This window comes from Cibotium barometz, chromosome 4 (genome assembly GCF_041138505.1).
Source record: "Cibotium barometz isolate CiBa-2024 chromosome 4, ASM4113850v1, whole genome shotgun sequence".
In the NCBI taxonomy this organism is placed as follows: domain Eukaryota; kingdom Viridiplantae; phylum Streptophyta; class Polypodiopsida; order Cyatheales; family Cibotiaceae; genus Cibotium; species Cibotium barometz.
In genome coordinates, this window is record NC_141049.1 from 37,060,613 (window position 1) to 37,132,701 (window position 72,089).

Sequence of the window (72,089 nt, forward strand, 5' to 3'; positions counted from 1 at the left end):
ACTATGTCTGAAGGAAGAGCTGATCTATGGATCTGTGGAGCATCTTGTCGAGACTTGCAACTTGGAAATGTTACCATAGACAGAAGTGTGACGGATGAGGCGTATATCCCTATACCTTTTCGTGAGAACTTGATAGATCCCTTAGAATGGAACTATGTTTTAGCTACCATAGACACTTGTGCATTGCCAAGGCAAACACAGTTCTGTGATCCAGATGGGTATGACATTATTCCCGTAAGAATGCTAAGACCGATCTATGTAGAGGAACCTCAAGAAGCCCCTATGTATGAAGCAACAAACAAATCATTATTGCTAGGAGATATGGTAACTGTAGAGGAAGTATCCCCTCTTGAGTACAACTCAGCTGCTTGACGAAGGAGATGAGGATAGATGCTTAGAATCCTCTGATGGGAAGGATTCTAATGACGATGCCATAGTCCCTGAATCAGAGTTAGAGAAAATAAGATTGTTGTTAAAGGTCAGAGAGGTCTTGCTGAGTATTCCTAGTGACAAATCGAAACATAAGTTTTGCAAGAGTCACCGGAAGTTTCGCAAATAGAAAGTCAAGGAAAAGAGACAACAACAACAAAAAGAAAGAGAAGATGTGGATAAAGAAGACTTTATTCCATCTCCAACCTTTATAGGTAAGAACGAGTACTTGTACTACTTGGGAGCTGATGATTGCATCAAAGACGAGATGAAATGGAGATACGGCTTTCAATTAGTGCAAAAGCTAAACGAGAAGGAGAGTTACAACCCAAAGAAGAAGAGGAAAAGGAAACCGAAGCTAAAATCTAAGGCTTCAGTGCATTCAGTCAAGACTGAACAAAGCACCATGACAAGAGTGGAGCGTAAAGCTCTACTGCAAGAAAGGAAGAGAATGCTAAAAGTAGCATGGTCTTCCATGAGTGATGACTCAAAGGAAGAGAATGCTAAAAGCAGCATGGTCTTCCATGAGTGATGACTCAAAGGAAGAAGAGGATACCACAAATATCCCCTCAAACTTCAAGAAATTCACCATACAAGATCGGAAAATAGTTTTGCAACAACCTATTCGACAAAAACACCTGAGGAACCAAGACTTTCCTATGATGGCCCTGAGGACGCCAAGAAAATAGACTTGGCAGAACCAAGCGAAAAGCCACGTAACGTGTGGATTGCCACAGACTTAACCCAAGCGGAGGAAGAATTGCTAATCTCTACTCTGAGAGAGTATCGAGATATATTTGCTTGGAGTTACAAAGACCTTAAGGGGGTAGATCCAAAGATCTGCCAGCATACAATTCCCATGCGAGAGGATGCCAAGCCGTCCAAGCAGCGTCCTTACACGTATAACAATAATTTTACCAAAAAGATCAAAGAAGAGATTGATAAGCTGTTAGCGGCTAAATTTATTTATGAGATTGATAAGCTGTTAGCGGCTGAATTTATATTTATGAGATTGAACATACAGAATGGGTTTCACCGATTGTGGTAGTACCTAAGAAGAATGGAAAACTACGAGTATGTGTCAATCTAAAGAAAGTAAATGCTGCTACTGTTCGCCACTATCCGCTTCCGCTCACTGATCATGTATTAGAGAGGGTAGCTGGTAAGAAGGCATACAGTTTTCTTGATGGATTTTCGGGCTACAACCAGGTATCTATTGATCCCAAGGATCAACACAAAACCGCATTTGCTACAGAATGGGGAGTGTTTGCATATAGAGTCATGCCTTTTGGTTTGACTAACGCTCCAGCCACCTTTCAGAGGTTGATGAGCCATGCGTTCAAAGAATACCTGCGATTATTTCTTGAAATATTCATGGATGATGTGTGTGCATTCCATAAACAGAGAAGAACACATAGAGCATCTCAAAAAATCTTTGAGAAATGCAGAGTGTATCGCATATGCCTTAACCCTGATAAATGCAAGTTTATGGTTAGACAAGGGAAGATTCTAGGCCACATTGTGTCTAAGAATGGTATATCCATTGATGCGGAAAAGATAGCTGTTATTGTTGAGCTACCTAGACCTTACAATGCAAAAGGGGTACAAGTTTTCATGGGTCATTAACGGCTACTATCGTAGATTTATCTACATGTACGCTGAAATAGCACGGCCATTGTACGCACTCCTTGTTGTATTTGAATGGACAGAGGATTGTGAAGAAGCCTTTGAAAAGCTGAAGAAAGCATTAGTGACGGCACCTATTCTCAGGTCGCCGGATTGGGATAATTTATTCCATGTACATATAGATGCTTCGGCTTTTGCAGTTGGTTGTATTTTAGCTCAACCAGGCGAGAACAAAATGGACTTTCCAGTCTCATATGCTAGCTGCCAGTTGAATAGTGCTGAAAAGAATTACACCACCACACGGAAAATGAAGGCTTAGCTATGATCTATGCTGTGAAGAAGTTTTGGCATTACCTTTTGGCCAACAAATTTACATTCTTCGTAGATCATCAAGCTTTGCTTTACCTTGTGAACAAGCCATGTGCAACCGGAAGGACTGTATGCTGGTTTGTTATTCTACTTGAATTTGAATTTGAAGTAGCGATAAAGAAGGGAAAAATGCATCAGCGGGCTGATCATCTTTCCAGGATAACTTCGGGAGAAGCACCCATTGGTATAGATGATGATATTCTTGATGCTACTCTATTCTTGGTGGAGACAGCACCAAGATGGGCAGAACCCATCATTCAAGTTTTAACGACAGGATTTGTTAACTCCATTAGTCCCACCAATGAAAAGATAATGACTAAATTAGGAAAAGATGGAATACTTCGTCTATGCCCTGACCCTGATCAATATGATGAGATGGAATACTTCGTCTATGCCCTGACCCTGATCAATATGATGAGATTATCTCATATGTCCACGTGAGCTTAGGAGGCAGACATGTCTCTGGAAAGGATACGATTAAAAGAGTTTTGTGGAAAGGATATTGGTGGGTGGCCACACTTCATGCTGATACAGAAGAGTACGTACGGAATTGTAAAATTTGTCAACAAAGGAAACCCATTCCTCATGTGACTCTATTTTATATTTCAACAACACCCAATTGGAGTTCGTACATTGTGAAGTATTTGACGCAGGGTCATACGGACGATAAGATGCCTAGGCATAGAAAGAGAGCCATAGAGGTAGAAGTAGCGAGTTTTCAGATTATTGAAGGCCAGCTGTACAAAAGGGGCAAAGATGGAAACCTACGGACTTGTGTTTGTGAGAGTGACTACCTTAGCGTATTGACTCATGCACATTCAGGAGCTGGGGGTGGACATTTCTGTGGAGAAACAACTGCCAAACTTATACTATGGTCAGGACTATGGTGGCCTATGCTCTTTCATGATGCAACAGAGTATGTCAAATGATGTGATCAATGTCAAAGAGCCAAACCTCCTACCAAGTATGAGGACATGCCATTGAGACCAATTATAGGGGTTAGAGCTTTTGCCAAATGGGGAATTGATTTTGTGGGACCGATTAAACCACCAACACACCATACACATGCTGAGTATATCATTGTAGCCACAGATTATCTTACAAAGTGGGTAGAAGCAAAAGCCACAGTAAAAAACGATGCTAGGACCACTGCAAAGTTTTTATACGAACGTGTGTTTACATGCTACGGTTTACCTATTGAGATTGTGAGTGACCAAGGTGTGCATTTTATCAATGAAGTCATTACCTTTCTTTTGGAAGACTTTATGGTCATCCATAAGAGGTCAGCGCCTTATCACCCGGCGCAAGCAAATGGTCAAGCTGAGAGCACTAACAAAACTCTTTGCACTGCGCTTACAAAGATTGTTGAGGGACATAGAACAGATTGGGAACAGAAACTTCACTCAGTTCTATGGGCTTACCGAATTGCTTACAAAACGTCCATAGGCACGACACCTTTCAATCTAGTTTTTGGATTGGACACTATCCTTCTGATAGAATTTATTGTACCTACACTTCGAGTTGCAAAACAACTTGAGTGGACGGATCATGAATTCTCTGCACGGATCGATGAATTGGAGAGGCTAGATGAAGACACGCTATTGGCAGTCATTGGCATGTATGCTGAAAAACGACGCCAAAAGCGTTGGCATGATGTGCATGTGAAGAAAGGTCACTTCAGGAGAGGTGATCTAGTGTTGCTTTACACATTGAAGAAACAAAAATGCAAGCTGAAAATGCGAGGACTTGGTCCATTTGTGATCAACGACGAGCTTAGTGCGAGTGGTGCAGTAAGGTTGGAAACCTTAGACGGAGAGACAATGACTAACTTCATCAATGGTAGCCGCTTGAAGCGCTATGAAGAACCTCTAACAGATGATATGCTGATACGCATACATGCTAGTCAGACATGAAAAAAAGCTCAAGCTTTGTTACAAAGTCAAGCAAAAGAAGAAGCTAAGGCTAGAGTAGCACTAGCACGAGAGCACCATAAGGCAGCTATCATGGCCATCCACTTGAATGATAATGAAGACTCTGTAGATCCCTTTCATATTGAAGTAAGGATCCCTACTCAAAGAGCAATCTTTGCAGCGTCTGCACTTATAGATCGGGAGCCGACTGTAATGTTTTGTCTTATGAAGCGTGGACATCATTAGGCCAACCTTTGCTCACCAATACATCATTGAACTTCCAGAGTTTCTCTAGTGATGAAACCCCAGCCCTAGGCAAGTGCTGTATTAATATCTCCATTCAGGATCAATCTATGCACGTGACTTTTTATGTTGCTAACAAGAGCCAAGCAGTGGTGGTGGATGTTGTTCTAGGCAGATCATGGATTAGAACCACCAGATGCGATATAGATTGGAACTCACGACAATACACCTCGTTGGTAAATTCTACTCACCTTACAGGATCAAGTGCTTCGGCACTCCCATCTTTTCAAAAGGTAGAGACCATCCCTACTGTGGTAGAGACATCCTCAAAAGATCCAATGATTTGGGTGAATAATGACAATGACAATACTCAAGGATGGCATGTGCCAACATCTCTCTTATATGCACAAGGCTACGGAAGGGGGGAAGCACTTAGAATTCAAATCTGGTTACCTAAAGCAGCTCGCAAGCCAAGACCCAATGCTTCCAAGGAACATCCAAGGAATACAAAGCTAAAGAGGAGGTTCACCAAAACCAACAGTTCCACCTCCAACAAGACCACTCAACAACGGTGGATCCCAAAGAAGGTTCTGCAAAGCACAAGGCTACTACGAGGGTGCTACTACCTTGTGGCTACCAAAAAAGAATGCAGGGACTACTGCAGCAAAACATAATTATGTTCCTGAATCTACTCAAGACAATACCACCTCACTTACAGAAACCAAATCAATACTGGAAACCACGTCTTACCAAGCCTGAAAGAGTCCAGGAGGAAACACAAGCTGACGCGTCAATCGGACATCATCAGAAGGCCTCGAACAGGAAGGGATACTCCAAACTGACATGGGAAGAAAAAGGCAACTGGGTACCTTTACTCACTTCTATCTCAGAGGCAACACATCAGAAGGAGGATATTGCAACTAAATCAAGTTCAGAGTCTATTCCTCAAAACACAAGCAATGTCAAAGTTTGTCTTACAAAGCCGACAACTTTCAATCAGGCTCCTACACAAGTAGACTCCCTGACTATCAAAGAGCGTTCTTCCTACAACTCCAACTATTTGGAATGTCATCGGTATTCTACTCTTTCCCTAATCAAATTACATTACCAGCCATAAGTCTACATGCATAGGTGTTAGAGTTGGGCACTGTGAAGACCCAAGAAAATTTGGAAAGCCCAATGGGATGGCAAGAACACAGCTGCCATATGGTTGCCAAAGCTCAGAAGTGTTCAAACATCTCCATTCACACTTCCTCCTATTTGTCCCAATGCATTTCCTATGCCTATTGCTAAAATCTCACCTCTGACTAAACTTCAATCTCTTGCACGTACTCTCAAATGGGTACCAAAAAAGAGTCCAACAAAAAAGAACCTGTGCCATATGTCAACACCCCACAAACAATTTGCATAATGTTACATCCAAAAACAAACTCATTCTTGAAAGAGCTATCATGCTATAAAAGTTACTTTTTTGGCAATTCATCTATCGAATCTATTAGATCTATTTCCGTCATGCCTGTACATATTAGCATTCTTCGTTTAACTAGCATTTTAAAAAAAATCTGAATACTCCCTTATGTGTTGTGTAGAATAACCAAATGGAGACTTGGCTGGACACATGCAGTCCATCTTTAGACCTAGATAGCACTCACCCTGACCATCAAGGGGGCTACAGCATTGCACCTTTTCAAATGCACTCCCGATATTTTTATGCCCCAGTGGGTGAGGATTGCTGTGGAAGACAATTTGTGGAGTTATACTACCAGCAACATCATCCGTTTCCACACTGCCGCGAGTGTGCTCGTATGGTATTGGGGAATGCTTCCCATATATGTTGGCAGTGTCGCACATACTTCCGTCGCTATGGCACTGGTATGATGCAGCAGATCATGGGTGTCACACCTTAGCGACATAATCTCTGGGCGATTATGATGCCGCAACGTGGACCCAACCAACAAAGACTCCCGAAAGAGGAAAGAGCTCAAACATGCCGCAATGTGGACCCAACCAACAAAGACTCCTGGAAGAGGAAAGAGCTCAAACATGCCGCAACGTGGACCCAACCAACAAAGACTCCCGGAAGAGGAAAGAGCTCAAACATGGCGCGAAGACACCCTTTGTTTGCTAGCCCCTTCCATTTTGCAGGTTCTTCTTCCCCATGAATCTACATGTCAGTTTTGGCTCAATGTGAGTGAGTCTTTAGAACGGTTTCAAAACCATAGGTGCCTCTTTAGCCTTCCTATTGTGCCCATACCATATGTTAGTGAAGATGCACTTCTTCCCTTGCCATCTTCTCCATGGGTAGGATTACGTTCTGGGTTATCTTTATATCCTGAAGCTATTGATGTCCACCCACTTGAGAATGCAGACATACATCTACCCCCAGTGCAAGACTAGCACTTGTACTCTCTTAATAAGAACTAGAAGCCAGGGCACTTTTTCCCATTGGGTTTTTCCCCTCGGCCAAATCCGGTGTTTAGCACCAATGTCTTTTATTTTTTGTCTTTTTAATTTTCCTTCTCTTTAGTTTGTTTTGTTGGAATAAAACAGATATAAGCACCAAACTACATCTTCCGCTTTAGTACCGCAATTGACAGCAGTCATACAATCAAGTGCAAACAATTCTTCACCAATCAGCGCTTTAACAGAAACAGGTGAACTAATGCCAATATCTTATGTTTTCTGTATTTTTCTTGTTGCTTGATTGTTTATAAATTTCACTTTACTAAGCATGGCAATATCGTCTCCTTTGGTCTAGAGTAGGGATAGCATTTTAGTAGCTCTAGACTTGATAGTGTAAGTTTGACCGTGATTGTTTTTACCCGTTTAGCAATACAAAGTAATTAGTGTTTTGTGCTAAAGGTAGAGTTCCAGACCTAGGACAAAGAGACTAAATTAATCATAGGACCGTCAGTGGATATCTTGCCCTTACTAGGACATTGCTTAGGGACAATCTAAATATAAACCTTCCATAACAAAAATTGGCATGACAAAAATAAAAGAAAAGTGTATATGTTTGTGGCCTATTGCCTTGTTATTCATGGTAGGCGAGGGAGGTCTATACCTTTCCCAGACCAATGCCTTGTGTAGCAAGGAATAGCCATACCGCGGGTGCGCAAACATACTCTTGAAGAAAGCCCTGTCCAAAAAGAAGAAGAAGAAGAAGAAGAAGAAAAAAAAAGGGACAGAAAGGCACCAAGAGAAATGCTTGTCTAATCCAGGATGGTCACCGTTGTGCTTAAAATATTAAACCTTAACACTAAGCAATATCAAGAGTCTGCCAGTACATAATTATGTTAGATTTATTAGTGTTGAACCGACATCTTTGACTTAGCATAGGCTAGGTATACTACTTGATAGTCCCTCGATTAACTGTTGTCTTTTGCCTTCTAGGAAAAGAACAATACATTTGGCATAAAACATTCTTTACTTTAGTTAGCTGCAGGTAGTAATTATTAAGGCTTGAACTAACCTATTCAATCTCTACACTGCTTCAATGTTTCCTTCCTCTAGCTAATTAGACGTTTATTGCCATGTCTTATTCAGTAAAATTACTTGTTTTGTTATTGTCTGTCAGTACTTTTGCTTTCAAAAAAAAAAAGAAAACACACAAACCACCTATCATTTTGCTTGGAGATTCTACTCTTCCTTTGGCATCTACGCACTCGAGGACGTGCGTAAAATAGGAAGGGGGAAATGTTGTGTGACGAGTGGTGATCAATGCAAGGATGCTACACAAGATGGAAGCAGGAAAAGGAGAGACTTGACATTCTTATTTAGGGCTCTTGTAGAGAGTTCCAAGTTGTAGGTGAGTGTGGGAGTGGGCTTGAGAATAATCCCACATGGGAAGTTTTGGGAGTTTTAGGAGTTTTGGTATAAGTAGTGGCTCATTTGAGAGCTCACACACACTTTGGGCTAAACTCGTGCTTGAGCTCTCTTGAGACTAGCTCTCCCTCTTGTTCATAGAGGTGCAAGCTCTTCTCTCTCCCCATCTACACTGTTGTATGAGCAATGCTCTTCTAATTCAATGCAATGAGACGATGTTTTTCTCTCTTCTCATCTCTATTCTCTAGTGTGCATACTTCTTTGTTGATGCTTGTGGATTCTCTATTAGGCTTTGTGTGGTAGTGGATTCAAGATTAAGCTTCTCCATAGCTTGTAGCTTTTATCCATGGGCAAGGCATTGCTTGAGTAGTGAATGAGAATGCATGTTTATTTCAAGTTCCATTAAGCTTCAAGGTTTGTGTGCATGCTAGGGAAGTAAGTGCTTGAGAATGAAGTATGCTTTGAGCTTGTGTATGAATTAGCTTAGCTTTCTTCTTGTAATGGATGCATGAATGAGTGGGATGATGAGTGAATGAGCTATGGCAAGATTGAGCTTGTGTGTGTAAAGTCTATGTCAAGGTAGTGATGTTCATAGCATTTTCTCCATTCGTGGATAAGCTTCCGTGCACCGGTACGGGTTGAATCCCTAGCTCCAAAAGGGATGCAAATCCCATTGGATTGAGCTACACACGGATCATGCTACTCTTGTTACAAGTGTAGAGAGTCTTTCATCTCTCCAACCCTGCTTTCTTAAAAGACTGTCTTACGCCAGAATGCTGGCCAGAATGCTGGAGGGAGAATTTGGCATATATGTTTATCTAAGAGAAGTTCGGTTGCAACAGCTGGGGGGAGTGTTCAAGGGACAGCTCACGTGGCAAAGCCTGCCGAGGTCTTGACCAGTCTCGGTATGGTTAAAATGGTACGCTTCCGATACGATGGACGAGGGCCGATGAAGCGGTCCCTGAGTGAAGTGCCAGGACACCTAAGGAGGATCCTGGAGGGTTCTGACCAGGCGATGCATAGGCTCGCGGTGCTGGGGACACCCATACCTATGTCGAGGAAGATATTGTATGACAGACCAATGTTATCACTGGATCTCGTTGTTGACTCGCTGGTCTCAACGGAGAGTCCAGAGTGATACTGTTTTGTGAGAAACAAAGACTCAATGGAAATTTTGAAGTATGACATGTGTAACCAGTAAATTGTTTGTCAATAGATTGTTTTTATTCAAGTTTTAAAGAGGAGTGTGTGCGTATCTATTTTCTAAAGCTAAAGTTAAGAAAGGCATTTCAATTATGGGTGGGTGAGTACTTGTTTGGTTCCACCGATTCCAATGGTAGGGTGGTGGCTAACCCATGGGCCGGATGGGGTTAGGCTGGAATCATGGAGTTTTAATAATCAAACTGAAAAATCATAGGATTATGCTAGGCTTCGAGTAGATAGTTAATGCTCTGATAAATTTCTCGATTGAGTGGATCAACGACTGTGCCTAATCTTGATTAGGAAAAAAGCGTTGAATTGCTCAGATGATCAAATTATATCAGTGATAGTTTCCTTCTATCTGGTTTATTCAGGTGGAGGATAGTTTAGATTTTGATCTCGTTAGAAAACTCGTTAAGAAAAATTAAAAAAGGTGGAATCATCCCCGCTTTCCGGGCATGGAAAATTTTCTTGATTTCGGTTTTCGGAGTGACCACTAGCCTAGTCTTGTGCCTGGATATTCGTGGGCGAGGCCCCGAGTGAGAAACCCTGCCCCGCGCATGAGGGGGTTGCTTCCGCTATCAGCTCTACCGAGAATCCGGTGCGCGGAGGGGGCAAAGGGATCTCACAAGCTGTCCTGAGAACGGAAATGTTATGGTGCCTATGGTTAAATAGACTTGATGCCATTTTTAATAGTATGCATACTAACAATTTCAGGCCGAAAGAGAATTTGATTCATGTAGGTGAAAGATGCATACAAAGAAGGTTGAAAGACATGGACTTCAAGCTTCATCAGCTACAGGGAAAAGCTAAAGGAAATCAAGTGGATCAGATAACTCAACAAATTCAGGAAGTGCGGAAGATGAGAGAGGCCATCATCTCCAAGGATGTGGTGCTCATCAAAGCACTCTATGCCTTTTGAAAGCCTCACTCACTAAAAGAGGAAAAAGCTATTTTCACAGCTAGAGAAACTTCTCAACTAAGTCAAAGGCAAGCTCAGGGCTTGTGGATCGGTATGTAATATGCATAGACTCTGGTCTCCGTAGATTTGTCAACAAGTTGTAATCTGTCTCCTTCCTTCTTCTTAATATAAACAGCCAGTGTTTTGAAAAAAAAAACATGGATTTTTTTTAAAACTTTGAAGAAGTTAGATAGCGTCTTTTATTTATGTTCACAATATATGCTCAAACACATGGAGCCGATAAAAAATTACTTGTATAGAGTGCCTTGTGAGCAAGGCCGAACCTAATCATCGATGGACCCTAAGGGTTTGGCACTGGTCCCTACAAAAAATATTCATAACGCAAAAAACTTAGACATGTAAAGTGATGCAAAAGTTTATCGTGGGTGCAAAATGTAGAGTGCTTACCATATTGACCACATGTATCGATGCCTTCTTGCTCAAGTTGCTCGAGGCATATGTGACATGCTTTAAGGCGTACCTTTCCTACGTATCATTTGTTGCATGACCGATCACTCTTTGCTAGAAACCAACAACAAAAGTGAGTGAAATGCTTAAAGCAACCATAAATACTTAATCAAAATGAAATGCACATTATGCTAACAAAAGTGAGTGAGTATACTATTAATACTTACAAAGTACGTGTGGAACACGTCCCAGCCATGATGGGAGCTCCTTACGCTCTTCATCTGCTTGTTTGTCGCCTCCTCTAGCTACTTATACCTGCGGGTATTTGTGTCATGCTTCTTACACTCCTTGTCCTAAATATCTTATATACAATACCAAGGCTTTTCTCCCCCTATCTTTAATTTACCTTGCATGTAACGTCATTGTACTAGTGCTTCAATACATTCACCATGTGATCTTTGATCCATTTAGGATGGACCTCTTTACTGCCTGGCAATAGGCTAAACTCACTTTCTGACTTGATTATTGACAATGCATTAGTTCTTTCGTTGATCAAGTTTATGCCATGTACTCAAAAAAATGTGGGCGAAGACTATACGACATAACTCACGGATTCGAGTCTTCATCTCATTGTTGACATTGTTGAGGACCACATTTCCCTCTACTACTTGGTATTGGGAATGAGTTGGATTGGGGGTAGAGGGGTTTGTGTCAAAGCTACAGGATGAGTTTGAGCATGGTGTCCCCTCATATGGGTGGGCGCTTGCACCACAGAGGGGTAGAAACTTCTGTGGAGGCACCACCACAACAACAACCCAACAAGAGATCCTATCTTTGACGACTCAAATTAGTCAAGCGAGCTATGGATGGGGTTTGTGTGACTTGACACTACACACATACAAACAATCAAAAGTAAGGGAAAAGAAGAAGAGCTACCTACTAGCTAGAGTCTCAAGGGACGGCCTACCTTGTGCGAGACCAAGGAAAACTTGAGCCTGTAAAACAAACAAAAAACATGTTAGCAATTTTGAAAGACCACACACACACACACACACACACACACCACAGACACACACACAAAATCAAAAGCAAAAGTTGAGGGAAGGGCTTAGTTTCATTCCTAAGGGATGGGAGTAGGTGTACAGAGAAGAGAATACTAAAGAAATAAGCCAGTATTCTACAATTTGCAAAAACACAAAAATGTGATAAGTGAGCCGGCACAATCTGTAGAGTAGAAATAAGCATCGAAATATCTGACAATTAAAAAACATTAAAAAATTTAATAATTTTTTTAATATTTTGATGCTTAATTCGATGTTTATTTTGACTCCCATCACCGTCACTTCAACATGCAAATTCTCATTCAAAATTTAGACTTTTTGGCGGCTCGACACCTTTCCATTTAAAATTATAATATAATGACTAGGCCATGCATGAAATATAAAAGAGGCTCCACCTTCCCCTCATTTTAACCCACATTCACATGTGTAATCAACATACGTGGAGCTCGTGAGTGCTATGAACATTTTAAATTTTATCGATTTAGAGGAGAAAATGATGTTCCAGTTCAGCTATTTGCAAGTACCAAGTTGCCCGACATCAAAGAATTTGCAATGAGCATTCCGAAAAATGGGGCATATTTCCAGTGGAACGCTTGGAAAATCTATGTAATGGCCTCAATGTGCACCTAGTCAATAATGAACCGGTCGATCATGTGGATATCCAACCTGAGCAGAGCAAACAAGCAAGGGCAGTGGGATTGGAACCCGACGAGCAAGCTTATGGACTTGGATCAAGTTCTAGAGCGTGACATGGATGACATGATAGATGCCCTTTATGACACAAGCCATGGAGTAAACGATCATGATGTGGAGCATAAAATGGCCCAAGAAGTAGATGACATCAGATGATGTGTGGAGCATGCTTCTCGAATGTCTTTTGTCTTTCTCCTTTACCAATAGTTTTTGTTGTCAATAGCCACCATTAAGGATTGCCTCATCGAGGACATAAGAGCCATAATATACAAGATTAGTGCACTAGGTAGGTGGATTTGAAAGAAGGAGATTAGAAGAAAAACATTGAAACCATCTTGTCTAAACTCCATTGAAGCAGCTACAATGGCAAAGAAATTCTTTCCAACAAGTTTTTTGACCATTCAATTGCACCTATTGGTTCATGTGGTTGACGAGGTTGCGATAACAGGGGTTATCGACCGATGGATGTTTTTCCTCGAGAAATTTATGACACTGAAAGGTTTTGTTATTAAATAGCTCGACTTGAGGGTAGTATGGAAATGGTTTCGATGTTTTTTTTGACACCTTATATCGACGTTATCCTAGACCCGCATTTCAATGTTTCTTTGATCTAAACACAAACAATTATTTTGATGCTTATTTCAATGACTCGAGTACCATCAAAACTGACCGTCGAAGGCTAGAGATCTTGTACCTTGATTCTCCAAAATGGAAAAATAGCTTGATAGATATAAAGAGGCACAAGTGAAGTGAAAGAGAAGACACAAGTATCTTCCATATACTCATGAGCTTGCACAACTCCCCAATAATATGTCCCTCTTAGACAACTAGAACACATTCTAAGGAAAGCAAGAGATAATGATGAAAGGACTAGTGAGTAATAGATGGCTAGAACAAACTATAAGGAAAGTAAGAGTGGATGATGAAAGAATCAATGAACAAGAGATGAAGTTTATAAGAGGATGCGATTAGCATGTACTTGAAATAAATTAACACGTCTATATCTAATAATTAATTCTCTCAATGTATGATTAAATAACATTCACTTAATATTTTTTGTATATTTGTATATGTAATGGAAAGATCAATAGATTTTGTACCTTGATTCTGCAAAAATGGAAAAATAGCTTGATAGATATAAAGAGGCACAAGTGAAGTGAAAGAAAAGACACAAGTATATTCCATATACTCTCATGAGCTTACACAACTCCCCAATAATATGTCCCTTAGACAACTAGAACACATTCTAAGGAAAGCAAGAGATAATGATGAAAAGACTAGTGATGTAATAGATGGCTAGAACAAACTATAAGTGGATGATGAAAGAATCAATGAACAAGAGATGAAGTTTATAAGAGGATGCGATTAGCATGTACTTGAAATAAAATTAACACGTCTATATCTAATAAATTAATTCTCTCAATGTATGATTAAATAACACTCACTTAATATTTCTGTATATTTGTATATGTAATGTACAAATATGTAATGTAGTATCAAAAAATGTAGTATAAAAAGTGTAATGTATCAAAAATTCACATGGACGTCATTTTCATGTGGAGTGAATATATAAGAGAAGAACAACTTTTGACTGTGGAGTAATGGCCAACTTTCTATAAGAGAGTCAAGCCACCCAAACCCTTCAAATTCAAAATGGTGGTATGCAATTCAAGCTACTACCTATAGACAAACAAAAGTTTGAAGATAGAGGCTTGGAGAAGGAAGCTATTTCTACAGAATCCGAATTAGGAATTTTTTGGACCCAAAGAGGGCCTCTTGGATTAACTTTTGATTAGGAATGGACCAATAGGAAGAGGGTTGGGTGCACATTTTTGACTTCTTTGACCCTAGGGGGCCTAATTACTACTCTTGTCCCCCTACCTCTTGGGCCCAAACTTAGAGGCCCCCCCACCTAGAATCGTGCATTTGAAAAACCCTAAAAATTGAAAATATTTAATTTTTTTCCAAAAGTGTGTTTTTCCTCTCAAACTTCCCCCCAACATACTCTAGGTTTGAAAAGCTCATTTTGAACCTCTTTTTTCCTCTTCTAAGCTCTCCATTACTGTGTAGAAACTCCATACCTCTCAAGCTCTCCCTCCTTGTCAAGCTCCCTCAGTCTCAAGCTCCCTCTCCCTCTTTCTTCCTTTTCCAAGCTCTCCATTGATGCAGAAACTCCATCCTGTTGAGATTCAAGCTCGATGTCAGTGTGAGCCAGCTATGCTATGTGCTGGCAGATTAGGTAGGAACATGTGTGAGACATAAATGACCGCGTGTCCAGCTGGTCATAGTGTGTGGACATTAGCTAGGGTTAGTAGAGTGTGGACACAACTCATTGTGTGTTGTGTGGATTATGGATTAGTGCATTATGCTTTGTGTGAGAGTGGACATGGCTTCCCTCTATGGTTAGGGTTTGCAATAGACATTAGGGTTTGCTCCTGTGTGTGTGTCTCCTCCTCCTCTACCGTTCTTTCAACATGGTATCAGAGCCTTGTGCTGTTTATTAGGGTTTGTGAGTGAGTGAGTGAAGAGGAAGAAGAAGCTGTGAAAAGAAGCTGTGAAGCTTGCCATTGGAGCTGTGAAGCTTGGAGCACACCGAATCTTATCAGATCTGAAAGCTTGGCCTACTGGGTAAGGTCCTCTAAACATCCTTGAGCGGATTGCAAGTGAAACAGGCAAAAGCAAAGCAAATTAGAGCAAATCAAAGCAAAGCAAAACTCTGGTTTTTAAAGCTTTCCATTAAAGCTTGGCAACATTGATGTATGGTGGAAATACGTGTGATTCTGGCAAAAGACATATGTATTTGACAAAGAGGGATGTATTGGCAACCCATGTGCAAGCCTTGAACAAAATTTGGAGCAATTTACATGCATTTGATTGAGTGAAATTACTGGTTTTTTGAGCTCTCACAAAACAGAGAAGAGGAAGCCCAAAATTGAAGCATTTGGAGTGTGATTTTGGCTCAAATCCAACCATTGGTGGATTGCACATGTACCTAGGTGTGTTGGGCATCTATTATCATCATCAATTAGCAATTTAATTACTCCCAAAGAGCCCTACAACAGGCGGCGCAGCCAGACAGGAGAAAACAGAGCAGTTTTTGGTCATTTTGACTACGAGGAGGACAATTACTCATTGGATGCTTGACATATTTCAAGTTTGTTTTAGCAATTGGATGCTTTACACTTTGGAGAAGAGGGCTATGTGATTTGTTTGGTCAATGATGCCTAATTGAGCTGGGAATGAGCTGATTAAAACAGGCTGTCCACTGGTTGCAAAGAAACAGAGCATTTTTAATCGAGCAATTAATCCTTGGTGTTTTACAATTGGACAAATTCCTCTTACATGGAGTTGATGGACACTAATGCTAAGCTAATGAATGCCTGGTTGCTCAATTTGGATAAATATTGAAGGAATTAGAGCAAATTTTCTACTGGTTTTTTTGGTTTTTCCAAAAACAGAGAAAGGGGTTTTCAAAAATCGATATGTACACATGTCAGATGGTGTTGATACTCAACATTGAGGTTCATTAGGTGTGAATGCAAGTTGCCCATACTTGATTGCACCATTACATTGTGATTTGGAGCCTAGGAAGGCGTGTAAATTCAAGGTATCCCGCACTGCGTGAGTCAGTTCATCTCGGATGATTACAGGTTGATTTTCTACATCAAATTTGGAGTTTGTTGGCTACCTTGGAGTATCTGGAACATTAATTGGAGTGTGGTTGAGCTGAGGAAGGCTCATTTACAGATTTGAAGTGTGCGGCAGGTGTACGCATTGAGCAACATGTCAGATAATCCAGTTCAGATTGTTGGTGAAAAGCTGGATAGGAAGAACTTCCAGGCATGGAAGTACAGGATAAAGAGTTTCTTGAAAGGAAAAGGATTTTGGAATCTCATTACAGGTGCTGAGCCAGAGCCTGAGCTACCTTGACAACCTACACAGCAGCAGCTTATTGCTCATAAGCAATGGTCAGAGAGAGCATTCAAAGTGCTGCATTATTTGTCTATATGCATTTCTGATGCTATGCTCATACACATTCAGGATGCTGAGAATCCCAAAGATGCATGGGATACTTTGGTCAAGATGTTTGATACAGATACGAGTGCTCGCAAGTCTCAGTTGCAACAGCAGATACATAATGTGAAAAGGAATAAAAGGAGCATACATGATTATGTGCAAGAAATCAAGAAGTTTGCAGATGCATTGGCCACAATAAATGCCCCCATGCATGATGATGATTTGGTGGATATTACCTTGCGTGGTCTTGGCAAGGAATACAAATCTTTTGATACATCTATCTCAGTGAGGAGTACAGGTTTACCCGACTTCGATGAGTTGGTTTCACTCTTATTGGTTGAGGAAATCAAGCTCAGTGATTCATTTCTGGATGCATCTTCTAGCCATGATGATGGCAGGAATCAGGCTTTCTATTCTCAGAGAGGCTTTAGAGACAGGGGGAGATTCGCATCACGTGGACGTGGTGGTAATAGTCGTGGATGGTAGGACAGGCCTCCACAACAGAATTTTCAGCCTTCATATGGTGCTCGAGGTGGTCGTGGATATACCCCTCAAAGAGGCAGAGGTAACCCCCGTGGTCGAGGACGTTGGCAAGGCCAACAAAATTCTATGCAAGATGTTGAATGCCATTATTGTGGCAAATATGGTCATATGGCAAGAGATTGTTTCCGCAAACAGAATGATTTGAGAGGGGGAAGAGCATAACGTGGTGGTCATTATGGAGGAAACTATGCACAACATGGTGGTAACTATGCATCAAGTAGCAATGATGGAACTGCAAATCATTTGTTTGCCATGAAGCATGTTGTGGGTACTATGACAACAAATGCTGAGAATGATGATACATGGTATATGGACTCAGGAGCATCAAACCATATGACATGTCATGGTGAATGGTTTGAGCATATGAAGCCTATGGATGTAAAAGGCTATGTGGAAACAGGTGATGATACCCAGCATGTCATTACACATGTTGGAAGTGTACCATTGGTCATGCATAATGGTCAGACAAAGTCTATGTCAGATGTGCTGTATGTGCCTTCGATCACTAAAAGCTTGGCCTCAGTTGGTCAAATGGTGGAACAAGGATTACAGGTTCGCTTCAACGAGCATGGATGCTTCGTTGAAGATTTCAAACATGGATGTAGAGTGATTGCTAAAGGCAAGAAAGAAGGCAGATTGTTTAAGCTAGATGCTGGAATTCCTGAGCTAAAATCAGCCATGTTCTCAAAGAGCAGGAATGTGGTACTACAGGACATTGATATATGGCATAAGAGGATTGGACATGTCAATATACAGAGATTAAAGAACATGCAAACAAGAGGCATTGTCAATGGATTGCCTAGGTTCAAATATGATGGACATATGCATGTTTGTGAAGCCTGTCAGTTTGGGAAGCAGGCAAGATTGAGGTTTCCTAGAGAAGGAAATATGAGTAACAGGCCACTTGAGATCGTACATAGTGATGTATGGGGTCCTGCACAAAACCCATCTATCAAAGGCAGTTTATACTATGTTACATTCATTGATGACTTTAGCAGGATGACATGGATATACTTTCTGAGAGAGAAGAGTGAAGTGTTGGAAAAGTTCATGGATTTCAAAGCTTTTACAGAAAAGCAATATGGCTGTTGGATTAAATGTCTGAGGACAGATGGAGGTGGTGAATACACCTCAAAAGCTTTTGAGCATTTCTTGAGGAAGCATGGAATAAGAAGACAGTTGACTTGCAGGTATACACCTCAGCAGAATGGTGTGGCTGAGAGAAAGAATAGAGTCATATGTGAAGTGGCAAGGGCAATGCTTAATGAAAAGAGCATGCCAGATTACTATTGGGCAGAAGCATGTGCTACTGCAATGTATATTCTGAATAAAACACCTACAGCAGCCATTCATGGAAGCACGCCAGAGATGCGGCTTACAGGTTACAGGCCAGACATTGGACATCTTAAAGTTTTTGGATGCATAGCTTATGTACATGTGCCTGATGAAAGAAGAAGGAAGTTGGATCCTAAAGCAGAGAAATGTGTATTTGTTGGATATGCACAGGATCGAAAGGCCTACAAATGTTATAATCCACAAACTAGACAAGTGGTCATCTCACGAGATGTGGTGTTTGATGAGCTTGCTAGCTGGTACAAAGCAAAAGATGAGGGTGTTATTGAGTCACTTGAGGCTGATGTGCCTGTGAACTTGCCATCACAAGCAAGTTCTAGTTCTACTACTATGTCTGGGCCAGCAGAGCAGAAGCTGAGAGTAGTAGTGTACGTCCATGGTCAGGACGTTTGAGGCATGAGAGTGTAAGCACTGGGAGTAGTGCTATGGATAAAGGCAAAAAGAAAGTCAAAGGAATTGGAATCACAGGTTATGAGTCATCTAGTTCTGAGAGTTTGGATAAGGAGCTTGGCATACTTGTTTTACGCACACCTGGTGCTAGGCAGGACAGATATGTGCCACCACATGCTAGAGTTACAGGTGTACAGAGTGACCCACAGGCATTGCGGAGATCCCAGAGGGTCAGATATCCTGTTGATAGGTTGACATATAGAGATTTTGCTATGCACTATGCATACATGACATCTATGGTGAAGCATGTGGAACCTACATGCTATACAGAGGCTATTGGAGAGCATGTATGGAAGAAAGCAATGGATGTGGAGATGGACGCATTGGTCCATAATGATACATGGGACTTGGTTGCATTACCAAAGGACAAGAATGTTATTGGATGTAAATGGGTTTACAAAGTGAAGTGCAAATCTGATGGTTCTATTGAGAGACATAAAGCAAGATTGGTAGCAAAGGGTTATGCACAGACCCAAGGATTGGATTATGATGAGACGTTTAGTCCAGTGGCTAAGATGGGCACAGTGAGAGCAGTCATTGCTATGGCTGCAGCTAATGGCTGCAGCTAATGGCTGGGAAATGCATCAGATGGATGTTAAGAATGCATTTCTGAATGGAGATCTACAAGAGGAAGTGTACATGGCATAGCCAGAAGGGTATGTACACCCTAGATATCCCACTCACGTATGCAGATTGAAAAAGGCATTGTATGGTCTAAAGCAAGCACCTTGTGCTTGGAGTGATAAGATGAGCAGATATCTTATCTCACTTGGTTTTCAGATTTCTATAGCAGATTCTTCACTCTATGTGAAGAAGACAGAGCATGGGATTGTTTTGCTAGTCATTTATGTGGATGATTTGATTATTACAGGTGATCATAGTGCAGATGTGATGCATGTCAAGAAAGCCTTGAGTGGGCAATTTGACATGAAAGATCTTGGTGAGTTGAGATACTTCCTTGGAATTGAAGTGGTGAAAGATCATGCAGGTACTTGGTTAGTACAGCGCCAATATGCATTGGATATGTTGGCAAAGTATGGCATGACATGGTGTAAGCCTATGAGTACACCATTGGAGCAAAATGTGAAGTTGTGGGCTGATTATGGCGAGGAATTGGATGATCCTTCTATGTACAGGAAGATGGTTGGTAGTCTCATATACATGACTATCACACGCCCGGATTTGAGTTATGCGGTGGGGCTAGTCAGCCAGTTTATGCAGAGCCCCAGGAAACCACATTTGGATGCAGTGAGACGCATCATGAGATATGTGAAGACCACAACACTTTATGGTTTATTTTATGAGAGTGGTAAAAGCTTGGACATACATGGCTACATAGATGCTGATTGGGCAGGTAGCGCATATGACAGGAGGTCTACTAGTGGATATGCTTTTACACTTGGAAGTGCCGTGGTGAGTTGGAGTAGCAAAAAGCAACCTACAGTTGCTTTATCCAGTACAGAGGCTGAGTACAGAGGTGCAGCCATTGCTACTTGTGAAGCTATATGGATAAAGAGTCTCTTGGCAGATTTATGTGAGCCTCTTGATGGCAAAGTTGTCATTCATTGTGACAACATGAGCAGTATATAGTTGGCAAAGAATCCAGTGTTTCATGCGAGGACCAAACACATAGAGGTCCATTATCACTTTGTCAGAGAGAAGGTGCTGGATGGTACAGTTGATCTTCACTATGTGAAGACTGATGCTGATATCTTCACGAAGCCACTTAGCAGGGAGAAGTTTGAGTACTTTCGGACTATGTTGGGAGTACATGGGATGAGCTTGAGGGGGAGTGTTGAGAGTCTTGATATCCCAAGCTCATCTACATCTTCATCGGCATTACATCATGATCTTGAGAGGGGCTGTTGAGATTCAAGCTCGATGTCAGTGTGAGCCAGCTATGCTATGTGTTGGCAGATTAGGTAGGAACATGTGTGAGACATAAATGACCGCGTGTCCAACTGGTCATAGTGTGTGGACATTAGCTAGGGTTAGTAGAGTGTGGACACAACTCATTGTGTGTTGTGTGGATTATGGATTAGTGCATTATGCTTTGTGTGAGAGTGGACATGGCTTCCCTCTATGGTTAGGGTTTGCAATAGACATTAGGGTTTGCTCCTGTGTGTGTGTCTCCTCCTCCTCTACTGTTGTTGAGAGTCTTGATATCCCAAGCTCATCTACATCTTCATCGGCAGTACATCATGAGCTTGAGAGGGGCTGTTGAGATTCAAGCTCGATGTCAGTGTGAGCCAGCTATGCTATGTGCTGGCAGATTAGGTAGGAACATGTGTGAGACATAAATGACCGCATGTCCAGCTGGTCATAGTGTGTGGACATTAGCTAGGGTTAGTAGAGTGTGGACACAACTCATTGTGTGTTGTGTGGATTATGGATTAGTGCATTATGCTTTGTGTGAGAGTGGACATGGCTTCCCTCTATGGTTAGGGTTTGCAATAGACATTAGGGTTTGCTCCTGTGTGTGTGTCTCCTCCTCCTCTACCGTTCTTTCAACACATCCCTCTCAAGCTCTCCCTCCTTCTCAAGCTTCCTCCCTCTCAATCTCCCTCTCTCTCTCTCTCTCAAGCTGCCTCCCTCTCCATTGTTGCAGAAACTCTATCCCTCTTTAGTCTACCCTAGGTTCAGGAAGCCTATTCTCAAACTCTAACCCTCTTTTAAGCTTTCCATTGTTGCACTGAAAACCCTGAACTTTCTCTCCTCGCCACTCTTCTGTTGTAAAACAAGCTTTTCTTTTCCCTTCTTCTCTTTTCTTACCACCATGGCCTCTTCCAGTAATGTGAGAAGACCTAGGGAGAAGGTGGAAGAGCTTGTGCTGCATAACACAAGAGATGAGAATAGAGTTTGGGCTCCAACAAGATTCAGGGTTGGGGCTTGTGTCTACATGCTGCCAAGCTCTAAGGGACCACATCGAGTGCGTCAACAATTGGGGAATATGCTACATTATTGCAAGGGGTGGCTATAAGGCTTCAAGCATACTAAGAAGGAAGGATTGGTTGCCATAGTGCAACATATGTATACCCTTGGAGACATGTACATTCAAGGGCAACGACCAAGGTTTCCTTCAAATTATCAGTGTAACATAAACACAGCTTTAACAAAATGCTAATATTGGATTTTTTGTTTCAAATTTTCTTATGATTCTCCATTTTCTTATGTCTCTCAATAGATATTTTCCCCTCTAATTATGTTGAGGAACAACCACTACAAAGCCTCACTGGAGTTTTCTATGCTATGCATGTATCCATTGGAGAGGCAATGTTTGTATCTCAAAGCCCAAGTGATCTTGTACAGAACAATATCTTTTTCTTTTCTCACTCATATTTTATAGATAAAAAACCAGGTTTATTTGGCAAGCTAGAAGAGATCCCCAACCCCCCTCTCCCGAATGGCCCAAACCTGATGCTTGGACCATCTTATGCTTAAAGTTTAAGATGGTAAGTGATAAAGACATCACTCAAGTTTTCAAAGGCATCTAGGTGAGTAGGGCTAAGTTGGTTTTGTCCTTTACATGTTTTTGTGCACATGTTCAATTCCATGCCAATGCACCAAACAGAAATAATGTATATTTATAAGGAGGTATGGTCTAACCTCATTCAAGGATTACTAGGAGAGGGTTGGGAGGTTAATGAGGGGTCACATCAAGGTGATGTGTACAAGTGCAAAGTAGTAGATTCTACAGTGTCTTTCAGGTTCTTGAAGGCACGCTCTATTTTGTACATGCGTCTGCACTACCAAAGATGGATGCAAAAGCACGGGACATGGATCCCACTTCAAGCCTCAAAAGAAGAAATTATGCTTATTGAGGTAGCTGTGATGATGCAAAATGGATGGATTGAGAGAGTGGCAGCAAGCAAGCATTGGAGCCTAGCAGACCTGCGTCAACACTTTAGCATCATGGGCTTTGACAATGTGGAAGAGTCAAGTTTCAAGTTGATGATGAGAAGAAAGATATATCTGATTCCACTACATGTCTAGAGTTAACCCTTACACTTTCTGGTTATTGTGCCACTTTCTATATTTTTACAGATTGGGAAGCGTAAGGAGGGGACAACCATGGTCTCAAAATCATGGCAAATGGGGGACCTTGAATTTTCAGCAGCAAGGTGCATAGCCCTACCAACACATAGAAGGCATGTGGAAGAGCTTGAAGATGAACTGAGTATATTATGAAAAAATAGCCTCTGTTTTGATGCACGTGAGGGACAAGAGTTTCAAGATCGAGGTGAAGGCAATGACAAGCTTTCAAGTCAACAAGGAGATGGAGATCAACATGAAGTAAATGTCACAAGAGGGGTAAAAAATGAAGACATTATAACAATTTTAGATTAGATGACATGCTTGTAATTTTGTAGCAGGCTCTTTTAGATTAGATGACATGCTTGTAATTTTGTAGCAGACTCTTTTTTAACCAATTTTTATTTAATTGAAATCTTAATATTTTTACAAACTGTAATTTTTTTGTCTAGCGGTCTAGTGTGAAAAGGCCAAACTTTAAATTTTAACTCTATAAATAGCCAAAGGTGCCTTCTTTCTCATTTTCACGCGATAGAAACCAAGCACGAGCTCACACTATCTCTTTGCATTCACACGGCTACCAACTTTGACAACTTCTGTGAGTGTCTCTCCACCACCCCGTGGGCAGGCAAGAGCGAGCTCTTTGTCATGTTCTCTCATGAAATCGACTTTGAAAAGTCGCTCGCCCTTGCATCCCAACATTATGAGACACAGATTGCATACATGGAGAAATACTTGGCTCCCCACTCATCTCCTTTCCCCATTGCCCCAATGATCGATGGGTGCTTGTTGAGCTGCTTAAGTACATTCAACAATATGCCCGCCCCTACATCCATCGCCTTGAACACTTCATCGACATCTGCATCCCCACAGGAGCTTATTGTACCTTCAATAAGCAGGAGGTGAAGAGGTTGGGAAAGGGCAATTTAGGAACTAGGTTCCTCTCGTGGCTCGCCACTTTTGCACTCCTCATCAGCGATGAGGATTTGGATGAGGAGGTAGAGATGCTTGCATTGCAGTTGGCAGGGTATTTGAGGAATGACAAGGAAGTGAAGGCAGTAGGAACGAGTGCTGGTGTAGAAGAGCAACTTGCATCAGAGCACTTTCCGGAGGGTGCACAATCTGCAGAGCTGAACAGCCCACTGTAGTAGAAGATGCGGGGCCATCTTCCCCACACCAGGAGAGCAAGGTGCTGCCAGAGCTTGAGAACAATCTCTTGAGCACCATTGTGGTGGAAGGTGGAGAATACTTATTTCTTCATGACCTTGAAAAGACAGCTGGCTTGAGAATGGATGAATGCCTGGGCATTATATGCACGCGATGTGAGGTGGACCTTGATACGTCCAACCTCGGTTCTCACCTAGAAAGTGCTATATTACCCCTTGGAGAATCTATTGCAGAGACAGTTGCTTTGGTGAAGGAAACTGTGGTTGAGACCACGGAGCAAGCCCTAGTTCCAGAGGAGGAATTCACAACCTTACAAGACAAGCTAGAGGCTGAAAAGGATACCCTTGCTACTCGAGCAATGGAGGAGACCAAAGCACCAAAAAAGGATGAGGCTAAGTCCTCGATTGACCTCTCCGCCCCCACCAGCACTTGGGCAAAAGAAGACATTGAGCAAGAGGTAATAATCGACCTTTTACAACCTAGAAACATTTGTAATTATGTATAGGAAAATATTTTTATTTTTCCTTTGATTGCAGAGGGTGGTTGAAATTGACACATTTGCTGGGAGAGGCGGCGGCAAAGCAGAGACCAGGCCAAGGTCCATGGACATGATGCTGCGTTGGCGCATTATCTTGGATGGCATCGCCATTATCCGTAGGGACTACACCCCTCAATCTGCCTTCACTCTTTTCTTTTTGAAAGCCCTCTCTAAGGTGCTCTATGTAGCCTCTATGGCACAGAGCACCAAATGTATAGTTCTAATTAAAAAATCCCTTACCTCCTTCGATGTTTTTGGTTTTGGATTTAGTGGTAAGCTTCTTGCTCGTATAGGTATAGCCAAAAGCATAGGCATAGAGGATCCTCAAGAAATAGCCCAATCACTCCTTGAGCACACTCTGCCCAATAACAAGAGAAGGAACCTCAATATTGTAAAAAAACTTTTGTAAAGATGATGTATCATTTCTTATTATGAATACAATACAATTTTTGCAAACTTTTATTCTCATCAAGTATATCATGGGTTTTTTTAGTTTGTACCATCAATGTTTTTGTGAATGCATCAAAAATGACCCTGGGAGCCTGGGGGAGTAGTGCCATAATAGCTTCCCCAGCCCTTCAGGAGAAATTTTGATGCATTGGATGATAAATAATGTATTTTTACACATGATTAAAGGTATTTTTATCTTGTAAATTATTATTTCTCATAATCAATGTACTCAACTTGATTAAATACATCAAAAATGATTTTGAGTGGTGGCTGGGGGAGCAGTGCCAGAACAGTGCAAATTTTGAGCCTGCACCGCTGCTGTAGAGCCCAAATTCGCACTGTTCTGGCATAGCTTCCCCAGCCCTCCAGGAGCAATTCTGATGCATTGGATGACAAATAATGTATTTTTATATATGATTAAAGGTATTTTTATTTTGTAAATTATTATTTTTAAATTAATGAAATGATCCTGAGTGGATGGGGAAGCAATGCCAGAACAGTGCGAATTTTAAGCCTACACCGCCACTGCATAGCCTAAATTCACACTGTTCTGGCATAGCTTCCTCAGTCCTCCAGGAGCGATTCTGATGCATTGGATGACAAACAATGTAATTTTACCATCATTAAAGCTGTTTTTATCTTATAAACTATTGTTTCTCACAATTACTGTACTCATCTTTATTACAAATGCATCACAAATGATCCTGGAGTGGTTGGGGGAGCAGTGCCAGAATAGTGCGAATTTTGAGCCTGCACCACCGCTGCAGAGCCTAAATTCGCACTGTTCTGGCATAGCTTCCCCAGTCCTCCAGGAGCAATTATGATGCATTGGATGCCAAACAATATAATTTTACACATGATTAAAGCTGTTTTTATCTTATAAACTATTATTTCTCATAATTAATGTACTCAAATTCATAATAAATGCATCAAAAATGATCCTGAGTGGTTGGGGGAGCCGTGCCAGAACAGTGTGAATTTTGAGCTCGCACCGCCGATGCAGAGCCTAAATTCGCACTGTTCTGAAACAGCTTCCTCAGTCCTCCAGGAGCAATTCTAATGCATTGGATGATAAGCACTATATTTTTACACATGATTAAAGGTATTTTATCTTATAAACTAAAATTTCTCACAATTAGTGTACTCAACTTCATTATAAATGCATCAGAAATGATCTTGAGTGGCTGGGGGAGCAGTGCCAGAACAGTGCGAATTTTTAGCTTGCACCGCCGCTACAGAGCCTAAATTTGCACTGTTCTAGCATAGCTTCCCCAGTCCTCGAGGAGCAATTCTGATGCATTAGATGAAAAATACTATATTTTTACACATGATTTAAGATGTTTTTATCTTATAATCTGCTATTCCTCACAATTAGTGTGCTCAACTTCATTATAACTGCATCAGAAATTATCCTAAGTGGCTGGGGGAGCAGTGCCAGAACAGTGCGAATTTTTAGCTTGCACCGTCGCTACAGAGCCTAAATTTGCACTGTTCTAGCATAGCTTCCCCAGTCCTCGAGGAGCAATTCTGATGCATTAGATGAAAAATACTATATTTTTACACATGATTTAAGATGTTTTTATCTTATAATCTGCTATTCCTCACAATTAGTGTGCTCAACTTCATTATAACTGCATCAAAAATGATCCTGAGTGGCTGGAGGAGCAGTGCCAGAACAGTGCGAATTTTGAGCCTGCACCGCCGTTGCAGAGCCTAGATTCGCACTGTTCTGGCATATCTTCCCTAGTCCTCTAGGAGCAATTCTGATGCATTGGATGATAAACACTATATTTTACACATGATTAAAGGTGTTTTTATCTTATAAACTATTGTTTCTCACAATTAGTGTGCTCAACTTCATTATAAATGCATCAGAAATGATCCTGAGTGGCTAGGGGTGAAGTGCCAGAACAGTGCGAATTTTGAGCCTACATCGCCATTGCTGCAGAGACCAAATTCGCACTATTTTGGCAAAGCTTCCTCAGTCCTCCAAGAGTATTTCTGATGCTGGGTGACAAACTGGCACATGATAGACACTCCATGTTAAACAAACATGATGACACCGAGACATTGTAATAGAAACTTAAAATTTTAATTATCAAAAGGTTACAAATGAAAGCCAGATAGGCTTGTTACAAAGGTGGGTTTGAAACAAAAGAGTTGCTTCAAAAAAAGGTTAACATCTAAGATCTCTAGATTGTGTCTCGCTCGCCTCGAATGCGCCGAGCTCTTGCAATGCTTCAAGGGTAATCCGTTGCACACGGAACTCTGTTCTATATTGTTGGAGAATCTCCTTCACTGTGCGAAAAAAAGGGGCTCTTCTTATGAGCAACTCAGTGTTCCTCTGATAAAACTTGATTTCTTGTAGAGCCCTATGCCCTTGGCGCATCCTTCTCCTTGGAGCTCTCTGTGTTGTGTTAGTGCATTGGCGAGATTGGGACTTCCTTGGCTTGAAGAGCTTGACCTTTCTATGCTTGCGTGCACTTGCAGGAACCTCCTCTTGGTCTCTCTCATAGTCTGAATCCTCCTCCTCCTGTTGCTGTGGTACCTCTGTGGGGTCTTGCCACCTATGGTGCTGTGTAATGTAGGAACCCAACGCTCGCCTCGAATGTGCCGAGCTAGTTGCATGTCCTTGGCAGATATGGTAATCCTCTTTGCATGTATTGCAAGGAGGTTGGTGTCTTCAAAAAGCCCAACAAGGTAAGCCTCGGAGGCTTCTTGCAATGCTTCAAGGGCAATCCCCTGCACACGGAACTCTGTTCTATATTGTTGGAGAATCTCCTTCACTGTGCGAGTAAAAGGGGCTCTTCTTTATGAGCAACTCAGTGTTCCTCTGATAAAACTTGATTTCTTGTAGAGCCCTATGCCCTTGGCGCATCCTTCTCCTTGGAGCTCTCTATGTTGTGTTAGTGCATTAGTGAGGGTGGGACTTCCTTGGCTTGAAGAGCTTGACCTTTCTACGCTTGTGCTCGCGCACTTGTAGGAACTTCCTCTTGGTCTCTCTCATAGTCTGAATCCTCCTCCTCTTGTTGCTGTGGCACCTCTGTGGGGTCTTGCCACCTATGGTGCTGTGCAATGTAGGAATGTTTTCATCAACCCAGTCGAACTGCTCATCATTGGCCTCTCTATCTTGATCTCTGGGGTGGCTGTATTGTGGGGTCTTCTTCACACGCTTTCTCCCACTAGAAGGGCATGCATGTATGTGCACTGGTGTTGCTGTGGGAGGAGGGTTGGACTCTGGTGATCCCATTGGGCGTGTCTTAGAATCCAAGGGATCACTCTCTTCTGTGGTGTCGCCATAGTATGTGGTTGTTGGGTGCCTTGCACTGTGTTTTGTGAAGGCATGGTAACACGTGCGGTGTTCTTGGTGCGTTCCATATCCATGTACGACTATGATAACATGGTGATGTGCTGGTGTCCTTACGTGGGTGTCTACATAAATCTTGAGCTCTAGCTCTCTAAAAAAGTGAAATGAAAATGAAGTGAGAGAAGGAACTATTAATAGTTTTTTTAAGGGGAAAAAAAACCTAACTAAACTTATTTTCTTAGCCTTATTACATCTAGATTTATGCTAGTGCGTGCACAACCCAACACCTCCCTTGTCTCCTCATTCGTGCACACCAAGCACCATGCCTATGGGGAGCATTGGTCTGCAACTACATTCAAGCCGAGCATGACTTTTTGCAGCCTTGCGTGCCTCTTGTGCAAGCTTAGATTGTTGGGCCCGCTCCCTAACAAATACCCCTCCAAAGGTTGTGCGATAAAACCAATTGAACATCTCTTGTAGATAGTTTGTATGTGTTCCTCCTATAGAAGCTCCACCTCCATGTCTTGTATTTTTGAAATAAACCCCTCTTGCTTTATAATGTGATTTCTCCATCCCTTGGGTACTCCACATGTCAAGCGATCCATATTTGTTCATGAAATATGCACCATGCGCATAAACTATGCTGTACACATGACAATAGAATTTAATTAGAAAAAGTTAAGGTTAAAACACTAGTTTATGGCACTTAAGCAATCGATCAAAGATTCTCATGAATGCATGAAGTGTGCAAAAGTGAATATTCTTTAGTGGAAAATTAATGATGGGGCTCCAATTTGAATTCCGGTTTAGTTCTCCTAGCATATCACGAGACATGACACCTTCCACCCATCTTGCATTTGTTGTTCCTCATCTTCATCAGTTGACTCGGTTGGATCTACTGCATCTCCTTGTTGCTTCTTCCCTTTCTTGGGACCTTTTGAGGCATCCTTCCCAACAGAACCAACCTTCTGTATACCTTTTTCATTTGTCTTTTTCTGCCTAGGAATATCAATCTGAGCATTACAGTATGGACAAGGCCATCTTGATGTCGTGCCTTGAGCACAACCCATCATGCATTTAATTGTCTTCAAATCTCCCCCAAGATGCCAATCCACCTTGAACTTTCCTATGTTTTCTACATCTAAAAGTTGACCATCAATTTGCTTTTTGATTACATCTGTTATCCAAGGAGTCCTTTCAAACATCCATGTCAATATCTCATGTGTCTCCTTCGGTACCTCGAATGCACCAAGCCACCAGACCTCTTTCTCAGATTGCACACTAAAACTTGGTTTGGTAGTCTTTTCCCATGCACAAACATCATGGCCCCATTCATGAGCATAATGCTCATACGTTCTAGCTTCCAACCTTTCACAATTTAGCACTCATCTAGCTTGAGCACAAACGAAAGTGTGCTCCCCAAAACTGTAAATAAACGGTAATTTACAATATTCAAAACAAAATAATCGTCTTCATTTTCTACTGAAAAACATGAATAGTAGCAATTGCAAGTTCTCACCTTCTGGTGAAAGACCATAGAACTTCACCATAGCTTGTTGTAGTCTCTCAATATGAACAAAGATGTTATTGTAAACATCATAGTGAAATTCTGTACTTGTTGTCTTGATTTTCTTTCTGCTCGACCTTGTGTCTAATGTTAGTGTGTCCTCAACGTGGTAAAACTGTCCTATAGCTCACTGCACATCATCATTATTGATACGCTTGACATTGTGAATCACCTTGAGTGTAGGAAATAAAGTGCCAGTGATTCCTTGTCTTAGAAATGCATCTTTTACAACCTGACGGATTGCTTTTTGGTACCCTTTCATGCTGATTCTAGCCGCATCACAAGCATGTTGAATTAATGAAGCATCCATGAAGGTGGTAATCTCGCTGATACATTGCTGACAACAGCTTGGCATATTTTAGGATGATGAGGGTCAGTAATAATTGAGAGAATATCCTTGGTATTCAGAATGGCTTTGACCAAATCCTTCCATCCCTCTTCATTAGAACCACACACCTCTTGTAGAAAATTCCTGGCAGAACACAAATCATGACTATTTTGTTTAAATCATTGAGTGCATAATGAAAGTTTATGTTACTTTGTTGTACGAATCCTTTTCCTCCGTGCTTCACCTTTAAATGCAAGAGATTCTATACCAACCAATGTCTTTTTGCGTTCACAAGCACCATTTGGCATTGCTTTGAGTTGTTTGTTGATAAGTTCCTCTAGCCTTTGAATCTTTGCATCCTTCTCCACATTCTCTACAAGGATCTCTTTCATTTTATCTGATGATGTTTTAAGTCCTTCTTGACATTGTAAAAGGCTGAATTGTGATGCTTGCAATTGAGATTGGAGAATATGGGTTTGCCAAGCTCCACTTGTAGTCAATCTTCGGCAGTATCCTAATAAGCCAAGCTCTCCTTCACCAACAAATTGCATAAAAGATGATAAATTGCGGAAAGGAAGGTTTGCTCTTAATGGAGGGTCAACTGGATGATAGAGATGCCCATCAACCTAAAGATCTACATTTTTCTCCTTAGCTATCTTATGAGCTTGGACAGATTGTGCATCAGTAGGATGAGTTTTTTTAGAGCTGCCATACTCTTCAGGAATACGAAGGTGTAAATCAACCTTCCGTTTTCTAGCTTCACAAGGGGCTATACACACAGCTTGCAAAGGCTCCATAGCTAAGCAGAGGAAGAAGCTAAAGCAGAGAGAGAGAGAGAGAGAGAGAGGGAGTGAGTGAGAGAGACTGTTAAAACTTTGCTGTTGTTGCAGGTTTAACACAAATCCATTTTTCTAAGTAGAAAATGATCTTTTTGATTTACAAATATACTAACATGGAGTTTTTCATCAATAAATTACATTTATGAGAAAAATTAAAAAATAATAATTTTTGGGATCCCCACAATTTCGGGATCTGACAGTTAGTTATGTTTATGAAGTTGTGGGGACCTGATAGCTAGTTATGGATGTACTGGCTCCTGACAGGCTTCTGACATGACCCTTGAATTACAAGCTTTTTGGAGAGAAAAATTTATTTTCATCATACATATTGGTTGGGTGGTGTTTTTCCACCTCAAAATGTAAAAAAATAAAAAAAATCACTTTTTGGAGCCTACCTAAATACGAGAATGTTTTACTGATGTGAAAGGGAGATATGGTGGGAGTTAATGAGAAAGGAGATTTCAAACTGACAAGAAAGATTCAATTTATAGAGAGTGAAGATAAAAAATTCAAAAAGGAAGAGAGAAAGTATGAGAAAAGTCAAAAAGTAAGAGAGAGAGAGAGTATGAGAATATTCCCTTTAAAAAGTGAAACTAGGGGGGTATGGCTGATGTGACAAGGCAAAAAATAGGGGTCATCATAGCCTTTGTCTCCCTTTAAGCCTAGCTTTTTAAGCTCTAATCCCTTAAAATTAGGAATCCTTAGGAGGCCCTTTTTGGGTCCAAAAATTCCTAATGCCAAGGGAAGAATGAGATCATATCATGCTTGCCAATCGATTATTAGATCATGAATCCCAAGGTTTGCAAATAAGTTTACAGAGAAGAGATCACACTCATGATCGCAATGAAGAAATTCATGATGACGTCAAAAATTATGTTGATGAGAAATGTCATGACGACAATGATAGTGAAGCCTCATTAACTTCTAGCAAATCAACAAATAGTAACTCGTCAGATTCTTCCATGGATGATACTAATGAATTACCTTTTAATCTTATGCTGGAAGATCACTAGTAGATGATACACATATATCATTAAAAATTTGAACCTTAAGAAACATGAACAATCATGAAGTTTATGTAAATCAAATATTAATGAAGTTTGCTTTAAAAACTCATGTAAAAATATCATTTACTTTTTTTTTTATTAGCGATTGTAATACCAATGGCGGTGCTAGGAGTAATAAAAATCTCTCCCTAAAACAAATGTTGGTAAGGGGACAATCTTTTTAGTGAATGTTTTTTAAATAAATAATATTAGTCCTTGCTCTTGATTCCACCCAAAAAAGTAGTTATTCTTTTACCATTATTTCCTCAAGGTTCCAAAAAATTGCACCACACTATGCTATTTTTGCCTCCAGGACCTTTGGCTTTACGTCCCAAGCTTTACCCACCTACACCTAACGGGATGGTCTCACCAAACGGTGAAAAGAAAAGGAAGCACGTTATTCACATATAGCTGTGCTCTCGTATGGTATTCATTTATAAAAGAAAAACTGAAGTTGAAAAACTAACTTTTTTGGATTGTAGTTCTTGAATCTCAAAGCGTGCTTCAGCTTGCTGTAATAACTGTTTGGTACAGTCTACGTCGATATTGTTTAGGCACTTTGTCTTGGAAAGTTGGAATCTTCGACCGCCCTCCCGTCTCCTAAGGTTCCAGGTGCGGCATGACCTTGTTTGTTGGGAACTTAGAGTGAGGGCAAATGCTAATGTCTTGTGCACCAAAATTACAAAAGCCGCCTTCCTAGCCTTCCTTGTTGGGAGTTTGGAGTCGGCAAATGCCTTCCAGAAATTTATAAAAAGGCATTTGCAAGCATTTCATAGCCTTCGTGGGCCTAAGGTTCCACGCCCCCAGGCAGGTCAATTTTTTTTGCTTGTGTAGGAGTAAAGCAAAATGGAGATCTATATCGATCGCTCTAGTTCAAGTCATGAATATGTGAGACAAGCTGATAGCCTGCATGCTGCCGTGGTGGACGTCGAAGACCCACAGTTAAAGAAAGAGGGGCCGAGCTTGGGAGGATGGAAAACAATGCCGTTTATCTTGGGTCTGTCTCTTTCTCTCTCTCACTCTCTCTCTCTGTGGCTGTAACCATGGGTGTCTCTCTCCCTCCCCCCCTCCCTCTTTGTAACCTGTAATTATGATGCTAGATTTACTTCTTGTGTGTAGGTAATGACATTTTCCGGACGCTAGCGGCTATTGGGATCGGCGAGAACTTCTTCTCATTTCTTCAAGGCCAATACCACATGCGCTTAGTGAATATAGCCACAATGCTAAACATCTGGGATGGAGCAGCAAGCTTGGCGCCGTTGATAGGGGCTTTCTTGGCGGACGCCTACTTCGGCAGATTCTCCATGATACTCGTAGGAAGCATGTTCAGCCTGCTAGTAAGTGGTCGTCACCCTAACTAGGAGCTGCATGCGCGTATCTTACATGATTTCATGCACTAGCTGAATTGCCTTGATTTCAGTATTGCCTTCTGTTAACTACGAGTGCGGCGGTTTCGTCCTTGAGGCCTGCACCTGGCCAACAAGCTTCCGGTGGCCAGTTGATGTTTCTTTACACGGCATTGTTGTTTTCGATGCTAGCTGGAGCAGGCCTTGGGCCTTGCATCTACGCTTTCGGGGCGGATCAATTCAAGGGCCTTGATACTCGCAGCAGGCAGAGCTACTTCAACTGGTATTTCTGGTGCCTCATCATGGCCAACGTGGTAGGCGGCACCGTGTTTGTGTACATCCAGGAAAACGAAGGCTGGGTGTGGGGCTTTGGTGTGCCGACGGTAGCTATGTTTGTAGCTATAACGCTGTTGATCATGGGCACCCGCCGCTTCAGGCGAATTCCGCCCGCGGGCCGGAGCGCTTTCACCTCTCTTGCCCAGGTAATCAGTGCCGCCTTCTACAAACGTAATCTAGCGCTTCCATCCGATCCGACAAAGCTACACGGGAGTGTCGAAACTTCCGACATGAAAGCTCCTCCGACACGTTTAACGTGAGTGGTTTATTTTCTTGTTTAGGGTGCAGGTCATTTAACCCATCTCCTTGTACTACTAACAGTTGTTAAATATGGATTCAGGTGGCTAGATCATGCTGCGATCCCAACCAACGAGGATTTTAACCCGGATGGAGGCATCAAGAATCCATGGCGGCTGTCAACTGTACAGGAAGTGGGCGACTTAAAATCTCTATCGAAGGTGGCTCCAATCTGGATCATCAACGTACTGTGGAGCTCCGTGCTGTCGCAGAGCGGATCCTTCACTATACCACAGGGCAACACTATGGATCGCCGCCTAGGAAACGGCTCCTTCCGCGTACCGGCAGCCAGCATTACCATCTTTTCGTCTGTCACGTTCATGATTTGGATACCCGTTTACGACAGGCTAGTCCTCCCGTTTGCGCGCAGGGTGACGGGGCACAAACGAGGCATCCGGCTGCTTCAAAGGATCGGCATCGGCTTTGGTATAACCGTGGTGTCAATCGTGGTGTCGGCCCTTGTGGAGAGCCAACGTTTACGCACGGTGCGCCAGGCTGGTGTGGCAGATGACCCAAATGCTGTGATTCCAATGTCCGTGTTCTGGCTAGCGCCACAATACTGCCTTGAGGGCCTTGCAAGTGCATTTCACGGGATCGGCCTGCTCGAGTTTCTGTACGAGGAAATGCCCACGAATATGCGCAGCATGGCTGGTGCTTTGTATGGCACTAGCTCCGGCCTCGGTGAATACCTCGGCGCCGTAATTCTCCAGCTTGTGCACCGCTTCTCGGGCACCTCACGCAATGGCCACGTAGACTGGCTGGCGGACAACCTGAACGAGGGCCACGTCGACTACTTCTACTACCTCCTTGCCGTACTTCAGTTCCTTAATTTACTCATCTTCCTTGCCGTAGCCTGCTTCTTGAAGATCGACGATGGTGGCCATGAAAAGCTCGTCGACCAGGATTCATCTCGCGTGCAGCCTGCTCCTCCCTCTCCTGCGGATGAAATCCAACTCTCATCAACAAATAACACATCCACTACATGAAGTTTTCTCGACCGACCTGTAACTACGCCTTAAAGGTCCCCAAAATCAGACCTCTTCGTTTTTCTAAAGACCTACCATGCTGAGCTCTCATCACATGGATAGGGCAACAGTACTGTTTGCGGCTTCCTTAAAGAAGAGTCAAGAGCAATGATACACGGGGTAGAGAACTACCTAGCCTCACTTCTACATGTACATCATCTTTGCTCACTGCTGTTATGCACATTAAAGTTACCCCTATTAGCTAGACGTGCACTGCAAACATTTTGTTGACATTAGTATTTTGAATCAGCATAATTGATCCGTAAACGAATAAGCTTTACAATGTTATTAAAGTGATCTCCATTATGTTAAGCAACTATACAAAAGTACAACGGTATGCATCCACAGCCGGTAGCCTAGTGGATATGGCTTTGGACTTTCTATGGGAGGTCCTTCGGTTCAAAACTTCTCAGGGATACCTTATAGGAAGGGTGTGTTCACGTCTAGGTGGGCACATGAACACACCTCGTGGATAACGTTTTGGACTTTTTCTATGGGAAGTGGGCACATGAACGAGACGTGAACACACCTAATGGATCAAGCTTTGGACTTTCTATGGGAGGTTGTAGGTTCAAATCCTCTTGGGGACACCTCATACGAAGGGTGTGTTCATGACATGCCTAGGTGCCATCTACACACTTAGGCTATCATTGTTTGATCATCGTGGCACTTGCTTCTACCCTCCTCTTCGGTGATCCTATAGTGTGCAATGCTTGCCCTTTAAGCTCATTGTCACGTAGGCTGTAATGCCTGTGACCGACGGCAGACCGGATGGCTATATCTGGGGTTCAGTGGGAGAAGACGCCCATGCGGAGTCATGGGCGGCCGGGCTAGTGTGGACGGCAGGCCACACACTATATAGCCTGGGGGATGAGGGGCAATCCTCATTCTTCCTCTATGGCTGGGTGGTGAGGCAGAGGCCGTCCCCTCTTGTGGTAATGCCCGTAGCGGCGTTACGGATATGTAACACTGGTATCAGGTAATGTCACGTAGGCTGTAATGCCTGTGACCGACGGCAGACCGGATGGCTATATCTGGGGTTCAGTGGGAGAGGACACCCATGCGGAGTCATGGGCGGCCGGGCTAGTGTGGACGGCAGGCCACACACTATATAGCCTGGGGGATGAGGGGCAATCCTCATTCTTCCTCTATGGCTGGGTGGTGAGCCAGAGGCCGTCCCCTCTTGTGGTAATGCCCGTAGCGGCGTTACGGATATGTAACACTGGTATCAGAGCGTGGTTCGAGGGAATCGTGAGAGCCCGCGCGCGTGAACGGGGGACCGGAGCCCACTCGATGGTTTTCATCCACAATCTTCTCACCCTTATCTCGAATGGAGGGTGTGGAGGGAGGCAGCCATGGAAGAATGGAGGGGAAGAACTCTCTCTCTTTCTCTCTCTCTCTCCCCGTCACACACAGCAAGGAAAATCAAGTAAGCAATTTTCGTTTTTTTTTCTATATGATTGAAATTTTCTGCGTGAACGTCTACCAAGCGTTGAAGCTGTGTGGAAAAAAGGGGGGGGCGCAGAGCCCATGGAGACTTGCGCTGACTGCCTTGAAGGGGCTGAGTGGGGAAAGAGCCGTTTGTGTGGGCGAAGAGCTTCGAAATGCTCAGCCGACTGGCTTAGGAGTGCACGCATTGTTGAGGTGGGGCGAAAACCAGCAAAAGGCATGAAAAATGGCGTTGACGAAGATGGAGGTAGTGGTGGCTTCGTTTGCGCTTTGCAGGGTCGACATTTTGCCACGTGAGCTCTCTTGCGGAGACGGAAGCAAAGCCGCCGCATGTGCGCCGTCTGAGGGGGGCGGCCAGGCCAGCCTTGGGCGGCGGCCAGCCCCGGTGGCCAGCCTTGGGCGGCCAGGCCAGCCTTGGGCGGCCAGCCCTTAGGCGGCCAGCCCAGCGGCGGGCGGCCAGGGCCACAACCAAGGCGGCCACCAGCGGCCAGGAAAAAAAAAATTCTTTATTTTTTAATTTATTTTCATTATTCAATTTTAATAAAAATTAAAAAATGAAAAATTCAAACAAACGCTCTCTCTCGGCTGGTGAAAAAAAAATATATATATATATAGGCGGCCAACCCTTGATACCACATATGGGTATGCCCAGCGAGCTGCCACACGGACGACCGGCCAGAATAGGGCCTGTTGTGAACACTCCCCACGGGCGGGCGGCCACGCCCGAAGCGACGAGGGCCGGCCCGGCCCGTTATTTTTTATTATTATTTATTTTATTTTTTTCATTTTTAAAAAAAAATAAAAATAACACCCAAAACAACGGCACACCCCACGAAACCAACCCACACGGCCGTCGTGCCGTGTGGCCGTTGATGGCACGGAAGCGGTAAAGCTGTTTACGCCCTTATAGCATGCCACACTTCCACACATGCATATAAACACACCAGAACACCAGACCAAAAAGCATGAACAAAACTTATATTTCAGATCTGGCTTTCACAACTTGTTCCCAAATGAACAAAGGAGAAAAAAAAGAAACTCTCTGGCTTCACCAAACACCAGCCACAGCTAATCAAGAGAAATTTACAATTCTGGCTTGAGTCTCCAGAAGAGGTAGAAATCCACAAAAGACCACACACACACCCTCTCTCTCTGGCTCTCTGTGCCTGTAGATCACCTCAAAAGATATAAAGTTATCTCTCCTCTGCGGCTCTTTTATTTTCCTGTAAAAAAAAAACAATCCAGTTGGCGTCTCCACCAGCAGTACTGCGGCAGCTTTAGCTCACCAACCTGTCAACCCTCTCCTTGTGCTTGTGTCTGCCGCCGTTGACTACCAAACAAAGGCCACCTATACCTTTACAAGGCCGCCTCCTAACACTGGAGCTACTTTACAAAATGACGAAGCCCCCCAAGAACAACACGGCCACTCCTTTTACTGTAGCTGCGCATCACACCTTCGCTAGCCTTCCAGCCCGTCACCTTATAACTGCGCCTTCCACACCAGCTTCCACTAGCTCCCACACGTTGGCTCCTTCTTTTGTTTCACCCCCAGGCGGCTCTCCAACCAGTCGGCCAGCCCCTTTCCTTTCCGCTTCAGTTGATACCACGACCAGCTTTGCCTTGACGTAATAAACACTTTCCTCCTCTCTATTGTTGACTGTAGTTGGCGTTACTACCTTCGCTACTCAGCAATCCTCTATCAACATATCCGGCGACCCTTCAATGAACACCACCACCATCCACTCAGAACTGGCATGGTTACTGCAGGCAGTGGGATTCCCCCACACTTACTGCTCCACGGGCCTCTCCTTCTTTCTTGTTTCCCAGGCGACCAAAAAAACAGAGACCCCCTCTGCACCCGGCGATTCTCTGCAGCACCACACACCAAAACCTACGAGGCCCCCGGCTCTCACACACACGCCGCCTTGCCTCTTTTTTTGTTTTTTTGCAGAGTTCCGCCCCCAGTTGTCACCTCCAGCTGCAGCTTCATAGCCCCATCGGCTCCCCCCGAACTCGTTCATCACCTTCTCTTTTTGGTGAAGATCCTTCCAGCGCCCGCAATCACCAGCCACACCCTTCACGTGCTTCACCAAGCTTCTAAAAGGTGCGCTGGCGACCACCTTTAGTTCCATGTGGCCTTTAATTTTATGGCCACAACAATATTATATTTATTTTTCTTCTTAGAAGGCCTACAAAATGGCCATATTCATTTTTTCTTTTTTTCCACACTAATACTCAAGCTGCATTGGCCACCTTAACATTTTATGGCTCAAACTTCCAGATGCTTTCAAACACAGCTTCAATGCCCATACATTTGAGCATGTACACATACTCAGAGCCAAACGAGGAGCTGAAATCAACTCTAGTGAATCTCCAGAAGACCACGTCCAGATAGGCCTGTACATGCTCACATCAATACCATCTACTCTGTACACCTGGCAACGCTCTCAAAAGCAAAACTTCACACACACCATGTACATGTATGTACACATTTCAACTCCTATTTTTGTCCACACATATTTAGCAACCCCCTACTTCTGCTGAGACATTTATGTCCAGCAGCTGTACAAACAGGGATGAAATATTCAGATTTTCCTCTGTACCTTCTACATCTTCCTGACATGCATCATAAGCTTCCTGATCTTCTTCTTTCACGGCTAACATCAATCGAGCGAAATATTTCTTCAGTCGTAAACCATTCACTCTCCTTTTATGCTTCTTTCCATCCAAATCAGCAAGCTGATAACTCCCATTATCAAATTTTCTCTCAACTTTATACGGACCCTCCCACTTTGTCTGGAATGCAGTATGAAAAGTGCTATCCAGCTTGCTATTATACCTGAGAACCAGATCACCTTCCTCAATTTTCTTTATGCTCCACCTTCTCATTCTCTCTCTCTTGTCTTTTCAATTGCATAGCTGCATAGTGATCAAATGCTAGCTCTCTGTCCAGTTGAACTATTTGCAAAGCCAGTAATCTTTCTCTGTAACAGTTAATAGGTTCATGCCCTTCTTCAATCAAAAACTTCAAAGCTGGAATTTCCACATCAATAGGCATGAGTGCTTCTTTCCCATAAACTAAATGAAAGGGTGAGAATTGTGTACCAGATTTTACAGCAACCCTGTATGCCCATAATACACGATTCATCTCTATATCCCAATTCTTGATATGGCCTTCTGTCATTTTGGTTATCATCAGCTTAAATTCACCATTGAACCTTTCATTCAAGCCATTGCATTGAGGGTGATAAGGAGTGGAGTATTTGTGGTTGATATTCAATCTTCTGCATAAATGGTCAACTACCTCTCCTCTAAATTCAAGTCCATTATCTGATAGTATCTCCAGAGGAATTCCAAACCTGCAGCATATATGTTCATACACAAAATCAGCCACCTCTTTACTATCCACTCTCTTCACTGCCTTCACTTCTGCCCATTTTGATAGGTAATCCACCGCAGTAAGCACATAACACTTTCCTCTGGCTGTCCTGGGAAATGGTCCAACTGCATCCACTCCCCATCTTTCAAAAATGTCATATACCAGCATGATATTTCTCGGCTCCATTTTTAAGATCCTCTTCCCCATTCTCTGGCACTCATGGCAAGACCTGCACCAGTGTTGAATATCCTTCTGGATGGAAGGCCATACATAACCCTCCAGTAATATCTTCTGCAAGGTGATCTTAAATGCATAATGACCCCCACATGCTCCCTCATGATTTGAAGATAGAATATAATAAATCTCTTCTCTCCAGGGAATTCTCCTCAATACCTGATCAGCTCCCTGCATATATAATTCATCCCCAATCATGACATAATGCTTACTTTTCCTGATAAAATGATACTTTTGGCCTTTTTTGAGCTCCTCAGGCAAGCGACCTGAAAGTAGATAATCCACCACCCTGGATAGGTATTCTCTCCCTCTATATAATGGCTCTTCGATTTTTGCAATTACTGGATCCTGATTAATTGCCTCCTGAGCTAACTCATGTGCCATATGATTTTCCTCCCGTCGCACACGTTGAATTCTCCATGCTGTAAATTGATGTAGCAGCCTTCTAACATTAGCCAGACATTCTTTTAATCTCGGATTCTTTGCTCGCCAGCTACCCAAGACCTGCTTTACCACTAATAGAGAATCTCCCTTTATGATTAGCTTTTGAATCTTCTGCTTTAAAGCAGCCTGTAACCCTTGAAACAATGCTGTGTACTCAGCCTCATTGTTACTTTCAGCTTCCAGATATATTCCATTCTTTAGAATCAGCACGCCTTCTAAATCCTGGATTATATATCCCCCGGTGGCCTGATGTATACTCCTTTTATACGAACCATCAAAGAATAAAACATGAGCTCCAGGAATGATAATCTGTTCCTCTTTTTCTATCTTTGAATCCACTTCCTTCACCAGTATCGGGCCATCTTTGTATGTTAGAAGATCTGCCAGAGTTGCTTTGCAAGTATCTTCAATCAAAAATGAAAAATCATACTCTTGAAGCTCCACTAACCATCGCATCATACCTTTTGAGAGTGAAGTACCATTCACCAGCTGAGGGAGTAAGGTATAATTTGTCAGCACCACAAATGGTTTCATCAGGAGATATGACCTGAATTTCCTGCAAGCATACACCAGACTTGACAAAACCAATTCGGCCTCAGTATATTTCCTCTCTGCTTCTGTCTTCACTCTACTTGCAAAATACACAGGCTTCATATATCTGGATTCATCTCCTCTCTGCATTAAGATTGCTCCAACTACATCCGGACCAAAAGATGGATTCACATAAAAGACCTGAGAGAAATCCGGAGCTTTCACACTGGAAATACCTCCCAATACCTCCTTTACTTTCTCAAACACTTCCTCGCATTCTTCATTCCATTGCAATGGTTCCTTCTTCATAGCCTGCTGAAGAGGATAAAGCAGTTGAGACATTAAAGGAACAAATCTTGCCAGATATTTTACCTTCTGGACAAAAGTCTGCAGCTGCCTGGATGTTGATGGTGCAGATAATAAGACAAGAGCTTTTATCTTCTCTGGATCAGGTTCAATTCCATTCTGAGATATCATATGCCCCAACAGCTTCACCTTTGAATGTCCTAAATGACACTTCTTTGGATTGAGCTGTCCACCTGCATCATCCATTTTAGAAAATACTTGCTCCAATTTATTACCATGCTCTTTTTGAGAACTATATACACATATATCATCCAAAAAAGCTCTCACAAAATGATCCGTAAGAGGTGCAAGTACTCTATCAGTGTTCCTCTGATACCATGAGGGTGCATTTTTCAAACCAAATGGTACTACTCGGTAGCAGAAGCAACCCCACGGTGTAATGATGGTGGTTTTAGCCTGATCTTCCTCAGCAATTGAGATCTGAAAATACCCAGAGAAACCATCGCATACACTATACCTCTCATATCCAGCTACCCTGTCCAAAATATCATCAATAAACGGCAGAGGATAATGATTGCTTTTTGTTACAGCATTCAGAGGCTTGTAATCAATACAGACCCTCCAACCACCTGTATGTTTTGGAGTGAAGACCACTGGATTTGCCCAATCTGAGTGATCTACTGGATAAATTAACCCTGCTTTTAACAACTTACTCAGCTCCTCTCTTAATACAGGCAATAGTTCTCTATTTATCCTCCTCAGTTTCTGAAACACTGGCCTCACTCCCTCTTTCAATACTATGGGCATTGGCTCACATTTGAATCCTCGGATCTCTTCATATGAAGTAATAAACAAATGAGGGAATTTATGTATTACCTTCATATACTCTTCTTTCTCCACTGGCTGCAATTTAGGATTCAGCATGCCCTGTAACAGCTCCTCTTTCTCCGCACTGGGTGATGGAGGCTGCATCAGACTGTCCATATCTTCAAGTCTGCTTTCTTCTTCCCTCTTTAACTCCTCTTCAGCTTGCATCATATGCTTGCTTTCTTCCTTCATTATAAATGATACCTGGCTCTCATCATCTGAAGTAGAACTCTCTTCTTCAGTTTCACTATCTGAATACTCATCAGCACTTGTTTCTTCAGGTTCAGTCTTCATTTCCCGCTTACTACTCATGTTAAATTTCCTGGCTTTCCCTCTCCTATTATGTACTGTTATGGTTCCCCTTTTCCAGTTTTGAATGGCACCCACCTGTCTGAGCCAAGGTCTGCCCAAAATCAGTGGATAGGCTCCCAAACCAGCCGGCATAATATGGCAATTTATATTGCAAACCACACCAAAAGCAGTCACTGGCACTTCTGTGCATATACCCAGACACTTTACTTTTGCATGATTTGCCAGACGGAGTCTAAAGTCTGAACTAGCATTCAGCTTCAACCCCAATCTCTCCATACAGGACTGAGTCATCACACTGATTTGTGCACCGCCATCAACATATGCCTCTCCAACACTCACATTTCCACACCAGGCATCAACTGATGGACAAATATCAGGAAGGTCTTCCACAGACATCAGCTCCATTTCGCCTTGTGTGGGTTCCTGCTCATTTACTTTCCTCGGATTTGCCAACTTCTTCCACTCTCTCTTAAGCTTCGGACACAATCCAAGCAATTGGGCAAATGTTATATTGGCTACCCTTCCCTTTAAATCTCCCATTAATGTATACTCCTCTTGGCCTTGACCAATATGCAAATCTGAAGTTTTATAATGTCTCCTTGGCTTCCTCTTTTTCTTCTCTGGTTGAGGGCTTATATCAAATTGGACATGCTTACCTTTTTTAGAAGATGGTTCAGGTTCTGCCATTGTACTCCTCATCCTCTTTGCCACAGGCATAATCTCTGGAATGGTCTCCACTTCTATCAAGCTGAGAGCCGGTCCCTTTCCCTTATCCTCCCATTTGACTCCACTGGTAGAGGGTTGATTTGGATCTTTTACTTCAACACTATGATCCCCCGATCTATCATTAGTCCTCTGCATCACAGGATATATTCCACCACCTGCTCTGGGCGGCTTGTCACATTGAGGGCTGATATGTCCCCGCTCCCCACAGTTCCAGCATTGGACATTACTCAGATAATAGCCTCGTCCTCTCCCTGTTCCTCCCATGTTCCCTTCACCTGTTGAGATACTGTCTCTTCTATTATTTGGTGCACCTCGGCTTCTTCCCTTTCCACCTACTTCCATCCAATTCAAACTTAGAGACTTCATGAGCTCCACTGCATCATGTATGTCCCTCTTCAAAGTGTCCTCCTGTTCTGGAACAACAGCAGCTTCCCTTTCAGGATGTATACTCTCAATCTCTGGCATCTTCACAAACTTCTTCGGCTCTTCCTGCATTCCCATCTGCCGCAGACGCTTCACCTTCCACTCCTTCTCTCGAGCTACTCTGACAGCCTCCTCAAAGCTATCCAGGTTCTTCAGCTCCACCTTCAGACGGAGGGTTGGCTCCAGACCAGCCACAAACCGGTCTCTCTTTATCATCTGCGGGGGTACTTCAGGAATCAGAGCCTCACACCATAGACTCCACAGTCTACCAAACTCTATCAGGTACTGATCCACATCCTGACCATCCTTCTGCTGAATGTTGCACAACTCCTTCCACACCTCATTTGGACTCCTCACTCAGGCAAACTGTGCCAAGAATGCAGCTCTGACTACACGGTACTCAGGATCCTGTTGATGAATATTCCTGTGTGTAGTCACAAACATCTGTAACCATGTTTTTGCATCACCCTGCAAGCAATAAGCCAAAATCTGAGAAAGGATCTCCGGGGTTGCCCTGTCCTTCATCAAAGCTGTAAACTCCATCTTCTCCAGAAACCTGACTGCACTTTCCTGTGGCAATCCCCAATACTCTGGAAAATCTTGAGCCATCTTTCCAAATCTTGCTTCACACAGCTCCTATCTTTTTTCACGAACCAGAGGAAATCTGCTCCTCTGTGGAGGCACCAAAAAGTGATGGCACGGAAGCGGTAAAGCTGTTTACGCCCTTATAGCATGCCACACTTCCACACATGCATATAAACACACCAGAACACCAGACCAAAAAGCATGAACAAAACTTATATTTCAGATCTGGCTTTCACAACTTGTTCCCAAATGAACAAAGGAGAAAAAAAAGAAACTCTCTGGCTTCACCAAACACCAGCCACAGCTAATCAAGAGAAATTTACAATTCTGGCTTGAGTCTCCAGAAGAGGTAGAAATCCACAAAAGACCACACACACACCCTCTCTCTCTGGCTCTCTGTGCCTGTAGATCACCTCAAAAGATATAAAGTTATCTCTCCTCTGCGGCTCTTTTATTTTCCTGTAAAAAAAAAACAATCCAGTTGGCGTCTCCACCAGCAGTACTGCGGCAGCTTTAGCTCACCAGCCTGTCACCCTCTCCTTGTGCTTGTGTCTGCCGCCGTTGACTACCAAACAAAGGCCACCTATACCTTTACAAGGCCGCCTCCTAACACTGGAGCTACTTTACAAAATGACGAAGCCCCCCAAGAACAACACGGCCACTCCTTTTACTGTAGCTGCGCATCACACCTTCGCTAGCCTTCCAGCCCGTCACCTTATAACTGTGCCTTCCACACCAGCTTCCACTAGCTCCCACACGTTGGCTCCTTCTTTTGTTTTACCCCCAGGCGGCTCTCCAACCAGTCGGCCAGCCCCTTTCCTTTCCGCTTCAGTTGATACCACGACCAGCTTCGCCTTGACGTAATAAACACTTTCCTCCTCTCTATTGTTGACTGTAGTTGGCGTTACTACCTTCGCTACTCAGCAATCCTCTATCAACATATCCGACGACCCTTCAATGAACACCACCACCATCCACTCAGAACTGGCATGGTTACTGCAGGCAGTGGGATTCCCCCACACTTACTGCTCCACGGGCCTCTCCTTCTTTCTTGTTTCCCAGGCGACCAAAAAAACAGAGACCCCCTCTGCACCCGGCGATTCTCTGCAGCACCACACACCAAAACCTACGAGGCCCCCGGCTCTCACACACACGCCGCCTTGCCTCTTTTTTTGTTTTTTTGCAGAGTTCCGCCCCCAGTTGTCACCTCCAGCTGCAGCTTCATAGCCCCATCGGCTCCCCCCGAACTCGTTCATCACCTTCTCTTTTTGGTGAAGATCCTTCCAGCGCCCGCAATCACCAGCCACACCCTTCACGTGCTTCACCAAGCTTCTAAAAGGTGCGCTGGCGGCCACCTTTAGTTCCATGTGGCCTTTAATTTTATGGCCACAACAATATTATATTTATTTTTCTTCTTAGAAGGCCTACAAAATGGCCATATTCATTTTTTCTTTTTTTCCACACTAATACTCAAGCTGCATTGGCCACCTTAACATTTTATGGCTCAAACTTCCAGATGCTTTCAAACACAGCTTCAATGCCCATACATTTGAGCGTGTACACATACTCAGAGCCAAACGAGGAGCTGAAATCAACTCTAGTGAATCTCCAGAAGACCACGTCCAGATAGGCCTGTACATGCTCACATCAATACCATCTACTCTGTACACCTGGCAACGCTCTCAAAAGCAAAACTTCACACACACCATGTACATGTATGTACACATTTCAACTCCTATTTTTGTCCACACACCGTAGTGCCTGTTTTCCACGAGAGAGACCCACCGCATACGGCCGTAGCGCCGCGTGCTAAGAGAGAGACAAATCCCATGGACGTAGTGCCGAATCCTTCGAGAGAAAGCCGTTCTATGGCCGTTGTGCCTAGTGAACACGTCTATGACCGTAGCCCGTGAGAATATGCGCAATGCCTGCATTCTCCAATGTTTGGTACCAGTTGTGGACGCATTGGTAGAGTCCAACCCAATCGTGTCGTAGTGTACGTATACCCTCATGTCTGATTCGTGCTGTAGTGCACATGCTTTGCATTCATGGTGTAGTAGACGAATATATGTGCCGTAGCACACTAACCCCCAACCAACACTTGGAGTTATATCTTTGGGAGAAGTGTGGCACAGTCGTGCCGTAGTGCACCCTGGCCATTTGTGGCATAACGCACTTGCTCGTGCGGTGCACGTACGTCTAAGGGTGCCGTAGCGTGCCCATGTCTGCTGAACCATTGACAGTCTTGCACACACGTCATGTCATGGCGTGCACATGTTGGTGTCACATCGTAAGTGCACTCATACCCACATTGTGCCGTAGTGCACTAGAATTTTTTTAAGGTGGCAAGAGGAAAATCGATGGTAATGTTCTCGCGTAGTTCGAGAAGTATTCGTTGACAATACATAAATACATGACGTAAATTCTCTCTGTTAGTGGTTTAACCATGTGGTTTACCACAAAGTAATATAAGAGAAGATCAGACACATTGTTCTTGTTGAAAGTCCACAAGAAGAAGTTCGTGGCTCCAATGTGCTTAGACCCAATGAAAAATGTCTACTTGGACATGGTCCATTGTGACGAACAAATGTAGTCCGTAGAGACACTTTTGCAAGCGCAGTCTTGCCATGGTCATGACTTCTAAAATTGGTCAATGGCATTTAAGATAGCTAGGATTGAGGTCGCGTTTGTCGATTACCTGCTAGTAGCCTTGATCACATGACCCCATTAGCAACGTACTCTCTAGACATGACTAGTGTTAGACTCTGGGAGCGTAGCCTCGCCAGATTTCAATTTCCACTTTTGCGAGCGTCGTCTTGCTAGAGTTAAAGTTTTGTTCGGACAAATTTGTGTTTGTTTTGTAGTGACAAACAAATCTGAAGGGGTATAATCTTGAGATGTAATGCTCAATGCCCTTATAAAAGTTGATCGAAGAGAACTGTTCTTAAACTTACTAAGCATGGTTTTCTCTTCTTTTTATTGCCATGCGTCGACATCCCACTGCTCGAGAGTTTGTGGTGATCTTTCGAGGGGGGAAAGAGCCTTTTTATATGTCACATCAATTGGTTTGGTGGTAATTTGATGGTATGGGACATCAATTCTCACGGAATCGATTGTAGTCTTGGTGGAATGGGACGCCAAGGCTTGTGCATGTAACTTGACTCTTTGGCAGGTCTGTATGTACACTTGTCTGTAGTGATAAAGTGTGCAAGATAAAATTTGAACTTTGACAATTACAAATATAGCCATGAGTTGGGATAAAACCCAGTTATAGAGTTCGGAGAAGCTCTAGGTAGCAAGACCATGATGGTGTGCTAGTGCTAACAGAGTGATTTAGTTCCGGAGTGATCTAAATCTAGAGGTTAGCAGTAAGACTAGTTTAGTTGGACAATTTCATGCATGGGGGACGCCCTATAGCATTTTGCAAGTGTAGTCTTGCCTATGTTCAACATAAGTGTGCGATTGTGAGCACATTTTAGTTGCTACCATATGAATTTGGGAAAAATATTACTTTCCTACATAAGCAATTGTAATATTGCATGACAGGCTATTTCGCTTACAAAGTTCATGTGCGTGTAAACCCTATAAGTCGTATGACCCCTGAGAAATGAGTGGAGCATTTCTAGGATTTAATAAGGTTTTACATGGCAATAGTGAGTAGTATCTCACTCCAGATGAGCCTGGTTGTTGTTAGTATCGGATCCGACATATGAAGTGTACATAAACTTGGGCTGAGTTAGGATAGAAGGCTAAGCCGGAGAGCTTAGTGGTAAATCCTACTGTATCTGGTGAGTTTTGACTTAATCGGAGTGTTAAGAAGTAAACTCAAAGTCTGGGGCTGAACCGGAGTGTTCGGAGGCAGACATATCTTTTGTTAAATCGGAGAATTTAGCAAAAGATGAGCTTGGGTGAACCATGGTACCCAGGAAAAAAGCTCTTCAGACTAAAATAGTGCACAATAATTTTAGGGTGATAAAAATCCATCTCGCAGGAATGTTTTACAACTTTCCATAGATGATAGATGAGACCATGTACTTTACGGAGTTAAAGTACATAGGTGGTGACTTCGACGCCACATTTTTTGTAGGAAGTCACCAGTGGTGTGGTTAGGTCGGCCGAGACTCCACAAGACCTATGCACTAGTTTTTAAATTGACCTCTATTATAAGGACGTCCAAAAATTCGTGTTGTAATACCAGAGATTGTACTGCAATGTGCAATGGAGGGATCAATTTGTGTAGTCACTTCTTAGCAGCAAGTGACTTAAGCATCTTGTTATAGATGGTTGTATATGGTACTCCCACTCGGGGGAGGTACGACATTGGGTACGGAGTTACTCACAGACTAGTATGGAGCTACTTGTGTGATGATAGTGGGTACGTAGTTACTCACTAATAATACATAACTGCTAATAACATTAAGATCCTTGAGTGAAAGATACTCTAGATCAACATTTTAAATTACCGAACCACAATCCATGAGTATCGAGGTACTCATAAATATGTTGACGTTGCTCAAATCGAGGGACCGATTTGTTCGATGGTATGGAATAAGCAAGGAGAGTGGAGTAACTTAAAAGTTACACATCACTAGTCTTAGTGAGTTGTCAAGGTCATCCGTAGTTTGATGATCCCCTCTACCTACTATCAGATAACATTCAATTTTGCAAGCCCTGCCATTTAATCCGTAGTGATTATGAGTTGGGTGTGAGATATGGTTATGAAGTTCTTACAAGAGTACTCGTTTATTTGCTTGTCATTGGTTATAGCTTGGTAGAGATTGCCACCTGTGATGGGTAGGTAGCTTTGCCGCTATGAAGAGGAGGCAGCAAATAATGTTCTCATAGTTATACTTCATACCAACACCAAACAGGGATAGGATGAAATTCCTAAGTTTATCATCACGAAGTACTGTGATGTTTGCATTTATATTGAATGTATGATGTAATAAAAATTGGGCTTGTGTAATTACCATCAATTATCTAGCAACCTATGGCTTCGCAGAAAGCTCAGTCATTATCTGTGGATTGATAATGTGGTTATTAGTAGTTTGGAATTTTTCTTGATAGATGGTACAACCCACCCAAATGATTCATAAGTGTGTAACCGCTTATGAAGGGTGATAATATGCAACAATGAAGCACTTTGTTACAAGTGTGAAACCACTGATATGTTGCAAAGCAGTTTATCAATAGTACCACCATATGTGCGTAGACACTATACCACATCTTCGTTGCAAGATGTTTAAAAGTTTCTTGGAAAGACTCAAGAATATAACATATGATATTAAACACGGTCTAGATTTGTTCTTGGACCTATGACACTAGCGCGTAGTCCGCTTGAAAGTAGAGTTTTTGAGGACAAAAACCTTTCTTGAGGGAAAGGAGGGATATCCTCAAATATCACATAAACTCGAATAGTTGTGTGTCCAGACAATACTTGAAGGGATATGTCTGGTAATAGCAACAAAGAGTTGTAAGTGAATGGATGTAATTCCAGACACCCGTAGTGGTGCAAAATCTTTATCAAACATCTCCACATACTATATGGTCTGCCCGCAGCAGATATAGTATGGCATAAGAGATAAGAAGTTTGATTGTTATATTTGAAGGGAAATCTTCAAAACTTACATTTACTCTGAGTTAAAGTGGAGTTTAACCATCCGTAGATTGATGGTAGTTAGAAACTCAACAAGATTCTAGAGCATATGCTTGTGCAAAGATGTTACTCTAAGAGAGAAAGTATCTCTCAGGAACTAATCCTTGTGATGCATGATTAGATTGGCTCTAGTTTATTTCTCCTATGGCCGTAGAGCTTTCCAAGGAGAAGTTTTAACAAGTTGGTGATGCAACATGGTAGCGTAGTCTACAAATATCTAGTAGCATAGTCTAAGAACTTGCGCTACTAGAATGCTCTCCAGTACATTAGCTTCTGTGCTAATGACATGATGCAAAATCAAGGCATGAAATTTGCCTTAAGGTTTTGGTTGAAATACCAAATCATGGCTTGTGTGAGCATGATCTTGTCTTTACAGAGGTCTGGCGTGCTGTACGCGTATGCACTTTGTCGCAGCCGTGCCCACCTTCCTTGCCGGCACGTAATGCTAGTCGGGAGACGGGAGAGACTGGCCGTAGGTGCGGCGGGTAGCGAGGCGAGAGTTAGTCCGGAGAGGCTAGCCGAGTCTTCGGGGTATAATTTTGATAGTCCAAGTGCGGGTCATCCTAAGATTCAGAAGACCTATGCACTAGTAAAAAGACAGTTTTATTGGCCTAGTTTGTTTAAGAACGTCCAGACTCATGTGCTGAAATGCAGTAAGTATCAAGTCAATAAACAGAACGTCTTAAGGTTGGAGGACTACTCCGTCCACTGGAGATTCCTCAAGGAAAATGGGAAACATTTCCATGGATTTCATTACCGGTTTACCCAAGACGAGTCGAAGGAATGACTCGGTGTGGGTGGTAGTGGACAGGTGAATTAAACTGGCAAAGTTTATTACCACGAAGAAAACTGTAAAAACGCCAGAGTTGGCAAAACTCTTTATTGAACATCTCTACAAGCTATATGGCCTGCCCGCAGATATAGTGTCAGATAGAGATAGAAAGTTCAACAGTCATTTTTGGAGGGAAGTCTTCAAAAAATTGGATACTACTCTGAGTATGAGTACGGTAGATCATCCGGAGTCTGATGGTCAAACTGAAAAAGTTAACCAAATACTCGAGGATATGTTGCGTTCTTATGTTAGTAAGAAGCAATCTAATTGGGAAAGTACTTGCCCTTATTGGAGTTTGCCTATAACAGCTCCAAACACTCAGTGACTGGATTTACACCATTCATGTCAATGTATGGATTCCAGCCGAGATCTCCGATGGCTGTAGGCCTGGAAAAGGAGAAGATTCAATTTGTTAAGGAGTTCCTTGATAAATGAATGATATGCTCAAAACTGCACGCGAGAGCATTCGTAGCGCACAGGATCGCGCTAAAACATTTGCCTATAAAGGACGCAGACAAGTGACCTTTGCAGAAGGTGACTTTGTATTTTTAAAGGTTCCTGCGCAGTCAGCAACCATGAAAACGGGAAAGTGTGATAAACTTTCTCCTAGATATTGCGGTCCTTTCAAGGTCCTTAAGATATTGGGGACGTAGCCTATAAACTTGAGTTACCGAAGAGTTCTCAAGTTCATCCTGTCTTCCATGTTAGTAAACTGAAGAAATCAGTTCTTCACGGGTTAGAGAACGTAGTTTCTCTAGATATTTTGGTGGAATTGATCACTCCACCAAAGATACCACATGAACCGGAAAGGATTCTTGGGTATCGAGACAGACAAACCCGACATAAAGTGTACCAGGAGGTACTTGTTAAATGGATAGATAGGGATGAGGAGGTAGCTACCTGGGAATGCCGTAGTGCAATTTCCAAAAGGTTTCCCCAGTTTGTTTTCGAGGACGAAAACTCTTCTTAAGGGGGGGTAATGTCACGTAGGCTGTAATGCCTGTGACCGACGGCAGACCGGATGGCTATATTGGGGTTCAGTGGGAGAGGACGCCCATGCGGAGTCATGGGCGGCCGGGCTAGTGTGGACGGCAGGCCACACACTATATAGCCTGGGGGATGAGGGGCAATCCTCATTCTTCCTCTATGGCTGGGTGGTGAGCCAGAGGCCGTCCCCTCTTGTGGTAATGCCCGTAGCGGCGTTACGGATATGTAACACTCATGCTCTAGATCAAGGATGATGGTTAGACATCAAAGGGTGTGACTCAACTTGTGACACCAAGTTTTACGAAAGCTATGCAGGGTACTCACTCTAATCGACTGAGTGACTTATTTGTGGGGTTCATCCTATGGCTTGTCCATTGCCTACGAAGTGGCCAATATTTGGAAGGGTGGTACTGTGATGTGTGTGTGCTAAGTAATATGTTGTGTGTGTAGCCAAGTGAAATTTTGTGTACAACTAGGTATGTTCACATATAGGTGAGCACGTGAACACATCTAGTGGATAAGGCTTTAGATTTTCTATACGAGGTCCTAGGTTCAAATCCTCTTGGGGACACCCTCATACTAAGGGTGTGTTCATGACATGCAGGTGGGCATCTAGGTTGCCATCCATGCACCCTAGTCTGTCATTGTTTGGTTGTCATGGCACTTTCTTCCACCTTCCTCTTCAACAATCCTACATGACAAGAAAAGTGTGCAATGTTTGCCCTTGAACCTCATACTTTGGATCAGGGATGATGGTCAGTGATCAAAGGTTATGACTCAACTTATAACACCCGGTTCTACAAAGCTATGTAGGGTGTTCACTCTACTTGGCCAAGCAACTTATTTGTGGAGTTCATCCTGTGGCTTGTCCACTACCTACAAAGTGGCCAATATTGGAAGTGTGGTACCCCCTTGTGGTACTCGAGTGTGTGTGTACTAAGTAGTATTGTGTGTGTGCGTGCACGTGTATGCGTGTGTGTGTGTAACCGGGTGAAATTCCTATATGCAACTAGGAATGGAATAAGACTTCATGAAAGAAAAAAAGAAAACTACAAGGTAGGCATTTTCAACTTTAGGTGCAGAGAAAAAAGGTTAAAGTACTAAAGTCCGAGTGGTAGGATACCCTACCAGCAATTTGACCATATACTCACCAGTCACACAAAGTAACTTCATTTTGGTAGGGGCACTAGCTTGACACCTTTCAACAATGTGTAGGCACACACACACACACACATGCACATACCACAATGGTAGGTCTAAAAGACAAGGGAATATTCATTGTTGTTATGCATGCAGATACACACATGAATACTACAATGGTAGGTCTAGGAGACATATACACATGTGCATACACACACGGGTACCACAATGGTAGGTCTAGGAGACATATAAGGCAATAATTGTTGTTAAACGTTCGCGCACGCACACACACACACACACACACGAGTACCGTAATGCTACACGAGCCATCACGTTATGTCCCACTAGTAAGCCATTCAATCAGCTAGAGAAAACATCAGACCTACCTTTAAAGATGCACATGGAGACAAGTAATAGATTTAGTTAAAATTAATTCAGATCAGATCAACAACTTTTAGGTAACGTCGTCATTAGATTATGTCCAAGGGTTGTTGCAATAATGCTTGATGTACGGCTGTGATGCTTGATGTACGGCTGTGATGCTACCAAACACTCCAACTTAGTCCAAACTTAGTTATGAGCCTCGAAAAAAGCTTAGTCCAAACTTAGTTATGAAACGGCTAAGTCCAAACTTAGTTATGAGCCTCGAAAAAAGCTTTAGCATGGTTCCAATATTGGTATTACCCTTGTGTTTTTCACCAGATTCCATTGTTTACAATGTACATCAGGAGTTAACAAATTTTTAACTACTACGGAGCCTCGATGACTCCGATGAAAATACTGAGGGTCACATTAAAACTAACATAGTTTTGTTTATTTTTTTTGCAAAATGGGAAAGAATGTGTCAAATTCTATCCCATTCTTTCTGTCTATTACTTCTAAACTTACATCCAACATCAGATGTAGGGTTCCATATTTGCGCTATACTAACCACGTATATTGCAAGTTAGTACAATGCGATATAGGTGGATTTTGGTGAGTGAAGACTTTAATCGCATTGTATTGAATTATAATATACTAGGTCTATATTGTAAAAATATGTAAAAAACACTAAAAAGCAGCTTCTAAAGCTTGCGAATTTAGCCTATTTTTATTAAAAACGTGAGTATGGGCCAGTGAGATCGCTCATAGGGTTCCAAATTTGCACTATACTGACCTTGTATAACGTAAGTCAGTACAACGCGATTTAGGGTGAACGTTCTTGAGTGAAGCCCTACATCGCGTTGTACTAAAGCTCAAAATTATTTTTCAATTATACATGATATGCATAGGTAAAGGAATGACACTCACAATCATTTTTCAATTATGAAAATGAACATTTTAAGATCGATAAGAACTTAAAATTACCTTAGGGTGGTGGGAGACCATCACGGACCAGTGTCGAGAAGATTATATCGTGCCTAGGAGAATCACCAATAGTAGAGGAGCAAGAAAGAGCAAAAAAATAGTTGCACAAGAAAAAAGACTAAGAGTTTCTGAAACTCGTGCTATAAATAATGCATGTGGGAGTGTGTGCATTATCCCACGATCTTTACACATGGTAGGATTACATTGGCGGTCGCCCACACTCTTTCACACGGGTGATAGACACATGTCACTCATTTATTCGATCATCATCATTGCATGCCACGTGCACCTATGCCATTACTTCTGACTTCATCATGAAGTGTCATACCTACTTAAGGCGGGACTCCTTCTATTAAACCCTTAATCATCAAATTAAGCAATGAGCTTTTCGTAAACAGCAGCTTATTTTTATTGATTTTTGTCGGTGTGATTTGCTCTCCATCGTCTATGCCATCTCATCCCTTCATGGACGACATCTTGTTGATAAGTGTTCATTTCTCAATCCAATTTTTATTAGCTTGCACCATGTCTCCTTCTTCCTTTTCTATGCGAACTCTCCAGAGATTCCAAAAAAAAACACAACACTCCAACACCGCTCTCCTTGTAGTATGATCACTACAACACCAAGACATCACACTTATAGGCTCTCGTCTCGTGTTGTATTGATGATTGGTACCTGTTATATGCACATTATGTGTACATATACTAGGAGGCTAACCCACATTTGTCTTGTGAGCATGGGAGCATGGGAACAAGCTCTAGTGGAGCATGGGTTAGGACTAACCTTAAGGGTTAAGGTTAAGGTCAGGCATCCAAGGGTCACACATGGGAAATGGAGAGTCAAGAGTCACTTGAGGGCCCTCCTATAAAATAGGGGCATGGGGGGCACACTCAAGGGAGGCTTAGGCTACGGTTTCTTGTGTAGAGGATCATATCTACTCACCTACCATTTCACACTATAGCTACATGCTATTGGATTGGAGTTATACCTCTTGATGGTATGGGACCCAAGGTAAAGGTATGATGTATTTCATTATATTTCATGTGTGCATCCCTTGGGCGGGTGGATGAGTTTATGCCTGATTTATGCATGTTTATGCATAACAATTATCTAGAGAGATCTTAGGGTTTTAACAGTACCAGTACTTATAAAATAGGTGTTTAACATGTGTAGAGTTTCCTTCATTTTATGAAGTTAATACAACGCAATATGGGGGTTTCAATGTGTAGAAAGTCTTCTCATCCCGTTGTAGTGAATTTAATCCAAAATTATTTCCTTGTTTATCGTTTGAGCCTATTTTGTGTTTCTTTGATTGTGAATGCAGTACAACGCGATTTACTGGTTTGAATATGTTGTTTGTTTGCATATCGTGTTGTATTTGAGCTAATTTTGCATGTTGGAGCTTTCTTCATTGTGAATTCAATACAACACGATATGGGGGATTCAAATTTGTGTTGGATGGCCTCTTATCGCATTGTAGTGAATTTTATCCAAAATATTTTCTAGGTTTCTCACTTAAGCCTATTTTGCATGTTGGAGTTCCTTTGATTGTGAATGCAGTACAACATGATATGGGGGATTCAATGTGTTGGATGTCCTCTTATCACGTTGCAGTGAATTTTATTCAAAATTTATCCTTATTGGTCCTTTGAGCTGATTTTATGTGTTAGATTTTCCTTATTTTGTGAATTCAATACAACGTGATATGGGGGCTTCAATGTGTTGGAAGTCTTCCCATCGTGTTGTAGTGAATTTAATCCAAAAAAAATCCTTATTTTTTGTTTGAGATTAGTTTGCACGTTCTAGTTTCTTTGATTGTGAATGCAGTACAACGCAATGTTTGGGTTTGAGTGTGTTTGTTGTTTACATATTGCGTTGTAGTGATTTTTATCCAAAATTGTTTACATATTGCGTTATCCAAAATTTTTCTTGGTTACTCATTTGAGCCATCCGTCTGATTTTTTTATAGATGGCATGGACAAAGAGGACAACGAGGGCATCCTCATTGAGGACGGACCCTAAAAGAGGTCAAGAAGTTGCACTGGGAAAGAATATTTCCAGTCTTTAGTCAATGAGGACTCCAAGGTACAAGCAACATTGGTCCGTTTACGTGAATTGTGAAAGGTGCAAAGGCACATGCAGTGCACAATTCCAAAGCTTCCATTCCAACGCCTTGTTGGATCCATTTGTGAAAGGAACCACTATGGTATGCATTGGCAGGGCTCGACACTAGGTTGCTTGCATGAGGCTACCAAGGATTGGCTCATTGAGCCTTTTTAGGATAGCTATGGTCTGCTGCCCATGCACACAGAGTAATAGTAATGTCAAAGGGACATGTACTCATACAGCTTCTTAGGTTCGAATATGACAAGACCCTAGAGACAATGAGTCTCACTGACACAAAGATGAAAGATATCCTGGAGATCCCCCCTGAGGGAAATAGTTACTGTCACATTGAAGAGATAAAGGTTAATCATTCACGTGACACATGGCACAACGTACAAAAGACCAACAAACGAAGCCAAAAATAGGGAGGTTGATAGGGAGGGTATTAAAAAGGCAAGGAGAGAAGTTGCCTTTCAAGAATTACATAATTCTAATGTTGAAGCTTTAAGGTATTTGTCCCCCTCCTTCATTGTGAGGTTGATGGTGCAAAACACTCCTCAATACTTTCCTTTTGCAAAACACTCCTCAATACTTTCCTTTTGCGACATGGAGAAAATCGATGTGTTATCCAGAATGCACAAGGAGGTCAACAACAAAGTTATGCATGCTATTTTAAGGTTTGCTATGTCCATGCCCTAAAATTTAATTTAAAGTGTTATTCTTTCTCAAAGTAATACGATGTGAATTATATGGGTAGCCTAGTTTTATCAAATCTTTCATCATGGGAAGCTCAACGCAGGGTGTATATTTTGGATTCTCTTATATCCTTGCTTCTGGTTTCAGAGGAGGTTTGGATATGTCCATGGTTTAGGAATGTAGATTTAGACCAAGCCCAGATCTTTGTAATGGCCTACCATGAAAAGTAAGTGTCATCTGACCTAAATTGTACTTTTGGTATTCTGACATAGATACTAGATTTACTGTCTTATACTATTTATTGACTTTTGTAGTGGACATTAGAGTTTTACTGTTATAGATACTGAGTCGAAGCGATGTTATCGTGTGCCAATTCAACTGCAGGATTTCTATCACGGTTTGTCCATCCATCCTTCTGTGGTTAATTGGGGATGCCTAATTACCACCATGTTCAAACCATGGCACTTGGGTGATTCCAAATATTCCATGTGTAGGACATATGAAATTAGGGATAGCTGGAACTAAGTGTGGATTTATTACTTATGTGTTGTCATGGACTTGTGGCATGTGTTGCTAACTCGTAGTGTGTTTGAATGGACAACCTTGTAGGTTGGTGACATTGACGTGATGGCGGCGATATGGTGTGAGCTATTACCGGGATGGTTCTCATTTTGATATTTTTACCGTAGTGTTTACTATGAGATTTTGTATTTGGCCACCCATTTTGATGTATTCAGGCGTGGACCTATTGAGCTGCCCACTTTTGTTATATTGGGCATGGATTTTTTTATTTGCACGTGAATTAGCCCTTGGGGTTCTTTTTACAATTATCCTTTAGTGTTTAGATAAGAACACTTTAGCTAAGCTTGTGTCAAAAGCAACCCCCATTTTTGTAAAGGGCAAGCCCATGCATAAGCATGCATCTATTTTTGGCTTATGGGCTATTTTTTATTAATAAAGCATAAATAATCAAGAAGTGGAAGGAAGCCGACACTTCTTGAGGGGGGATAGATTTCACCCAATGATTCTTTCTTGTGTTTTTATGCTATGTTATGTTTTTATGATATTATTAAATTTTCGGCTATGGTAATTTGATTGAAGTGATGAACCATTTGGTATTTGGTTGGACGGTGTGTGTCTCCCCATGACCCTAGTGGTTTCAGTGGTATCAAAGCAAAGGGGGGAGAGAAGGTGAAAAATATTGAGAAAAATCAAAGGGAAGAAGGCTTGCCAAAGAAAGAGAGAAGATACGTGCAACTTTTTGGTTCCTGGAAAGAAGAAAAATTCAAAAAATTACAAGGGAGTTGAAGCTTTGTTGCGGTTTGTTCTTCAAGTTACACATCAAGGGAATATCCATGAGATAAAGACTTATCCAAGGCTTTAAACAAAGCATAGTACAAAGCTTAATCTTAGCTTAAACACTCAAGCTCTCTACACGTCGCTAATCCCCGCCCGTGAGGCAAGCACGTGGCGCATCCTTGCTTGGGAAAAATTTAGCTCTAAATTCAGCAACCGGATCAAATATCTGTTCCGTCAGATGCATCCGACAAGATCTCTTGCACAAATCCTATACCCTATCTGAGAGGTTTCGTGGAAGATCCAAGCATTTGAATTTGCAACAGTGGAGAAAGCTCTGTAGAAATCAAGGGTGGAGAAAAATTACATATTTGCTTTACTCAAAAAGGTCTAAAAAGATAAGAGGAGATTCATACACAAGGCTTCTTCAAGCCAAAACTTCATCAAAATCAGCCTGAATTCGACTGAATTTGGCCCAGCTTCGAATTGGAAATATTTTTAGTTTGTTATTCTGGTTCGGCTCAAAAAATTACAGTAATTCAAAATTGCTGGATTTTTAAATTTGGTTACTTTACGCCTTCCCGAAGCTTGAATTCACTCACAATTCTCAATATTTTTTCTATCGGACGACCTTCCGATGCTTCGAGACTACTTCAAGCACTTTGGTGATTGCGTTGGATGGCCACACCACTCTTCTAATCGCCATGGGATTCAAGATCTTCAAAATCATTACCACGAGCGAAAAAACATTTAAGTATTTCTAACTTTTTTCTATCTTTTATTTCTTTTTAGCATTCATGGGGTTGATCTACCTGCACTTCCGTCTATTCAAGAGTAACTCACAGCTTTACAAGCACAATTGGTCAATGAACAAACTCATAGACTTGCATTAGAAGATCAATTGAAATCACATAAGAGGTATAAGCATGACACTGAAGGGTGATAGTGATGAAGATTCTCTTCTTCAAACCGTGAAAGCAACTTTAGATGCTCAAACGGCTCGAAAAGAATCTCACATTAGATGCAAAGCTTTTTCTTTTTCAGAATTTTAATGGAAAGAAGGGGACACACACTTTTTTGGCTTGGCTTAGCCAATTCGATGACTATTTTTTGGGAGAGAAATTTTTCGAGAAAGACAGGATCAAATGTGCTGCGAATCACTTGATTCAAAATGCTGCTTTATGGTGGAATGCTACCAAGAATGGTCGGCATAAACCTTATACTTGGGAGGATTTTCAACACGAAATTAAGAAACATTTTGTACCTCCTCATTACAAGGCAAAAGCCCGATAGCCAACGGTAAATCTAATCAAGAAGGTACTTCTAACCTTGATCCTCATTCTTTTTCACCACATACTTTACTTAAAATGAAGGAAAAATTTCAAGATAAGGAAATCACAATCTTGCATGATGATGGTAGCACACACGATTTTATTTCTAAACGACTTGCACATGCTCTTCATCTTGACATGATTCCTTCTCGTTTTAAAGTAAAGTCTGCTTTTCAAAATCAAAAGTATAATTGGACTAAGAAAGTAAAGAATCTTGCTTTTTCTATTGCACAATTTTCGGATCAACGTACTGTCTTAGTAGCACCTTTGCATAGTATTGACATGATTTTGGAAATGCCTTTTCGACATGGGTACACACCACAAATTGATTATACAAAAAGCACACAATGTCTTTTATGCATCATGGAAAGAATGTTTGTTTGCAACCAAGGAATTTCTGAGGGTAAGGATCAACCACTTTTGAGCCATACTCAAGAAAAAAGGACTTTGAGGAAGAGGGAGATTTTTTTAAAAAAATTTGAGGCCTTATAGGGGACCAATTCCTACACATCCTGTATATGAGGAAGCACCTAGTCTTGTTGACCAAGTAGAAGAACTTCAACCTGAGGCTATTATTGACTATGAGACCACTACTACTCGCATAGGTACTGTATATAATAGATATCTTTTGACCTTCAAAAATCATCCTCACAAAAATGCTAAATGGATGCCTGAGTGATTTTTTTGTGCCTATCTCGACATCATCCAATCTTACTTTTAAACACGGGCTGGTTGATATGATGCAATTGAGGCAAGTTGCTATCCCGGGCAGGAGGGATGTCACAGTTTGTCTGTCCATCCTTCTATGGTTGATTGGGGATGCCTAATTACCACTATGTTCAAACCATGGCACTTGGGTGGTTCCAAATATTCCATGTGTAGGACATATGAAATTAGGGATAGCTGGAACTAAGTGTGGATTTATTACTTATGTGCTATCGTGGACTTGTGGCATGTGTTGCTAACTCGTAGTGTGTCTGAATGGACAACCTTGTAGGTTGGTGAGATTGACTGATGGCGGCGATATGGTGCGAGCTATTACCGAGATGGTTCTCATTTTGATATTTTTCCCGTACTGTTTACTACGAGATTTTGTATTTGGCCGCCCATTTTGATGTATTCGAGCGTGGACCTATTGAGCCGCCCACTTTTGTTATATTGGGCATGGATTTATTTATTTGCATATGAATTAGCCCTTGGGGTTCTTTTTGTAATTATCCTTTAGTGTTTAGATAGGAACACTTTAGCTAAGCTTGTGTTAAAAGCAATCCCCATTTTTGGAAAGGGCAAGCCCATGCATAAGCATACATCTATTTTTTGCTTATGGGCTTATTTTGATTAATAAAGCATAAATACTCAAGAAGTGGAAGGAAGTCGACACTTCTTGAGGGGGGATAGATTGCACCCAATGATTCTTTCTTGTGTTTTTATGCTATGCTATGTTTTTATGATATTTATTAAATTTTTGGCTATGGTAATTTGATTGAAGTGATGAACCAGTTGGTATTTAGTTGGACGGTGTGTCTCCCCATGATCCTAGTGGTTTCAATTTCATGGCAACATGAGGCAGTAAGTCCACGTGATCATTTTTATATTATTCATAGAGAGAGAGAGAGAGAGAGAGAGAGAGAGAGAGATTATTGACAATTGAAAAATGGAGGGCAGATCTATTAGAAAGTTAATAGCTAGTATTGAGGCCCTTACCCAGGAGGAGATTTTAGAGGCAATGTAGATCATCCCATAGAGAAACATGATGCCTTTAGCTGTGGTTGGAGAGTGTGCTACAACGCCATGTCGCTGTTACACTCAATGTTGGGATTTCCCTTAGAAAATGAAAGCATGCACTTCTTCTTCTAATGATATCTCAGTTTCTTTGTACATTCACTAATAGCACATATGTAATTTCTTGTATGTGTAGAATCTACGATTAGCAGATTATATAGATTTGGATGTATGACTATACAGGGCCACAACAATTGAAACTCTAATTAACAATATTGGGCAATGAGAGCCTGATGTGCCATCATATACATTCGTGCCCCCTCTACAATGGCCAAGACTAATGCCGCCGGGCGCACGCCAGTATCTACAAACGCCAACCGGCAAGGAGTGGATCCACCTTGGAGATTCGCCATCCCCTCGATTGTAAGAGCACAGTAAGAGCAAGCTACTGACTCTCCCCAACAAGAAGAACACTCCCCCCCACAATAAGATCAAGCTTCCCCTCTCTCTCCAACAAGAAGAACACTCCCCCCCACAATAAGATCAAGCTTCCCCTACCCAACCATAATATTCTACATCAGCCTATTCACCTTTGATGCAATATTTAAATTCAATATAATTAACAATGTAAGAAGGCATTGATCTTTGTATTAACTACTCTCGACATGTACAAAATTTTGTAATGCTGAATGTTCACAAGGCATTTTTGTATCTCCATGGGGTAATGATGATCTCTAAGAAAACTTACTTTATGGTAATGTCTTAAGTAATGTATGTGAGTAATAGCCTATTATGGTTTAATGTTGAAATCTAGACATTTTCAAGGTGGAGGAGAAGGGATTCCCAAGACGTATGGTTGTGCCATTGAAGCAAATAGAAAGAAAAAAATGCAAAAAGAAGAAAGAAGTAACATTTATACAACATATAGACCAAAGATAACTCTTGAAATTTTATTATAGATAGAAAGGTTACAATCTCAAGGTGATTCCACATCCTCTAGGATATGTGGTTCAATATAAACAGAGCAGGTTTTGGAAGCTTCACTCCTACTTCCAATTTTCCTACCATCTAACTTAAAATAGAAATCCCTCGGTTGTCTTAGAAAGGCCAATGGGTGGCCAATGGCTTTCTAGATTGACCACTAAACAGGTCTCGACCTTGTAATTGGATTACAACATCGATGATGGAAGAGTGAGTTCCATCATGCATGTCTTAATCCAAGCTTTTCGAGACGCCTCTATATAGTCGCCATCTTCTGTAAATGAAATCAACATGCATAATGTTTTCCTCCCAATGAAATACCTAGTCATAAAGACAATGAATGCTAAAAATTAACGGATGTCACCCTAACAAAATTTTCTACAAACACAAACACACTTTATGTTTTAATTTCACCTGAATGTAACACCCGACATTGTTACTTTGCATTTAATGACATCTTGTACAGAGGTCCTCTTTACATCCCATCCCTCCCCCAAAAATTGGTTCATCCAAATATTATCAAGGGACCTCCTTTGATATGTTAACTTTGTTTTCTTGACACCCTCACATGATGCAAACATCTTGCAAAGGCGCTAAATGGTATAAACCAACTCAAATGGATATCCTTAGAACCTGTTGATGGTTTCATTGCTGCATGCATATCTACTCTTCTCTTATTCTTGTATGTTGCAATGATGTCTATGCAAGAACAAACCCATTCTTGGTTATACAATGGTGGTAGTGGGATAGAATTGAGTCTATCAACATTATTGTTTGCATTAGCCAAAACATACATGGAATTATAAAAGAAGATTCCCTGTACTGCCTAAATGGCTGGGTGGGTTATCATATAGTAATGTGCCTATCTCTATATATGGAAGACATTGATTCTTCCACTAATGCACTTTGCATTTTTCCACTCCTTCACATTCAATGGCCCATATAAAGTTGCAAGAAAATTTTAATGCTTGGCTATAAAACACAAAACAATTAGGTGTTGAACGCAAAAAACAAAGACTACTTATTGAATCTTACTATTTGTCTTAGATCTTATACTTTCATCGTGGTGATGTAACATTATCTCTATGTGCATATAAACATGCTGCACAAGGACCTCGATTGCACCATTGGCCGCTTGTGCAGAACTCCACGATCCTACCTTTCCAATGCTTGTTAGGATCACCAATGTATTTTTATTTTACCTTTATTCTCTCAAGCGTTGGGTCTCATCGTGATCTAGTCTGACTTCCTGAACCGCTGAGGGATCCAGCTTCTGCCATCAGCATCCTTCCTATTGGAAAGCTCCACACTTTCAATGCTATAGATGTGTTTTCTCCTAGAGCTCATCTATAAAGGGAAAACAAAACATTGTTACCATCTTGTTGGGATCAATAATCTAAATAATAAAAATAAAAAATTAAATCCATTTTGCTTGTAGTCGAGTTGACAAATAACCCTATAAGTTTTCACAAATGACATCATGGTCAGGAAGATTAACGAACATAACAAACAAAATAAAATCACAAAGAAATTATGTGATTAGGAAACATAGTTTAACGAAGTTTACCAGACTATTAAGATGGAATAAAAAAGAGGCTGAGAGAAGAAGAAGAAGAGATGAAGTAGATACGGCGAAAATAAGTGACGCTGTAAGAGAGGGAGAAAATGAAGAGAACTAAGTTCAAATTGTGGAGAAAGTCTTCAATCAGACTAGCTTTCAATAAGTCTGGCCTCGTTTCCCGATATTCCTTTTGACATACGTTTTGGTAGGCAGTATTCAGGCCTAATATTCTTCTATTTTTGAGTTTTATGCCAATATATTTTATTCCTCTTTTTTGAGCTCAAAATTGTGGGAACCACTCTGACAAAAAAGATCCATGTTACATGGATCTAGAATCCAAGCACTCTCATTGGCTAGCCTTATATTATTTTAATGGGCTCTAAAAGGGCCCATTTGGAGCCCAAATTTTCCCTAATGTCTACTCATAAAGGGAGTAACTAATAAATATACATTATTTTGCCTTAGCATCCAACTTACTTCTCACCTTATCGGTACATGTACATAAGCAATGCACCCACCAATTACTCTCAATTGTGCCAAATGTTTAGGCTTCATGCCATGAACTGTTGGCAGTGGTCCTATTGCTACTACTTCAATCCAAAAATAGTAAAGATCCCTTTCTCACTCATCAATGCATGCACAACTTTTGTAATGTCATGTTATTTCTTTCTACAACCCAAAAATAGAAAAGCATCCCTTTCTCACTCTCATCAATGCATGAGTATCTTTTGTAATGTGCATGTTCTTTCTTTCTGCAACCCCATTTTGTTGCCGGGGTGTACCTCTTTATCAATGCATGAGAAATTTTTATAATATGCATGTTACCCCATTTTTGCTCTTGAGGTGTACCTCTTTATCATAGATCTTTATCTCATGCTCTCTCAAATAGTCACTAAACCCACTCGAGTGTACCTCTTTATCACATATCTTTATCCCGTACTCTCTCAAATAGTCATAAACTCACTGGAAAAATATTATCCCCACCATCTTACCTTAGACTTTTTATGTGCATGCCTTTGTCTTTCTTTACCATAGCTTTGAAGCCCTAAAAGTGAGTAAACACTTCACTTTTCTCTTTCATAAAGTAAACCCACACCTTTTTAGTGTGATTGTCAATGAAAGTCACATAATAGTGGCATCCTTTGATTGATCTTGACTTTCTTGGTCCCAAAACACCTTAGTGTACCACATCCATAGGTCTTCGACTCACATTCTTATCATTCAGAAATGCATATTACCTTGCTTTCCCAATTGACACATTTCATTACTTTATGCATTCCATCCACCTTGAACTTTGGCAAACATGTAACAATGTCTCACGCCTGTATATTTTTTAGTCGTACACTGAATGTTAACATGTCCAATATGTTTATGCCAAATATATTGACACGTCCAATATATTTAGGCCAAATATCTATGTCGACATGTTGGAAATTGGGGACCACTTCTCAGGAGGTCACCCATCCCAGTAGAGTGTTCACACCATTGCGCGCTTAACCTCCACTACTCTATTCCCTTCTAAGCCACAAAAATTGGTGGAGGAGGGATGTGAATGGCCCTAGTATTCTATCACTTATAGATGATACCATTGCTTGGGACTCTATGCATGTGGGATGTAGGCGGCCAGGTCACGACCTTCCAATGCCCTCCCTTGGCGGCCAGGACGTAGGGTACCTAGAGGCTTTGATGATATAGGGCTCAGAGGCTTCTCGCATTGTCAATGATGATGTCACGATTGATACCCTTAGTTTTTACCCACACAACCTTCCTTTTGGCCCGTGATTACACCCAACATGTCAGCAAGCTTGTCCATCTGCTCATACATGCATTTGGTCTTTGTTCAAATCCGTCAAGGAATCAATAAGTCAAACAGCTCCGCTAACAACATCCCAACATGCCTCCCTCTGTGATACCATGTTGAAATTGGGGGCCATTTCCTGGGAGATCACCCATCCTAGTAGTGTTGACGCCACTGCGCACTAACCTCCACCACTCTATTCCCTTCCAAGCCACGAAAATTGGTCAAGGAGGGATAAGAATGGCCCTAGTCTTCTATTACTTATAAATGATACTATTGCTTGGGACTCTATGCATGTGGGATGTAGGTGGTAGAGCCATAACCTTCCAATAACAATCACACTTCTTGTACCATATGCAAACATTTCAGCCTTTACTTCAGGCATGCTTACATTCAATGTAAACATTGCAACCTTCACTGTAAGCATGTTTACATCCAATGTAAACATTTTGCCAACTTTATGTCCCTTTACAACCAAATGGCACTGTTTATTGAAGTCTTCCACATAACATCCATGAGGGTTAGACCTCACTTATATACCCTACAAATATATATGTCTATAATCACACTTGTACCATGTGCAAACATTGCAACCTTCACTTCAGGCATACCTTACAAATATCTATGTCTACAATCACACGTGTACCATGTGCAAACATTGCATCCTTCACTTCAGGCATACCCTACAAATTTCTGTCTACAATCACACGTGTACCATGTGCAAACATTGTAGCCTTCACTTCAAGCATGCTTACATCCAATTGAAGTGGCAATGTTTATGGAAGTCTTTCACATAAAATCCATGGGGGTTAAACCTCACTTCATTTGACCAACAAAAACCAGGTTCTTGGTTATGTTTGGCATATGACACACATGGGCAAGGTACATCCTACATAGAAAAAGGAAAATTTGGGCAAGATACATCCTATATAAACAAAGAAACTTTGTTGACGTGCACGATAAGATGTGTTGATCATCACCCATTTCTACATAACCTGGATTTTTCAAATCTCTCATTTCTCTAAGCCATTCATCATGGCTGGTCATGTGGTTAGAGGTACCAGAATCAACACACCATACATCTCCTAAATTCGGTGCATCTGTAATCATGGAACTAAGAATATGATGCATCACAAATAACTACTCACATTTATCTTCACCCTGTTTACCTGAAGATGCATAGTTCCCTTGCTTTAATGTCATGAACCATGTCATCTTGGCATGTTATCCATATCCGCACTAGTTGAGCTTGATGTATCAACAAGTACGACAATGCATATCATTATGGTATAAGTGACATGTTTGACTAGGTGCATCAGCATTATGGAGTCCAATCAAACTATGATGATGTTGTCCTAGTAAGTTAATTTAGTATTTTTCTTTTGATAACTTGTTTAAGCAAATTTTAGATGTTTATCTAGTTTAAAGTCTAACATAGACTTAATCTTATATAATATAATATGATCAAGGAGGTGAAGAAGAAATTAAAGATGAGGAACCGGACGAGGATGACCATGATGAGGAGTAGAGGCTAGGTGGCTTCTTTTATGGTTTTTCTTTGTTTTACCATAACTTGCCTTCATGTCATTTTGGATTAATGCAAAATATTTTTTGGATTTATATACATGAACTTGTTTCCTTGTTTTTATTAATTTATGATGTTAATATTGTTGAATTACATGTACATATCTAATAAATAAATATTGACATACGTGAAAAGTGTTTCTCACATAAATGGATAGATTGGGGATAACCTCCCAGCGCCACTATAAGCACTACTAATTAAACATCACTCATTTTCACCCAAAAAAATTAACATTCCCAAGCGCCACTATAAGCACTACTAAAACATCGCTCATTAGCAACAATTGTAGGGGTGCTTGTAGTGATGCTTATAGCAGTGCTATGATGAAAGACATACAAGGTAATATATTTCCTCTTCTTCGCTTTACAATATTTAGCGTTTCCAAAACTGTTAGTATTAGGAGGCTATTATCATTGTGCCAAATCTGAAAGTATTAAGAGAAGCCTAATATTATTAGGGTATACTAAATCCTAATGGTATTAGGATTCCTTTTATAGCATTGCATATTTTGGTGAATAAACATAGACACATATAGTACAAGCCAAGGATGTAAGAGTGAATCTTTCACCCTCCAATGAAGTGATGTAAATAAACAAGGTAACAAAAATGTTGTTATGAGTAATAGGAATTCCTCTCATTTGTTGTTTCAAAAGAGGGACAACTACCATGCTTATTAATGTATATTCACAAGAAACTTTATATGGTGTATTAGATTTTAAAATGGTAATATTCACTAAAAACTTTATATGGTGTATTAGATTTTGAAATGCTTATTGACTTTATATGGTGTATTAGATTTTGAAATGGTATATATTTACTAAAAACTTTATATGGTATATAGTAGATTTTGAAATGGTATATATTTATGAAAAACTTTATATGGTGTATATTAGATTTTGAAATGGTATATATTTACTAAAAACTTTATATGCTGTATTAGAGGGAATAAATTAATAATAAGGCTCGACCTCAACACTCCCATAAATGTCTCCTCCCTCATTCACTTGCCTCCTCCTCTTGATCCTCCTTCTCCTTCATCCTCTGGCTACTCCTCACACCCTCCCACTCTTCCTCTAGCTAGCTAGGCATAAATGCTAGGGATAGAAATTGGATAGAGGTTCAACCTGGAGAGAGAGAATTTGATGATTTTATGAGCTCTCGTGAGAATGTCTCTAATTTATCTACAAAGCTCCTTTGAATGGTTGTAGGGGAGTTAGGTAGGGGAGTTAGGTACTCTGACTTATTAGTCCATACGAGGCTATGAAGTGATAGGCTCCCATTAATAGGCCTCACTCAAGATAGAGTCTTTGCTATTGCTCAAATACTATGTTACTAGGAATCTTGCAGAGAATGCACTAGCAAACCCTTGCCTTTGCCTTTATGCCTTTTCAGCTTCTTCTCCTTCCCTTTTCTCTGAGCCTGATCTCCCAGGAGTTAGGATCTACAGGTGCAATTACTTTGTCCAACATTATCTCAATACATCTCTATCTTATCCACTAAATATAAGATTCAGGGTATTTATTGCACTGCCAAAAAAGTGGCATGGTTGGCGAGATTATGGGTGATATGCCACCTCTTTTCCTTCGATTTGGAAGCAAATCTCTACAGGTAGCTGGTGCTAGTGAAGAATAGTAGGCACAACAGTAAGGTACACTATCATATCTCGACTAAAGCAGAGGGTCATTATATTGTGTGGGATAAGGTGTGTATGACCTTTGTGTTTTCAGAATTTAGATTCGAGGCCATTTAGGGTCCAGTCTTAGCTCTGCATGTTTCCTACATGCACTTTGTGAAAGTGTTGATTTTGATTGTGTATGATGCCCAATTTTTAGTTCGGTGCATAATTACAATAGGAATTTGGTTGTAGGACATTTTGTGAAGAGAATATGAGATTTGCAGGATGTGGCACTGTATGTTTATGTGACAAGTCTTAATATGCACCCTGCATAGCCTTGCAAAGGGCCTACACTCTAGGGAATACCCTCCATAGCCTTAGGATTGGATGAAATCATGTTGGAGATAGATGCCAAGGGACGCCTCTAAGCAAGGGCAACCGAGTGGACACCCCCAACAAGGAGAGGTTGGACACCCGTCTCGACACAAGAAGAGCTCTATTTTTTTGCAATGAGCCATAGAAGCCCCTTAGGGATCGATTGAAGAACAAGGCGAGGTTGTGCTATCACCGAAGCCTCCAAGTGCCCACCGTTTTCCTCCAACTGGCTTTAGGTTGCCATCTTGGCCCTAGGTGTCATTGACGTACAGAGCTGGTCATGCATATATGGTCACGTGCGCGCTCTCTCTCATCATGAGACTGACCATCGGTCTTTTTCACTTCATACTGTGTTCTCGAGGAACACCTGCCACAAGTGGCAAGAAATGCGTGCAGCTAGACGACCCACGGGCCACCACCACCGTGTTGTGAAGTGCTTCAAAGAGGATGCACTCTTTTTTTCTTTTGAAATTAACAAGAAATGGATATTTTACACACCCGGTACACACACCCCGATGCAATCTTTTTTGCTTTTTTGAGATAGGTTTGAAATTAACAGGAAAGGGATATTTTACACACCGATGCAATCTTTTTTTTTTCTTTACACACCATCCACCGTTGTCGCCGATGATTGACTGGGATAACACTCGTCCCTCTTCTAAACTGAACTTCCACAGTCAATCTCATAATTGGGAGAAGGTGCGGTAGTAGAAATAGAAATTGTTGGTGACATAGCATGCCACCTTGGATTCATTATGTTGGTGCGCAAGTAAAATGTGATGCATGTTCGCCTTGCGTGTGAACACAGTTTCAAATGGGGCTCGATAAAAGCAAATTTTTAAAAATCGGTGGAAATAACATGCTTATAAACTAACCAGTTTCCTAGGCTAAATTTGGATATTTTACCGGTAGTTCTAGTAAATTTGAAATCGTTTAGGGCTTGGTATATTTCTAACGGGTTTTCCAAATTTCAGCCCGTAAAAATACATTCAAATGCCGTTTTTGCCACGTGGTGGGCCACGTACGAGGTGGCAAGAAACAATTTCACGGGTGGCGCGTTTGTATCGCAATGGACACAACACTGGACAGTTCGGCTGGCAAGCACCTCCAATTTAACTACACTCTATAACTTCTTCAGTTCCGAACTGGTAATTGGCTGATCGTGTCTTTGTTTCTGTTCACAAGATAATTAGACAAATATTTATTTGCTAATTACCATGAACGACAAAAACGAGCCAGCTTTGTGTACCTATTTATCCAAAAATTAACTTCCTAGTAGAGCATTTGATGACATTTAGAAAATATATATACATTTGTTTATCCTCACCAGTAACAAAGGGTACTGTAGTGTTCTCCTTCCCCTCACAGGCTTCTGATAATAATTATATTCTCAAGCTTTGAGATAAGGTAAGCCCCCCTTCCTTGCATTTTTGTTTTATGAGCTTCTATTTTGGATTAACCTGATTTTGCTCTTTGATCTCTTGCAAGGCAATATATTGTTGCCCAATAATTGTGTTGGTTTCATGCTTCTTCTTGAGGTGGGTAAATTAAATCAGTAGGCAAAGTTTAGGAATTCGCAGATTTGAGAGGCTCCTCTTTGTATCTCTTTGTCCATATGGATGCAGAACACCAATTATTATTAATCAATTGAGTTATTGTTTGGGGAGCGGGGGTGAGGGGCAAATCAATGCATGTGGCTGTCGAAAAAACCATACATGGTTGGAGCTTTCGGGGGAAGGGTCCTTGTGAAAACTCTGCAATATGGTGTGGGCCTTTGCTGATGGTATCCAGATTTCAGATCCAGCTTGCTAAATCACTTCACCCTATGAGCTGATCCAACAAGTTATCAATGCGGGGCAGCAGAAACTGGTTTTTGATAGAGATCTTGTTGAGCACGTGGTAGTCCACACACAAACAATACACCCGTCCTTCTTGACCAAGAGGACCTGGGCTCCAAATGGTGAGGAGCTCGGCGGACCAAGCCTTTGGCCAATATTTCAGGAATCAGGTGCTGCTTGTGCTATGACAACCCTGGACGAGTCATCTTGTATGGGACTTGAGACAGGGGCTCCGCACCAGAAATGAGATCAATGTGGTGGTCCTGTGGTTGAGATGGATGAATGTAACTACTCAGGCACATCCACATTGAACAGGTGTCCTTTCTTGAACAAAATGCGTTGTTATTTGTTGTGCCAAATCTTCCAAGTCATCTAGCTGAATAGCCTGGACATATACCATACAAGTATGACCACCCTTGCATATGAATTGTTTCATGTGAAGGGTGGATACAACTGAGACAGGGCTTGTGTGAGATGATAAGGACTCCCCAATCACCTCTAAGGAGCGGCCATAAGTATCTTGGAAAGTCAACTTGTGTTCTGCATGGTAGACCACGTCGCATGATCACACAACCATGGATGGCATAGAATAATATCCAC

The 72,089-nt window shown here is 41.7% G+C and overlaps 2 protein-coding genes across 2 annotated transcripts in view; both read left to right on the forward strand.

The window, feature by feature from the left end:
• The first annotated feature begins 33,160 nt into the window (after positions 1-33,160).
• On the forward strand, positions 33,161-35,534 carry LOC147639213 (protein NRT1/ PTR FAMILY 3.1-like). Its single transcript, XM_086782954.1, has 4 exons — positions 33,161-33,359; positions 33,482-33,699; positions 33,783-34,300; positions 34,385-35,534. Exons 1-4 carry the CDS (start codon positions 33,209-33,211, stop codon positions 35,325-35,327), a joined length of 1,830 nt encoding a protein of 609 aa, XP_086639080.1. The 5' UTR covers positions 33,161-33,208; the 3' UTR covers positions 35,328-35,534.
• Positions 35,535-70,918: 35,384 nt separating this feature from the next.
• The window catches only part of LOC147639214 (uncharacterized), a 6,714-nt gene continuing 5,543 nt past the window's right edge, over positions 70,919-72,089 (forward strand). The window contains exon 1 of the mRNA XM_086788434.1: positions 70,919-71,058. The gene's annotated coding sequence lies outside the window, so the exon portion shown is untranslated. The remainder of the gene's footprint in view (positions 71,059-72,089) is intronic.

Excerpts from the sequence above, each read along its gene's own strand:
- LOC147639213 (XM_086782954.1), top strand. The coding sequence starts at position 33,209 with ATGGAGATCTATATCGATCGCTCTAGTTCAAGTCATGAATATGTGAGA. Across the intron at positions 33,700-33,782 it reads GAAGCATGTTCAGCCTGCTA|TATTGCCTTCTGTTAACTAC; the intron begins GTAAGTGGTCGT and ends CCTTGATTTCAG. Across the intron at positions 34,301-34,384 it reads GCTCCTCCGACACGTTTAAC|GTGGCTAGATCATGCTGCGA; the intron begins GTGAGTGGTTTA and ends ATATGGATTCAG.